Source organism: Silene latifolia, chromosome 2, assembly GCF_048544455.1.
Source record: "Silene latifolia isolate original U9 population chromosome 2, ASM4854445v1, whole genome shotgun sequence".
Classification (NCBI taxonomy): Eukaryota; Viridiplantae; Streptophyta; class Magnoliopsida; order Caryophyllales; family Caryophyllaceae; genus Silene; species Silene latifolia.
Window position 1 is genome coordinate 4,049,829 of NC_133527.1, and position 72,089 is coordinate 4,121,917.

The 72,089-nt window shown below is 35.5% G+C and overlaps 4 protein-coding genes and 1 pseudogene across 4 annotated transcripts; 1 reads left to right on the forward strand and 4 right to left on the reverse strand.

Moving 5' to 3' along the window:
- Positions 1-4,062: 4,062 nt before the first annotated feature.
- LOC141627602 (uncharacterized) lies at positions 4,063-5,658 on the reverse strand. The gene is made up of 7 exons (XM_074440837.1): positions 5,515-5,658; positions 5,324-5,401; positions 4,948-5,231; positions 4,694-4,864; positions 4,429-4,615; positions 4,236-4,340; positions 4,063-4,146 (listed from the first exon to the last, which is right to left on the reverse strand). The coding sequence occupies exons 1-7, from the start codon at positions 5,656-5,658 to the stop codon at positions 4,063-4,065; spliced, it is 1,053 nt and encodes a 350-aa protein (XP_074296938.1).
- Positions 5,659-13,085: 7,427 nt separating this feature from the next.
- LOC141627608 (alpha-L-arabinofuranosidase 1-like) lies at positions 13,086-34,749 on the forward strand. Its single transcript, XM_074440844.1, has 11 exons — positions 13,086-13,096; positions 13,183-13,375; positions 13,477-13,590; positions 13,702-13,773; positions 13,845-13,945; positions 14,074-14,130; positions 14,318-14,510; positions 14,730-14,786; positions 34,130-34,259; positions 34,353-34,513; positions 34,615-34,749. The coding sequence occupies exons 1-11, from the start codon at positions 13,086-13,088 to the stop codon at positions 34,747-34,749; spliced, it is 1,224 nt and encodes a 407-aa protein (XP_074296945.1).
- A 6,370-nt stretch (positions 34,750-41,119) lies between these two features.
- Positions 41,120-46,471, reverse strand: LOC141627615 (alpha-L-arabinofuranosidase 1-like). Its single transcript, XM_074440851.1, has 19 exons — positions 46,451-46,471; positions 46,284-46,338; positions 45,900-46,093; positions 45,690-45,805; positions 45,448-45,598; positions 45,294-45,363; positions 45,046-45,191; positions 44,893-44,938; positions 44,754-44,806; positions 44,516-44,660; positions 44,235-44,353; positions 44,067-44,138; positions 43,871-43,971; positions 43,684-43,740; positions 42,350-42,542; positions 42,063-42,206; positions 41,898-41,988; positions 41,743-41,807; positions 41,120-41,447 (listed from the first exon to the last, which is right to left on the reverse strand). The coding sequence occupies exons 1-19, from the start codon at positions 46,469-46,471 to the stop codon at positions 41,412-41,414; spliced, it is 1,875 nt and encodes a 624-aa protein (XP_074296952.1). The 3' UTR covers positions 41,120-41,411.
- A 7,477-nt stretch (positions 46,472-53,948) lies between these two features.
- Positions 53,949-58,370, reverse strand: LOC141642051 (alpha-L-arabinofuranosidase 1-like; annotated as a pseudogene).
- A 7,204-nt stretch (positions 58,371-65,574) lies between these two features.
- On the reverse strand, positions 65,575-70,011 carry LOC141627936 (alpha-L-arabinofuranosidase 1-like). Its single transcript, XM_074441133.1, has 18 exons — positions 69,714-70,011; positions 69,547-69,601; positions 69,163-69,356; positions 68,953-69,068; positions 68,711-68,861; positions 68,558-68,627; positions 68,300-68,445; positions 68,150-68,195; positions 68,009-68,061; positions 67,771-67,915; positions 67,570-67,688; positions 67,378-67,449; positions 67,206-67,306; positions 67,033-67,089; positions 66,686-66,878; positions 66,377-66,520; positions 65,845-65,935; positions 65,575-65,651 (listed from the first exon to the last, which is right to left on the reverse strand). The coding sequence occupies exons 1-18, from the start codon at positions 69,846-69,848 to the stop codon at positions 65,575-65,577; spliced, it is 1,965 nt and encodes a 654-aa protein (XP_074297234.1). The 5' UTR covers positions 69,849-70,011.
- Positions 70,012-72,089: the final 2,078 nt, after the last annotated feature.

Here is a 72,089-nt window from a genome sequence, read left to right on the forward strand (position 1 = left end):
AAAAATTCTTAGGAACCTTAGAGCTAATGAGCATGGTCCTAGCCATATTTTCAAGAGTTCGATTCATTCGTTCCACAACCCCATTTTGTTGTGGGGTTCTTGCACCAAAAGTTATGACTAACACCGTACTCATTACAATAAGACTCAAATGACGAGTTCTCAAATTCGGTTCCATGGTCAGATCTTAATGAGACAAGTTTATATCCAAATTTGTTTTGAACCTTTTTTACCCAAATTAAGAACTCATCAAATGTTTGATCCTTAGAACTTAAGAAGAGAAGCCAAACAAATCTTGTGAAGTCATCTACAATGACACAAATAAAGCGACTTCCACCTCTACTCACAACTCGCATGGGACCACATAAATCAATATGAATGAGTTCAAGAGGTAAGGAAGTGCTAACAACCTTTTTGGATTTAAAAGAGCATTTAACTTGTTTTCCTTTAACACAATCATCGCAAAGTGATTTAAATTCAAATTTAATGTTAGGAATGCCGTCAACTAGATCAAGTTTCTTAAGAGTGTTAAGTGTCTTAGCATTTACATGACCAAGTCGTTTGTGCCAAAGCCAAGGGTCGTTCTTTTGAACACTCATGCATGATAGTGATTGACCCGACAATGCATACAAATTAGTCATGTAGACATCTTTGACACGTTTACCTTCAAGTATGAGTTCTCTAGTTTTTCCATTGATGATTCTACATTCACTAGCAAGAAATTCAACAATATTACCTCGATCACAAAGTTGTGAAATGCTCAAGAGATTGTGTTTCAAACCTTTGACAAGCAACACTTTGTCCACGCATAATGACTTTGACTTACCAACTTTTCCAATACCAATGATTTCACCTTTCTTGTTGTCGCCAAAAGTCACCATGCCACCATGGCACCATCGTAGGCTTCTAGCGAGAGGAATTGGTTTTCATCTCTCGTCATGTGACGAGAGCATCCACTGTCTAAGTACCAATTGCTGCTGCCCCTCACTAATGCCTATAAGAAATCAAACATTTAGTTTAGGAACCCAAACAAGTTTGGGCTCCTTCTTGACAACGACCTTTTTGACTTCCTCTTTCTTTATCCACACTTGTTTAGCATTCTTAGTGTTTCTTTCTAAGTCACGGACTCTTTTGTCACAACCATTAAACTCATGACCTGTTTTGCCACAATAGTTACAAATGATGTACTCAGGAAGACCAAAGATACTTTCTTCTTCTAAGTCGGTTTGACTCGGATCCTGGTTTCGAGTGCAACAAAGGTGTGTGCTCTTTGTTGCATTTGAAACCAAGTCCAAAGATTCTTTGCAAATTTTTCATATTCTTGTGATTGTTTTAAGAGAAACTCCAAAACATTCTGACTTCCTTCCCATTTTAAGTAGAACATCTTAGCCTCATCTAGCTCTTTAGTTAATGTTTCGATTTTAGCAAGATGATTAAGATTCAGTTTACCTAAATTGTCGAAAGCTTGTTTTGCAAGTCTTGCTTCATCACTAAGTAACATTCCAATTTGTTCCAATTGTTTATTATCCCTTTGACACAATTTGAGGTCAGCTAGAAGAGTTTCACGTTCCTTAGTTAAAGAAGATACTAATTTCGAGAGAGTATCTATTTCTTTTCTTGAATCAGATGCCACACTAGAGACCTCTGTGACATGAGTCTGCTCAGCCTTTTTTAACATCTCAATTTGAGCAAGAAGGTCATCATTTAATTTTTGAGCTCGTTCTAAGGCACTTTTGACATGACTAGACTCATCATTTAACATTTCAGCAATCTTAACAAGATCATCTTTTTCGTTGCTACAAGTAGCTAAGTCAATCAAAAGTTGGTCACGTTCTTGTGTTAGTGATGACACATTTCCTTTAGAACTGGATGCAACAGTACAGGGATCTGTTGCACTGTTTTCATCAACTTTGTTGGCTAAAAACAAATTTTGTTTTCGAAGCTTTTTGATTTCTTTTTCAAGACCCAACATGGAACTAGGTTGATCATTCTCATTTAGACTTTCTTTAAGGACTACATTTTCCTCAGCTATGTCCTCAATTTCGATTTGCATAGCTTCCAACTTATTAGTTTGGACACGATATTTATCTATGAATTGATCTAAGAGGAGACAAACTTTGTCTTTAGAGAAAGATCGAACCTTTTTCTTGAGCTTAATTACCTCATGGTCTGAATCAGAGTCTGAATCCACGGAGTGAGCCATAAGACACTTGATGTCTTCTTTCTTTGATGATTTGGAAGCACTTTTTGAGGAACTAGACGAGATGCTAAGTTTGGCGTCTAATTCATCCTCAAGGACATCGTCCTCTTCGAATCGACATGCCCCAAATAGCAGTCATTACCTTGTTTTTGTAATCACGTTTTGCAAAGTCACGTTTTTCTTTAGATTTGATATCGTTCCACTTTGGGCATTCTTTGATTTGGTGACCTTTGTCACCACATTTAAAGCAACCAACAGTGGAGTTAGATCTTCTCTTAGGAAAACGGCGTTTACTAGAGTTGTTGCTATACCTTTGAGAGTTTCGACCATTGATCATGCCAACAATGTTTTTAGTGAACATTGCAAACTCATCATCTTCATCCTCCTCATCACTTGAGAGAGCATTAAGAGCGAGTCCTTTCCCTTTAGAGCTTTCACCAGAACGCTTCATGAGAGTTAACTCATGAGCCATAAGTGAGCCCATAAGTTCATCAAGGGTGAGCAATGAAAGGTCCTTAGCTTCCTCAATAGCCGTAACCTTCGGTTGCCACTTTTCAGTTAGGCTACGAAGGATTTTACGGACTAAATCCTCGGATTGAAAACCCCTACCTAAACTCTTAAGGTCATTGACAATACTAGAGAAACGTGAAGACAAACTATTAATTGACTCATCTCGTTCCATATTGAACATCTCATATTGTTGCATGAGAAGATCAATACGATAGTTTTTGACTTGTGACGTTCCCTCATAGGCAAGGTTTAGGGTGTCCCAAATCTCTTTGGCCGAAGCACATCCAGATATACGATTAATCTCTTGGTCACCGATCCCATATTGAAGAATGGACATGGCCTTAGAGTTTTTCTCGATTTTCTTATAATCGGCCTCAACATACTTATCCTCACTTTTCAAGGAGCTAGTGCCATCAGCATTAGTCACTTCGATTTTGAGGGGACCCTTTTGAATGATTAACCAACATTCATAGTCCGCACTTTTGACATAATGCTCCATGCGATGTTTCCACCAGGCATAATTTTCTCCCTTGAAAATGGGATACTTAGTGTGTTTTGAATCGTCCATAACTATAGGATCAACTCTTTGGATTTAACCAATATCAAGAGCACAAGGCTCTGATACCAATTGAAGAGTTAAGAACGATAAACACCTAAGAGGGGGAGGGGGTGACACTAGTGGAATTATACCCTATAATGGCTGTTCTAATAGCGTATTAGTGGCGGTTTCAAAGCGACATGATTGCTGGGGTCATTTATTTTTTATGTCGGTTGTAAAACCGCCACCGTAGGGTACGCTATGGTGTCGGTTGTGAGTTTGAAACCGCCACCTTAGGTTAAGCTATGATGTCGGTTATACGTCGAAAACCGCCACCTTATGTTATGCTATGGTGTCAGTTTTAAGTCTGAAACCGCCATTATAGAGTAACCTATGATGCCTGTTTTAAATCTAAAACCGCCACGATATAGTTACTTAATGTGTCGGTTTTAAAGTAAAAACTGACATTGTATAAGCAAATTATTATGTCTGTCCCAATTTTAGAACCGTCACTATACATTTATCTTTTTTTTTAAAAATACAAATTAGCTAGCTAAATTTTGACAGCACCTCCCCATAAATTGATGCTAACCCAATATAAATATTGATACAAGAATACCTGCAAAAAATTGCAATCAACTCCCCAACAAAATGTTCCATACAATAGCTTCGTAACAACCATTCATCTCATATTCTTATCCAACAAAACAATAACACCAATGTTTTCCAATAACGCATCCATCCGACATAACATCAATGTTCTCAAAAAAAAAAAGCAACAATGTTCTCCAAAAAAGGAATAACAAACTAATCTATGCTACATGTTCTCTAAACATTTTGTAGCCCACACCTCTTTAACTTCATTTATATCTTCTACTGACATGGCTGAATCTGCAAGAATCTACATTTAAAAAAATCAATAATGAGATATTGTTTTAAAAATAAGAAAATAAATAAACTATAAAAATTTATACTTAAAAAAAGAAATACCTTCTCAAATTTTTCCTCATCGCCCTTTGAGTAATAGAATGTTATGTTATACATCCATTTCATGACATAATAACCACATTCGTAATCTTCTGGTTGTTGGGGACACTAAATATATAAAATAATATAATATTAATTAAACTATATTTGGAATATGATATTAACTAGTTGAAAAAAGTAGTTAATGCTGACTTACATCAATCACTTTGATCTGAAGTTGATTCTTTTTAGCAAAATTACGCCTTCCTCCATTAACACAATGTATAATCCAAGCTGCTTTTAGCCTCCCTTTTATGCTCAACTTCTTTGGTGTCTTTTTTTGTGAATCCAAAATATACACCGTGTTCAACCCCAAGCAAACAACAATCAACATCCAATGATTTCTATGCATTGAAATTTATACTTAAAGTTAATATTAGGAAGTAACAAATAACATAAATCATAAAAATTTGAATAATTACCCTTCATAAAATGCACCCATGATATATTTCTTGTCCTCTTGAATCTTCAGGACATGCATTATATAATCTTCACATTGACGCGTATTATGCATGTAATCCAAGAGTTTTACAGGACACATGAATCCAACGACTTTCGTTGCTTCGATTTCAGTCGCACATTGATATAAGAAACTACAATTTCAACACAATATGGGTGTAATAGGTAATAATATAGATCAATATCTAAAAAATGAGTAATATAGAATTTTACATACCTCCCCCAAACTTGAAGCACATGAATATTTAACCATTGACTTCTGAACATCTGCCTAATTTCAACAACGGTTAAGTAGATTACCATGTTACCTTCTCTATAATTATAAACTGACTCATCGATCACCATCTTAATGACTTCATCTTTAGGCAAGGAACATAACTTTTTTTCCAAGGCTTGGCAATCATGATCCAATTCATGTACTTCTATCACATTGAGAGGTCTCTTGTCGTACTCCTCACCTTGAGTTTTGTCTTTTCCTTTGGTATGTTCAAGAGACTTGTCCTTCAAATTAAACAATTGTAATATATTCATAAAATAATTGATGATCCAGTTCATATTAATCCGCATTAACATAAAAAACGGATAGAACTTACAAGCTTTCGAACTTTATTAGCGGACTCTGTCGTGTCTTTGACATTGTCTTTTCTCTTCTTTTCATTACTAGATTTGACCTTTAAACAAAAATTTGAATACAAATAGTAAATTGATTATGAAAATAGAAGGCTTGGTAATATGTTAATATCAAAAACTATAAAAATTATAATTTGGTTGTACTTGTATTTACCTCGTTTGCCATTAAAATAAAAAATTTAGGCCATAATGCAAAACTTCCTTCCGCATCACCGACATTTGTGAATCCGTTCCATGGCAATGGAAGTGGTGCATCTGGTCGAATAACACTGTCAATGGAAACATGAGCATTTTCCATGGTTAATGGTTTGTTGTGTACAGTTTTTCCTTCTACCCATGGTGAAACCATCCCTTCAAAGAACAATGATCAATTCCCCATTCATATGCACAAAGAAGTCGACAATGAATGACGACTTCCTGTAATCACATTATAAAATGACCAACAATATAATTAAAACAAATAAAGTCAGCCCAATAACAATATTTTCTAGCAAGATATATAATAATGGTATTACCTTTAATTCAATAAAAGGGTCAATATGATGTGTCGAATGAGAACTACTATGTTCTTGTCGTTGCGACAAAGAATACTTGGTGGAAGCTACCGCATTTTCGTTAGGAGAAGGTGTTTTACCCATAAAGTCTGCCCATTTCTTCTCCATCATGGCATTCATCTCCTCCGTAGCTTCTCTTTTCACCTTCTCCAATAGCAATTTCATGTCATCCTCAGTATAAATCTTTGCATTTGAACCTCGACTCGTTGGTTTTCCGAAATATGTTTGGAGACCAACATTTCCACCAACTCCTCTTGTTCTTCCATTATGTTCCGGCTTCCCTAATGCTTTCACCAACGCATCTTCGAATCTACTAGGAACGAACTCTCCTCTTTGCTGCTTTTCCTTCCAAACCCACTATTGAAAAAAATATATTAGTTGATTTTGTCATGAGGATTCTACTAATTTCTATTGATTTAGAGAATATCAATCAGGTTACATGCTTACTTTATACATAAAATATATTTTTTATACCTATTTATTAATAAAAGGAGGGTGACATTGGTAATTGATAGAGATTCATACGGATTTCATACTCGGTGTTTGATTAATGAAAATAAATAACAAATTATGAAGATCGGTATGAGGTTACATGCTGACTTACGAATTTTTCAGTCACTTCTTGTATCCGTGGTGGAGGCGCACGGGTGGATGACGGGGTATGTGCTTTTATCCATAAATAACCGCGATCACTAAAGCGTTCATCAACCAAATCAATTGATTCTTGTGAAAGAGTAGGATCAGAATCATGATTATCCAATTCAGCATTTTCCAATTTGTCTTGTGTAAGGGCTTCAGCAAGTTCTTCTTTGTACCACTTTTCCTTTTTACCGGCATATCCCGCTCTTCCCAAATAATGAGGATGCAAGTTCATTTTTTGGGAGGCTCGAGCCTTTTCACTTATTTCCTACAATATTGTATATGCAATTTCATATTCATCATTACTAAATATTATCACAAGATCAATCAAATATTCAATAAATATTATCACAAGATCAATTAAATATTCAACAGTTGCTCAGATATGGGACATGAGGGTGATGGGGACTAAGATGTTCAAACTGGTCACTCATTTAAAGCTTTTGAAACCTCAGTTGAAGAAATCAAATGCTAGGAGATATTCTAGTCTTACTTCTAGGGTTGCTGAGGCTCAAAACAAGCTGCATCATTGTCAAACTCAACTACAGCTGCAACCAACAAATAGAGATTTGCAGGCTGCAAAAAGTGAGCTTATTGATCAATATTGTTGGCTAAAAAGAGCTGAACTTAGTATGTTAAGTCAAAGAGCAAAGGAGCATGACATACAAGCAAAGGAGCAGAGAAGCAAAAGCGGGGGGTTTGATATTATAGAACTGCTCAGTTGGAAAAAACGCTAATGATAAAGCAGTTCAGGAAACTAACTCTGGAGAGTACAACTGTATGGACTGAATGGATGCACTCTTACATCAAGACTGCTGACATTGGAGGAAGAAATGGGCTAGAGTTGCGCTGGCTGCAGTGGTGTATTGTTTGTGGTCTGAAAGGAATTCCAGGATTTTTTTCAGATTTGTCCCGCTTCTCTGATCAGCTAATTTATATGATTAAGATTGTTGTACGGGCTAGATTAGTAGCTAATTCCAGGAATTCCAGGATTTTTTTCAGATTTGTCCCACTCTTTCTTTAATGAAAGCTCTTATTCCTTGCCAAAAAAAAATAGTACTCACCATAAAACGCTTATCCATCCGTTGCCTTTTAAACTCTTCCCAAATCTCGTCTGTGATAGCTTTATACTTACCCACTGGACTATCGCCAATTATTTCTCCTTCCTTGGGTTTTAGGGTCTTGGTAATATAAGTGCGTGTTAATCTCGACCTGAATTCCTTTAATGCTCCTGATAATATCTTCAAAACAATCTTTTGTTTATCATCAGTGAGCTTCCATGTATTCTTGAAAAGGAAACAAAGTAGCGTGTTAGTAAATAATAAATCATGTTCTTACGAAAACAATTTCATACAAGTGTAGAAATTTAACTTTAAACTTGAATGTGTACCATCTTACCGTTGCATTGTCATATCAAGCAATATAAATGAAAAAAACAGCTACTGACTACTTCAATTCCAACTCACTAGCAAATTTTACATTTGTATGTACTAATTTTACATTTTAAGGTCTAATTAGAAGTATAACAATCTCTCAAATTAAGCAAATTTAAAGTATGTCTACCGACTTTTTACATTTGTATGTACTCATTAGCGACATTCATTGGTCTGGTCTAGGCCTTGATCAATTTAGGAGATACGAAAACTGAATTAAGTAAACAACGGATCAAGATCAAACTACAATTACTTGGTCCTGTCTGTACTGCATCTATATAAATTGTATAGTTCGGAAATATTCTATATAGTTTCTAAGTAAGAAGCGTTTTGAAGTTTCTTCATTTTCAGTGAATGAGATCAGAGAAGTGAACTCAAGTCAGCACATTTCCCTCTCCCCTTACGCGAGCAAGTGAACTAGGCAAGCTCTTATAGAGGATAGCTTAAACTAAGTGAACCAAGTCAGCAAAACAGCATACTCGACCATAAATAATAAGCATAGAGATATAAATAAATTATCTCGAGTCAACTTATCAAGAAAATAAAATATCAACAGCCAGAAGGAAAAGAGTCGAAGACTGATTACTGAAGTAACCACAAACAAAAATGCAGGCAAGACAGAAACATTTTGTCAACAAAAAATCAGATTAGTTACCTTTGCATCTTTCCAAAGTGTTTCTTTTTCTCCCCATGGTACCTTTTTCCAACTTCGGTACGTGATCTTGATATTTCGTGCTAAAACACCCATGTCAGTTGCAAACTTACTCTGGTAGAACCCAGTTGGTTGTCCAAATTCATCAAATTGAATATGCACTTTCTCTAAATCTTCACTTTTCAAGTTCTGCCCAGTTGTCACACCTCTCATTTTTTGTTTTTGACTAGAATTGTCACCCTCATTTGCAGTCATTTTAAACACCTGAAAAAAATTGAAAGTAAGTATCATATAACAATGATTGAACATGCTACTTGGAGTTGTATCAGTGGTTAGATCTTCCTAGGCAGCTTCAAGGCATTACTTCTCCTGTCCAGATGCTCAGGCAGAGAGGATGTTCTAGTTTTGTTCGCCTGATACTTATTTCTCTGATTGTGGCTATGCACTATATGGTTGCTGGGAGCACAAAACAATCATTCTTAGACTAAGGGAGCTGGTTTTATTACCATCAGTTCAGCTAAAAAAGAAAGCAAAAAGAAAGCAGAGAAAGAACGTAAGTCAAAACAAATGAAGGTTACGAAAAATGCCACATAGTCTAGCGTAAGTCAAAACAAATGAAGGTTACCAAGCATCTCTAGCGAGGCCTCTGTAAAACCACCAAACAAGACCTATTATGATATAAAGTTACTATATGACATTACAAATATAATATAATGTTACGAATCACTATTTAGGGTTATCAAGCCATATTCCCTCGTTATGATCTACACGCAAATAAACTTCGTCTCGTATTACTTGCACATCTTGACAATGTGAAGAAATAGGAGAAGGTTCATCAACTTGATCGTACTCTTCTTCATCAACTACACCATCTACTCCGAGAATGCGCCTTTTACCATAACGGACAACTGAGCGCCTTTTATCCAAAGGATCTTTGATGTAGAACACTTGTTTAGCATGAGATGCAAGTATAAAAGGGTCATTCACATTTCCGGCAACGTTGAAATCGACCAAAATAAATCCCATATCATCGATGTTGACACCTTTCTCACAGTCAGCCCATTTACATCGAAACAAGGGTATGGAAAATTCAACATAGTCTAGCTCCCATATGTCCTCGACTATCCCATAATACGGTCTTGTTATATCCACTGGTTTCTTCCCCTTTCCAACGTATTCCATAGAGGATGCGACAACCGTAACTCCGCTATTCTGCATTGTACTCTTCTCATCCTGACGACTTGTGTAAAAGCAGAATCCATTGATATCATACCCTTCATAAGATAAGACGTTAGGCTTCGGGCCATATGCTAACCATCGTAGATTATCACTCACATTATGTGTTTTGTTTGACAACTCATTCATCACCTTTTCTTTGAACCAATGGGCAAAACTTCTATTATGTTCGCTCATCAACCAAGCTTCACGTTTATGTGGATTTTGTCTCTTTATTAATGCAAAGTGAGCATTTAAATATGGGTGAACTTCTGTCATGTGTTGCAAAACATACAAATGTGCCATGTTAAAAGATTCATGATCGCCACTAATAACTTTCTTTCCCAAAGTACCCTTACCTTCAAGTCTTCCCTCATGTCGAGATGTAGGAAGTCCAATAGGTTGGAGACTCGTCAAATAATCTTGGCAGAAACCAAGTGTCTCACAAGCAACTGTTGCTTCAACGATACTACCTTCGGGACGGTACCGATTCTTCATTCGTCTCTTGTAGGTCCCCATCTCCCGTTCCATCGCCCACATATTTCTCAGGAACACCGGACCACAAAGCTTTATTTCCCTCACTAAATGAACAATCAAGTGAACCATAATATCAAAAAAACTGATAGGAAAATACATTTCAAGTTCACAAAGTGTGACCACAACATCTGCTTGTAGTTCATCCAAAGTCTCTGGATCAATGTCTTTTGAATTAATTGCATTGAAGAATTTGCATAGCTTTGTGATCACTTGTCTAACATGCTTAGGTAAAACAGATCGGATAGCCACGGGTAATAGTTGGGTTAACAAAACATGGCAATCATGGGATTTCAAGCCCACTAGTTTCAAATCTTTCATTGAAACAAGACGACTTATGTTAGAGGAATACCCATACGGAACCTTCAAACCCTTTAATGACTCGCACACCGCCATCTTCTCATCTCTTGACAAAGTTGTGCAAGTTGGAGGTAAGTAGGTACGTTTCCCCTTTTCAATTGGATTTACCTCAAAACGCCCCCTAGCAACCATATCATATCTCGCTTTGACGCCATCCTTAGTCTTATTAGGAATGTTCAACAAAGTGCCTATGATACTATCAAATACGTTCTTCTCAACATGCATGACATCAATACAATGCCTAACAGACAAATGTTCCCAATAAGGTAGGTCCCAAAAGATGGACTTCTTTGTGTGGTAAACCCCTTCCGGTGGTGGTATGTACGGTTTTCCAAACTCTGTATTGATATTCTTAACTTTTTCATGATACTCTTTTCCACTCAGAAACAAGGGGGCTGATCGGCGCTCGGTTTTACCATAGAATGCCTTCTTCTTCTTACGATAATCATGGCCCAATTCTAGAAATCGTCGACCACCCCTGTATGAATATTTTCAACTGTTCTCCAGCCATTCAGACTCGGTGTCATCGCCACATACCGGACACCCTTTATCAGTTTTCAACCTATACCCCGACAGGTTTCCATAAGCAGGAAAATCATTAATTGTGCAATACAACATAGCATGCATTTGGAATCTTGAACCGCTAGCTGCATCAAACACCTCTACTCCAACATCCCATAGTAATTTCAAATCTTCTATTAACGGTGCTAGATACACATCAATGTCATTACCAGGTTGTTTAGGACCCGATATTAGCATTGTCAATAAAATGTATTTACTCTTTGTGGTAAGCCAAGGAGGGAGATTATAAATCACTAACATTATTGGCCAAGTACTATGTTGGGTACTTAACGTCCCAAAGGGATTAATTCCATCAGTGCAAAGTCCTAGTCTTAAATTCCTAGGTTCTCTGCCAAAATCTGGAAAATCTCTGTCAATATTTCTCCACTGAGAAGCATCAGCCACATGTCGCAATCTTCCGTCTTTATTCCTCCCATTCTGATGCCACACCATATACTCTGCATCCTTCGGATTTGCAAATATACGCTTGAATTTTGGTATAATTGGCAAATACCATAAGGTCTTTACCGGACCACCTTTCTTACGACTGTGAGAATTTTCTTTGAGCTTGTACCTTGGCGATTTACATCGTGGACACTCGTCTAGGTCACTGTAATTTTTTCGGTACAATATGCAATCCTGTGGGCATGCATGTATTTTTTGGTAATTCGTGGCAAGTGGACACAATATTTTCTTACATCGATAAGTGTTGGTGGGAAGCTCATTACCTTCTGGCAACATGTCTGACAATAGTTTTACTAAAGCAGTAAAACTTTTGTCACTCCACCCATTTCCAGCTTTAAGAGTATACAACTTTAAGACAGCTGACAAACGAGTATATTTAGAGCAACCGGGATATAACGGCTTCTTATTATCACTCACTAACCCCTGAAAAATTTCAGGACACTCTAGAAAATCGTTTTCTAGATCATCCATCATTCTATCAATATTCTCATCTTCTACATTTTTATCCATAACATGAGCATCCTTATGAACCTCCTTGTTACTATAAGACACATCATCAATCTCAAAATCATCCACATTATCAACATTGATCCCTAGATTTATGGCCCTCGTACTAGCATGACAGTCATTATCTTTCTCTCCATGCCATATCCACACACTATAATCTGGTTTAAAACCCTTCATTATCAAGTGTCTTCGCATTTCACTTACAGAACTTATCTTGATCCGATTCTTACACACACTACACGGGCATAAAAGTTGTTCGCCATCTCCACATAGTCTTTGGTGTTCAACAGCATGACTAATAAATTCATCAAGCCTTGACATAAACTCAAAGTCCCGCTTTCCATACATCCAACTTCGATCCATACTCTAATTAACACAATCATACATTAAGTTATTAGCAACTTCTTCCATATATAATCATTTCAAAAATTGAATTATGTGATGTACTTAATTTCATATAAGATGGTTTATTAATGTAATTTGATTGTGTCAATTTTTATGTTTGAGTCCCTTTTAGAAGGCTAGTTATCCGACAATATTTTTTGTGTTCCTAGACACCAGTACTACAAAAAAAAAAAAAAAAAAAAAAGAAAGACACCATTAATAAGAAACCAGTTAGAATTTAAAACCGGTTGTAGGAATTGTTTGTTTCTTTATGTGAAGATAAGGGTTGCATTTGCAGAACAAGAAATAAATTGTGTTCTACATCAATGTGAAGGCTAGTTATCTTTCCTTGCTTGTTATTTTCATTAATGATCAGCTAAGATGCCCTTGGATGAATCCTAAACTTGAATTTGATCTTTTAATGGTCAGTGAGTTAAGAACAAGAAATAAATTGTGTTCTACATCAATGTTATAAGAGTTCTTATATCTTTAATTCGTAAAACTTGTCAATTATATAGGTGGAATCCAGATGCAATACTCATCAGTTCATCTACTGTTTATGGCACTCCTAGTTACTGGATGCAACATTTCTTTATCCGGTCAAGTGGAGCATCGCTCATCTCTTCCACTTTACAGAGCAACGATACACTTGTTGTTGCATCTGTAATCAGTTGGAAGGGGGCCGATAACCAGAACTACATAACTGTCAAGGTTTGTAGCTAGTATTCTGTTTTTACATGACATGGATCCTTTAATAATAAAACGGAAACTATAGTACATTGTTTAAACTAAGTAAAAAGAAACCTGTATAGTATATTATGGTTTATAAAGCCCTGAAACAGTCTTATCCAGATATACAAGCTATATCTAACTGCGATGGCAGCAGAGTTGCATTGCATCATCCAGCGGACATATTTGACTATCATGTCAGTTTTTTCATTATCCAAATTGGTTTTGTATCTCTCTATTCAGAGTGCTTAAAACAGTTTTCGCATTCGATATAAAATGACATTTGTCTTGTGGCTTGTGCCCATCAGATATATACGAATGCGTCCGACATGTTCGCTCATCAACATCATTTCGATTCCACGCCACGTGGTGGGGCAAAGGTATGTTTAATTATATCCCATATGTTTACATCAACCATTCTTTGTTGATATTTTGTTGATACTTTCCACAGGTTTTTGTTAGCGAGTATGCCGTGACTACTGATGCAGGGCTGGGAAATCTACGCAGCGCACTAGCAGAAGCCGCTTTCCTTATGGGAATAGAGAAAAATAGGTAATGTCTATAATTCACATACCAAAATAAACGACCTTGACATTCGTTGACTTTCTGTGGATTTATGCAGTACTAGTACTAGGGCTGGCTCCTCACAAATTGGAGTTTTTATTTTTCTTTGTTTGCAGTGATGTTGTTGCAATGGCTTGCTTCGCTCCGCTCTTAGTTAATACTAATGATAGGAAGTATGCGTCTATCCATCTTTCCTTGCTTGTTATTTTCATTAATGATCAGCTAAGATGAATCCTAAACTTGAATTTGATCTTTTAATGGTCAGTGAGTTAAGAACAAGAAATAAATTTGTGTTCTACATCTCAATGTTATAAGAGTTCTTGTATCTTTAATTCGTAAAACTTGTCAATTATATTTTAGGTGGAATCCAGATGCAATAGTCATCAGTTCATCTACTGTTTATGGCACTCCTAGTTACTGGATGCAACATTTCTTTATCCGGTCAAGTGGAGCATCGCTCATCTCTTCCACTTTACAGAGCAACGATACACTTGTTGTTGCATCTTTAATCAGTTGGAAGGGGGCCGATAACCAGAACTACATAACTGTCAAGGTTTGTAGCTAGTATTCTGTTTTTACATGACATGGATCCTTAATAAAACGGAAACTATAGTACATTGTTAAACTAAGTAAAAAGAAGAGCATTGACAACTTGAAACCTGTATATTATGGTTATTGATTATTCTGAATTGCTATGGTGCAGGTAGTGAATTTCGGCAACTCCACAGCCAATTTCACGATCAAGTTTGACGATCACCAATGATCCAATCAGACCATCCTTACGTCGTCAAACGCGTTCGATGAAAATACCTTTCAAGATCCCACTAAGGTATGTAATCTATTCACTTAGTTTACTTACATAATTACATCAAGTACTCAACTATATCAGCCTTACCAGAACCAGCCATAAATTTTCCGACGATGGTAATAAAACCAGCTCGTAACATACCAGAAACAAGCAGCTTCACTTTCCACACTTATAATTGTAATTGTGACATAAGCACAGATTTCTTAAAATCACTAGCATATTAGAAATAAACAGATACCTCAAAATATCAACGTTTATACTCGTGATATTGTTAAAACTTAAAACCCGATAATTAAAACGGGATCCTAAGCATGTCATTATCCAACAGAAACGGGACAGGGGAATACAATCAGGGAAATAAACAGATACCTCAACGTTTATACTCGTGATATTGACACTGCTAAACTCAAAATCAGACAGTAACGCTAACTCGCAAAAGGGTAAAATCGAAAGATAATTTTAATCCATGAGGAACAATAATACAAGTAGTAAGGCGCACCTGGATGTTATAGCTAATCGATTCGTAGAGAGCAGAGAAACAGACGGCAGAGGCGTCGTGAGCAAAGAGCAGGGAACAAAGGCAGGGGAAACCCTGTGGTTGATTGTGTAACAAAGGCGGCAAAAACGGTGGTTGAATAGACGGAATCGGGAGTTCAGGGGATCGTGGGGGATTTGGGGGATTAGGGTATGTGAGGAAGATGAGGAGGCGCGCGCAAATGAACAGCAGTTTACTTGATAGCAAAGTCTTTTTTTTTTAATGTCTATTGTAGTTAAAACCGTCATAAAATTTTTATGTGGCGGTTTTTAATACAGAAACGTTATTATTTATCACTACGTTTAGTGTCATTATTAATGTCGGTTATATGAATAACCGCCACAAATTAGCTATGGTGGCGGTTCGGACTTGGAATCGACACAAAAAATTGATTTTATTGTGACGGTTCTTTATTAAAACCGCCACAATGGACTTAATATAGCATAAAAATTTCGTTCCCGCCCTTTTTTTTTTGCTTTTATGTCATTTTTATTAGAACCGCCACGATAGCTGCGACACGATAGGGGGTTTTTCTACTAGTGTGAATTAGGTGTACCTTTTTAAAAATTTTATTCTTAACTTAGTTAATTAACTATTTTAAGCTAAGAATAAAGAAGTACAAGACTTGAGAAACTTAATTGAAGGTAAGTTCACAAGAAGATACAGCAGTTCTATGTCACGGTATAGGTGACTGTGACACAGAACTTGATTAGGTACATGCGAGAAATAGCAAAGTGGAAGAACGTAAAAGTAAATGAACAAACAAACGACATTTTAAAAATTGGTTCAGCCTCTACTCCGAGGCCTACGTCCAACCGTTATTTTATTGTTTGTTTAGAAATTTACTCAAACTTACTAAACCCCTTACAATGAAAATAACTCGCCAACCTACTCCGGTTGCACTCAAACTTAAAGCTACTCCGCTTCAAGAGTTTATGGTTCTATCTCAAGGTGTTACAGAATCTTGAATCTCAAAAGTTCACTTAAATGAACATGGAGATTACAATGAAGATCTAACACGAGAATCATGGAACAAACTCATCATGTCACAGTACAGCGAACTGATACTTGGAGGTTTTACAGCTTTTTTCCGAAAAACAATTTTGAAGACTTAAAATCAGAAAAACGTTTTGCAAATACTTGAAGAACAAAGCTTTCAATGCACAAATGATTTGCAAGGTTTTTACAATAAATGCTTTGGAAGTCTTAAGAAATAAATGTGACTAAGACACTCTATTTATAGTGGATTTAGTCTTAGGTAAGTACACTTTGAAGAATTAAATCCAATATAAAAATGATAGCTTTGAGTGATGGTAAGTGTTAGACTTGTAGGCTTGGGGCTTAAGAAATCAGAAAACTTAAGCTTCTACACTCAACATGTGACAATTTACCGAAATGGCAAAAAGCCTTTCTTACTTTAGAAGTTTGACAAGTCTTCTTTGTAACACCCCCATACTCCAAGTGCCTTACCAGGACCACTCAGGTATGAAGACATCACCATCTCGGTCGCCCGAGGTATGATAATCAAATAGACAAAACAGAAACAACATTTATTATAAGTAGTTTAATGAATAAATACAATCCTCAAAACCAAACCAAAGTACGATACATTATTCTCAAATGACTGTTCTAGCTGAAATGTAAAATAAACTAAAGCTACAGCGGAAGACTCCTATCGTCATGTCGTGGCATCCCAGCTATCCCAGTACTCATCTCAATACCTGCTCAATATCTGCTCACCATCCCCGAATGGATCACCGCAGGTTTACAAAACAACACCGGGTCGATTAATCACACAATCAATATAGATAACAACAATAAGACAAACAGACAAAATTGAATCATCACATACACACACACACCACCAACTCCCATCATCTCAATCCTGACTGTCCACTGGACCAGCCCTGCCAGTGGGGGACCGCAGCCGTTCCCACCTAAGCCCCGCTCATCATACCGAGCGATAACCCTGTCCATTAATGTGCACATCCCCTTCCGTGGCGGGTTCCACGAAGGGCGAAACTAGGGCGTGAAGTCACTCCCGCAAGTGACCCCACTCAGCCGAGAACGCATCTCGAGAACCAATCAAGAACCACCACAATCACAATCACAATCACAATCATCATAACAAACAACTAACTACAGCACATCACCAATATCCCATTATGGGACTAATATTGAGTAGGAAATCCTACCTGGAAAGCACAACACGCAGAGGTATCTACAAAATTGTATCAAAACGGCTCCTCTACGAATTCTCCTCCTACCATACAACACATAGATGCTACCATTCAAATACTACTCATAAAAACCCCCAATTCCTAAATTAGGGTTTCATCAATCTTAACAAAACATTATAGAAATTATATTAAAAGCTTACCCTCGACGCAAGGAATCCAACGACACAAACTACGATACGAACTGACCGTCTGAACTCCGGGAATTGTCAAGAACGCGATTAGGAAGAAGACTAGTTGCTTTCTCTCTTAAACAGGTTTTAGGTTTTGTAAAAAGTGATTTAGAACAAAGACGAATATGTTTAAATACCTTAACCGTGTAATTAACAAAACCCGAGAAAACTCCCCCGTAAAACCGGACACTCGATCGAGTACCCAAGGTACTCGATCGAGTACCCCCCTACTCGATCGAGTGCCCCAGCTACTCGATCGAGTGCCCAACAGGTCAGAAACTATTTAACTTCGCAACTTGCCCTTACTCGACAGAGTAAGGGCTACTCGATAGAGTACCCCAAGACATATAAATACGGAGTATTACAGTCTTCCCTCCTTAAAAGGAACTTCGTCCCCGAAGTTCAAACCACCACTAAACAAAGGTACTCCCCTAACTTTCCCGACTCAGCAACCGAACATAAAACATGATACAAACCCAAGACAAACATCCCGACACAACATATAAAAGGTGTATAAAACTCTTAAAAACTCTCGCGATCATCTCCTACCCCCCTAAAAGAAACAAGGTTACGTCCCCGTAACCATACATACCTGATCAAAAAGGAAAGGGTAACGCACTTTCATGATATCCTCTGCCTCCAATGTAGCTTCCTCAGTCTCGTGGTTAGACCAAAGGATCTTAAGCAAAACTGTCTCACCACTCCTAGTCTTTCTAACCTTTCGGTCTAGGATTTGCTTAGGTACCTCAAGATATGATAAAGACTCATCTAGCTCCAAGCTCTCTGCCTCCAACACATGTGACGGGTCACTCACATACTTCCGCAGCTGCGATACATGAAACACATTATGCACTCTCTCCAACGCAGCTGGTAAAGCCAAACGATAAGCAACTTCCCCAACTCGCTCTAAGATCTCATAAGGCCCTATAAACTTCTGACTTAGCTTGCCTTTCTTCCCAAATCTCATAACCCCGCGCATCGGAGATACTTTCAGAAGAACCTTGTCCCCAACTTGAAACTCTATGTCCCGACGATGTAAATCTGCATAACTCTTTTGTCTGTCCTGAGCTGCTCTCATCCTTTCCCTGATCATCTTAATCTGTTCCACCATCTCATGTACCATCTCTGGTCCTAAAACCACTGCCTCAGCACTATCGTCCCAACAGATTGGACTCCTACATCTCCTCCCATACAAAGCCTCAAACGGTGCCATACCAATACTGGTGTGATAGCTGTTGTTGTAAGAAAATTCTATCAAGTCCAACCTCTGCTCCCAGCTACCACCAAAATCCATCACACAAGCTCTCAACATATCCTCCAGAGTCTTGATTGTTCTCTCAGTCTGCCCATCGGTCGCAGGATGAAATGCTGTACTCATCTTCAAAGTTGTTCCCAACGATTCCTGCAACTCCTTCCAAAACCTCGATATAAACCTCGCATCTCTGTCAGACACTATGTCCTTAGGGACTCCATGTAACTTAAGCACGTTCTTTCGATAGGCCATAGCCAATTGTGCCTTAGTCCATGTATCTTTCATTGGAACAAAGTGAGCTGACTTGGTCAAGCGATCCACTATCACCCAAATCATGTTGTTACCTTGTTGACTCTTAGGCAAACCCACAATGAAATCCATGGAAATGGATTCCCACTTCCACTCAGGCACCTCTAAAGACTGAATCTTACCTTGAGGTCTTCTCTGTTCCCCTTTAACTCTCTGGCATGTCAAACAACGGGACACAAACTCAGCTGTCTCTTTCTTCATCCCAGGCCACCAAAACGTTTTCTTCAAATCCTTGTATAGCTTATCTCCACCTGGATGAACTGAATATGGTGTGCAATGCGCCTCTGTCATGATTGTCTTTTTCAGCCCCTCATCATTAGGAACACACCACCTACCATCAAACCTCAAACTACCATCTGTATGAATAGAAAAGCGGGACACTGTCCCTTTCTCTACCCCAGCTCTCCACTCAACTATCTTAGGATCCAAAGCCTGTTTACCTCGAATATCATCATAAAACTCAAGTCTTCTCTTGTCATATCACCCATGGCATCTCCTTTCCGCATCATATGTATCCCAAAGCTCGCTACCTCATCCCTCACCTCATCAAAGATAGAGTGTACACGAGAAATGTACACTCTTCCTACTCAAAGCATCAGCTACAACGTTGGCCTTCCCTTCATGATAGATAATTTCCATGTCGTAATCGCCAATCAACTCCATCCACCTCCTCTGTCTCATGTTCAACTCCTTCTGCGTGAAGATGTACTTGAGACTCTTGTGATCAGAAAATACCTTAAAGATTGCTCCATAAAGGTAATGTCTCCAAATCTTGAGAGCAAACACCACTGCACCCAACTCCAGATCATGAGTAGGGTAATTCTCCTCATAAGGCTTCAACTGCCTAGAAGCATAGGCAATCACTTTACCATTCTGCATCAACACACATCCCAACCCATTCTTCGAGGCATCTGTATAAACCTCGAAATTCTCGCTCCCTTCAGGCAATGCTAGGACAGGGGCTGTGGTCAAACGCTCCTTTAATGTCTGGAACGCCGTCTCACAACCCTCATCCCAACGAAACCTGTTCTCTTTCCTCATCAACGCTGTCATCGGTCTAGCTATCTTGGAGAAATCTTTCACAAACCGTCTGTAGTATCCAAACTAAACCCAAGAAACTCCTAACCTCAAAGAACATTCTTTGGTGCTTCCCACTTTGTCACCGCCTCAATCTTCGCCGATCCACACTACCCCATCTTTAGAGATCACATGCCCCAGAAAAGCAACTTTCTCTAACCAGAACTCACACTTGGACAGCTTAGCATACAACTCATGATCCCTCAAAGTCTGCAACACGATCCTCAAATGCTCCTCATGCTCCTCCTTAGTCTTAGAGTAGACTAAGATATCATCGATAAACACTACCACAAACTGGTCCAAGAACTGTCTAAAGATCCTATTCATCAAATCCATAAACACTGCCGGTGCATTAGACAACCCAAACGGCATCACCACATACTCATAATGGCCATACCTCGACGTGAAAGCTGTCTTTGGTATGTCCACCTCTCTAATCTTCACCTGATGGTACCCCGACCTCAAATCAATCTTAGAAAAGACTGTTGCGCCACTCAACTGATCAAACAGATCATCTATCCTTGGCAAAGGATACTTGTTCTTTATCGTCACACGGTTCAACTCTCTGTAATCTATGCATAACCTCAAAGTTCCATCTTTCTTCTTCACAAAAAGAACTGGTGCTCCCCACGGCGATACACTTGGTCTAATGTATCCCTTCTCTATCAAATCATCCAACTGCTTCCTAAGCTCCTCCATCTCCTTAGGACCCATACGGTACGGTGCCTTAGAGATTGGCCCCGTCCCTGGCTTCAACTCTACCGTGAAATCTATCTCCCTCCTCGGTGGTAACCCCGGAATCTCATCGAAAACGTCGAAAGAACTCTCCCACCACCGGTATCTCATCAACTGTCGGACTCTCTATCCGGTCATCTCTCACATGGCATAAGATCAAAGGACATCCCTTCCTCGGGTAAGACTTCAAGGTGACAAAAATGCAATCAACTTAACTTTGGGTTTGACTAGAAACCCCCGGTAAGACACACTAACACCCTTAGGACCTCTTAAGGACACTTTCTTTTGATGACAGTCTATCTTAGCTTTATACTTTCCTAACCAATCCATCCCAACTATCATCTCAAAACCGTTAAAAGGAAACTCTAGCAAGTCTACAGGGAAATCAACTTGCCCAACTACCAAAGATACATCTCTAAACAACCTCCCACACGGTACAGACTCACCCGAAGGTATGAAAACTTGCTCCCTAACAGACTCATATACTCTCAAACCCAACTGTTTTACATGACTCGAAGACACAAACGACTGAGAAGCCCCCGAATCAAACAAAACAAACGTAGGAATACCATTAACAAGGAATGTACCGGTGATAACGTGCGCATCTTCCTCGGCTGCCTTCTTGTCCATCATGAACAACTTGCCATCGGTCTTCCGCCCACCTCCCTGGACGGACAAGACTAGGATGCGGTCGGCTTAGCACCCGACCCTTGATTGTTGTTGTTGTTCATCGGTGTCTTCCGATAAGAATTACCGCCGTTGCGGTTGCCTCCACTCTGGTAACTCGACTTCCCGGTTTGGCCATGATCCAGCCCGGTCATTTGCTCGCGAAGCTCTGTGCAGGTCTCTGAAAAGATCCCGGTGCACTCGTGCACTCATGTCTCTTGTGGCCTACGCCACCACAACCAAAGCAGGTCACTCCCTAGCTATTGCTCACACTCCCACGGCCACGCCCAAAGGAAGTTCCAGCACTAAACCCAGACCCAGAAGAAAATCCCTTAGACTGATTGTGGTTGCCTTTCTTGTAATTAGATTGGCCACCACCCTCGCTCTCAGACTTCCTCTTCTCTCCACCTGACCTCTCCCGAGCCATCTCCACTAGTCTCTCGGCTCTCCCGGCCCTCTCATCGCTTCCTTTACATCGCAAGGACTCCCACGGGTAACTTATCCATAATTTTCGTGGTTAGCCCTCTCTCAAACCTCAAAGCCGATTCTCCTCACTCAAACCCATATCTTCAAAGATATCTAGATTTCTCATTGAACTGCCTGTAGTACTCAGCCACAGACATCTCAGCAGTCATCTTAAACTTGTCGAACTCCTCTCTCAACTTACTCCTCACATGTTCAGGTACGAACTCCTTCCTCACAGCCCTACGAAACTCCTCCCAAGGTATAGCAGGTAACCCTTGGTTGGTATAAATCTCCTTGGCACTCACTTTCACTGAATCCCACCACTTGCCAGCTGCCTCCCTCAGATAGAATGCAGCCTGATCCACTCTCATCTCATCGGACAAGAACTAAATCTAGTATGTTCTCCATCTCCCTCAGCCAACTATCAAGGAGGTTAGGCTCCTCAACTCCCTTGTACTCCTTCGGGTTAAACCTCGCAATATAGAGGCTGACTTTAGCATGGTCAACCTCCTTCTCCTTACCCTTATCCTTGTCCTCATTCACTTTCTTTAGGGTCTCAGTGAGAGCATCCTGGTGCTCTAACATCTTGACGATGTCGTCCGTAGTCATAAGCTCAGCTCTCGCATACAAAGCATTTCTCTTGGGCGGCATCTTGAAGCTATATAAGAAAGGGTAAACATAAACACACGTACTAAACCTCAAAACACGAAAACGCGCTGCCCAGAACCTACTCGATCGAGTATCCAAACCCACTCGATCGAGTGACGGGCTACTCGATCGAGTGCCCCCATGTACTCGATCGAGTACCCAAACTCCAGAACTAAACAGACCTTCTGATCTCCTACCTACTCGATCGAGTATCTAGGCTACTCGATCGAGTGACCCCCTACTCGATCGAGTACCCCTAGTTACTCGATCGAGTGCCCCAAAACACGATTCTGGACTCAAAATCGCCAAAAACCCACCCGATCGAGTTAGTCTCACTCGATCAAGTACCACCACTACGTAAGAGCTACCCGCATGTTACATCATATACTAACATGCTAAACTTTCATAAAATCACATGATATCATAATAAATATGCTACGCATCTACTCTACTATCAACAAGATCAATTCACCATGCCATTAAAGCCACATTGTAAACATCCAACATGTTATTCCAACATCAAGTCTACACATATATTACTTTTCTTTCACATTCTCAACTTCTCTTCAACATTCAACAATCACACACTTCATCACATTGTTAACAAGTTAACCAAGCACACATATACTCGACAAACACTTTCCCCCGTGACCGGTTCAAAGTTGTAGGGCGACCCCCGCGACTTTAGGACGTCTCCCAAGCCTTTGCACTAGCTCCTACAACTTTTACCCCGGGTTCATTTTTAATTGACTCCCTATGTTCATTAAGTTCATTGGTTACAGGTTTCAGGATCGTCGCTCTGATACCATTTGTAACACCCCCATACTCCAAGTGCCTTACCAGGACCACTCAGGTATGAAGACATCACCATCTCGGTCGCCCGAGGTATGATAATCAAATAGACAAAACAGAAACAACATTTATTATAAGTAGTTTAATGAATAAATACAATCCTCAAAACCAAACCAAAGTACGATACATTATTCTCAAATGACTGTTCTAGCTGAAATGTAAAATAAACTAAAGCTACAGCGGAAGACTCCTATCGTCATATCGTGGCATCCCAGCTATCCCAGTACTCATCTCAATACCTGCTCAATATCTGCTCACCATCCCCGAATGGATCACCGCAGGTTTACAAAACAACACCGGGTCGATACTAATCACACAATCAATATAGATAACAACAATAAGACAAACAGCAGACAATTTGAATCACATACACACACACACCACCAACTCCCATCATCTCAATCCTGACTGTCCACTGGACCAGCCCTGCCGGTGGGGGACCGCAGCCGTTCCCACCTAAGCCCCGCTCATCATACCGAGCGATAACCTTGTCCATTAATGTGCACATCCCCTTCCGTGGCGGGTTCCACGAAGGGCAAAACTAGGGCGTGAAGTCACTCCCGCAAGTGACCCCACTCAGCCGAGAACGCATCTCGAGAACCAATCAAGAACCACCACAATCACAATCACAATCACAATCACAATCATCATAACAAACAACTAACTACAGCACATCACCAATATCCCATTATGGGACTAATACTGAGTAGGAAATCCTACCTGGAAAGCACAACACGCAGACGGTATCTACAGCTGTATCAAAACGGCTCCTCTACGAATTCTCCTCCTACCATACAACACATAGATGCTACCATTCAAATACTACTCATAAAAACCCCCAATTCCTAAATTAGGGTTTCATCAATCTTAACAAAACATTATAGAAATTATATTAAAAGCTTACCCTCGACGCAAGGAATCCAACGACACAAACTACGATACGAACTGACCGTCTGAACTCCGGGAATTGTCAAGAACGCGATTAGGAAGAAGACTAGTTGCTTTCTCTCTTAAACAGGTTTTAGGTTTTGTAAAAAGTGATTTAGAACAAAGACGAATATGTTTAAATACCTTAACCGTGTAATTAACAAAACCCGAGAAAACTCCCCCGTAAAACCGGACACTCGATCGAGTACCCAAGGTACTCGATCGAGTACCCCCCTACTCGATCGAGTGCCCCAGCTACTCGATCGAGTGCCCAACAGGTCAGAAACTATTTAACTTCGCAACTTGCCCTTACTCGACAGAGTAAGGGCTACTCGATAGAGTACCCCAAGACATATAAATACGGAGTATTACATTCTTTGCCATTTTGGTAAAAGGTGTTTGCACAAATCTAGAGGCTTAGTCAAGTGGGCTTGTGACTCCAAAATTTCAGATTATTTTCAAGTTTCTGAAAATTCAAATGTTTAAGGTTTAAAGTTTGCAAAGTTTTGACACTTAAAAACATTTGGACGAAAACTCCTCCGTATGATAGTACCAGAAACCACGGTACAGCGTACCGTTGCATGGTTTTGCTATTACTTAACTTAAATGAGAATGTTACACTTACTCTTACATATATCGACTATGGCTTTGGAAAGTATCATTGTCTTGACTTCCTTGATTGGCTTGATCATCTTGAATCATTGTTGAAAGTCCATTTGATTGCTTCATTCACTAATTGTTTCAACTAAAAGCAAACAATCAAATAACAAGGGGACTTGGCATCATCAATCTAATGTGTTCTAACATTCTTCTTTACTATGGCCTTGGTTTTGCTCCATGGTATGTAGCTTTTTTTCCTCAAATATATAATTTAATTAAGGTTTTTTTTTTCAAACACAACTTTTTAAAAACATTTTTTTTTTCCAAATACCACCTTTTAAAAAAAAAAAACTTTTCAAACACAACTTTTAATAATTGAGATAAGGTGGCTTTCAGTTTATATTTGAGATAGCAAACAAAGTCGGTTTGAGGTATTTTTGGACTCGTTGGAAAGGTGGGAGTACATGCTTTCCAGGGATTGTCAACATGGTGGTCAAAGGTGGCCTTATGTGGAGTCGATTGGTGCATAAAGTAAGGCTGGTCAGAGAAAGGGGTATAAGTCTGGGATTACAGCGGGTGATTATAGGGTTTTTCATGGGTCTTTTAATGGGGTTATGATGATTTGTTTGGTCTAAAATTTGGCATGTAGGTTAAAAGGAGTGCAAGGTATGTCGTAGTTGTGTTGTTTGTGGTGGTCGTTTGTTGCAAGTGGTTGTTTGAGGAGAGCAAATTGACCCACGAAAAAATTCTACTTTAACTTACATCAACCATATATAATCAGCCTTACTTTATACATAAATATACCCCACATAAGGCCATCTATGACCACCATGTTATATATATCTTGCATACTATGGCATGATGTATCAAATTTTTTCTTTTATTATTCTCGCATTAATTGGGATATAAAATGGCATGATCGCTATGTCAAGCGTACTCCAATTAGTTTGTTGTCTTTGCTAACTAACACCCAATTAAAACTAACGACTGGGTGTATTACAACTAAAAAATATGGCCACATAATAGATTTTATGACCAATTTTTGTAGCATTTGTAACCAAGTTTGTTTGTTGTTAATTCTCTTTTATTTCTTCTAGTATATAATTAACTATATGTTTTGTTGATGAAAACATGAGCAGGGAGCGTAGCAGATGATTGTATGAGACCTATCACCCCATATTATCTTGCAGAATGTAACAAGTTAACGTGTGTGGAATATTGTGTTCAACATTCCCCGGGAGGATGGACAAACGGTGCTTGCCTTGATCAACATGCTTGTTGTTGCCAAGCCAGACCACCTAACAATTGAGGCCATGCATTATTAATTGATAGTAAAAGAACTATATTTTTTTCATGTGAATTGTGAGTTTAATGAATTCAATAATAAAGCATTTGATATATTTACAGACTTTTCTTACCTATAATGGACAGACCCAAGATATCTAAAGCTTTTTTTTTTATCCAAATTTCATCTCTAGAAGCCAAAAATTACTAAGTATATTTTAGAGTCAATTAACAATTACTCCATTTTACATATCAGTTTTTTAAAATAACTTTTTTTTAAAATTTTCTTTTTAATTTACTTCCTTAAAATGCAATTTTAGCAAAAATTGCTTCAAACTCTAACTTAAGTCACTTATTTCATCTGTTTTATGAACTTATTACGTTTTATGAAATTGTATTTTGAGAGAGTAGTTTTTAAAAAAAATATAAAAAATAAACTGGTATGTAAAAAAGAGTAATTGTTAATTGACTTTATATTTTATTTCGTGCAATGTATAAAAAAATTAAAAAAGGGAACACTATTTTTCGTGTCCTCAAGTGCAATTATTTGGTGGGCATTAACAATTTACAGCATGCATGGCGTTAACAAGTAAATTCAAAAGTTTTTAAGAATTGAGGTCCAATAGTTTTGGACCAAAAATAACTAATAACGAAACTCGAGATAAAACTCAACACTGTCAAATTTTGTTTCTTACTCGTATTATTTAGCGCCCAAAAATGATATTTTCAACCTGCCTCTTAAAATTTATTTTTTATGAAATTGAGATAAAAAAACACACAGAATAGACTATTATAGTAAGTAGTTTGTGAAGTTGAAGATTAAATTTTTTTAAAAAAATTTGTGATAGCAAACTACATTTTGTATGGCCGATGAGCGGAAAAGCACGCGGAAATATTAGTAAAAAAAGGGTTTTTTTGTCAAACACAACCTTTTAATTTTTTTTTTTTTTTCCAAACACCACCTTTAAAAAAAAGGTTGTAAAACACAACCTTTAATAATTTTTTTTTTGTTAAACACGACATTTTGGCTAGAGTTTGAACACTTGCAATCGGGTGACTTTCAGTCGATGTTTGAGATAGCAAACGAGATCGGTTTGAGGTGTTTTTAGAAGTACAAGCTTTCCAGACGTTATCAATACGGCGGTGATAGGTGGCCTTATGTGGGGTCTATTGGTGTGTAAAGTAAGAGTGGTTAAGGAGTGAATTGGTGTTTTCCTAATTTGTTTTTACCTCTAATTTACTCTTTGACCAACCTTACTTTACACACCAATATGCCCTACATAAGACCACCTATCACCACTGTATTGGTAATCCCTGAAAATTTTGTACTCCCACCTTTCCAAAGAATCTAAGAACACCTCAAATCGACCTCGTTTGCTACCTCAAATATCGACTTAAAGTCATCCTATTGCAAGTGGTTAAACTCCGGCCAAAATGTCATGTTTTACAAAAAAAAAATTATTAAAGGTTGTGTTTTACAAACTTTTTTTTTAAAGGTAGTACGTGTTTGGAAAAAAAAGTTTTTTAAAGGTTGTGTTTGATAAAAAAAACCCTAAAAAAAGGGCGGGTATTTCTGTAAAATGAATTATACGAGTAGTAAAAAGAGTCAACCCTACACGATTGACGATATCACATTAATTATGTCACACTTGTGAAAATGTACTAGTAAGAACATTATAAAAATTAATGGTTATACCCTTATAAAATTAAATCTTCTAAATTCTCAATCTTATTAAAGTAAATTATTTTTCATCTTTATAAAACACTTTTCTAATTATAATTTGCTTCCTTAGTCAGTTCGGGCGAGAGAAAATGTATATTCCCTCAAATTTTAAACTCTCTCTCTAAAACCCATTATTTTAGACGAAAACCTCGCCCTTATTTATTTACTCTATCTTTCCTCTCTTCCTTTCTTTCTTCTATACCGGGGCCGATTTGGGGGTGGAAAGGGAAGGCAAGTGCCACCCTCAAATTTTAGAAATTGTTGTGAAATAAAGAGGAGAGAATTGTAGAGAGAAGGTAGAGAGAATATGGACAGAGGAAAAAAGAGAGACAGAACCGTATTCTTATTCCATTATGAGGAGTATATATATACACTATACAATAGGGTAGACTTTCCTTAATATAATAACTCTAGAATATCCTAACATATGGACATCCATATAATATTACATAATAATATTTCATAACACTCCCCCTTGGATGTCCATTACTGAAGAACATGCCTCCTTAAAAACCTTACTAGAAAAACCCTGTGGGAAAAAACATTAGAAAGGAAAAGAGTACAATATCTTCTAAACACGCATAACAAGCTGCCTCGTTAAAACCTTTCCATGGAAAAACCCAGTGGGACAAAACCACGGATAAGGAAAAAGAGTACAGCACGTGTCTACTCCCCCTGATGATTACATAACTTGATAAATCTTGAAATGAACCATGCTTTGACGTAACTTCTCGAACGTTGAATAAAATCCATTGTAGTTGATAAACTTGATATCTCTAAATCCTTGATAATTTCAATCTTCATATTTCTTTAATTCTCACAATCTGGCTGTAGTCATTTGTGATGACTCTTGAATCTTCATTTCAAATAATATTTTCCACAATAGTGATAGGGAACTTCTTGATAGATGACATAACATTATATGTTAAGAATAACGCATCTGAATAATAATAATAATAATAATAATAATAATAATAATAATAATAATAATAGCATATCAATGCGCTTATTGTGCTACCTCGTTAAAAACCTTGCTAGGAAAAACCCATTGGGACAAAAAAACCTAGTCGAAGGGAAAAAGAGTGTAGCCATCATTCCTTAATTCCTTGTATTAAGGAGAATCAACCCGATAATTATTGAATAAATCATCCAATACTTTTGAGCGCTTTTCTTTGCTAAACCACATATGTATGGATTGGTATTCTTATTAGAGACTTTGACTACATTATTTTCCAATCGTTATGGTACTTCTGGACCATAAACTAATTTCACATGTTTAGCATGAAGCTCATTTAAATCATTATTCTCATATGCTCAAACTTCGGGTTGAGACAATAATAATTTCCTTTCAGTAAACTCTACAGGAGTTTGAATATGCCATTTTGGAAATAATCACGATAACCTTTGAATCGTGTCACTGAGGTTCATAAATAATCCTGAATTCTCAAAACTCAATTAATCAAACATCATCATTTGATGATCATTTATAAGAGGCTGTAAAATATATTTCTTCTTTTAAACATTTATCAAAGTATAACAATATAATTAATTATGTGCATGCATATGATATGTAACTAATTCTAAACAACATTCTAAAACAATGCAATAATGTATATATATTAAACTAAAATGCAAATGATGAACATAATCTCTAAATGCACATGACGATGACTCGAAAATGCAAATTGTACAGTTTCTTTTTCAATATTCAAAATTTTGATTGACTTCGTGTCAATGGATGGACTTCAGGTCCACGAGCTCATTCATAATCATTGATTATGTGTCGACAATAAAACTGGACTTATTTATAAGATCCCCATTATCTAGTCCATTAAATTCCGCGCGCAAATGCATATCGGTTCCTTAATCATATCGATATAATTTCAACATCTCGTGATATTGTCAGTACTGAATCACTGATATCTGAATATATTTGGTACCATTCATTTTTTATATAGGCCATCTATTATCATTTAGATATTTATGTCACTTTCGGGACATCCAAATTTATTTACTCCATAGGAGTACCAACTGCCCAAACTTGCCATTTTCTTATTACTAGAAATATGTAAACCGATATGACTCTCCCACTATATTTCACGTGTGCTTTATTGTTCAATTTGGCAAGAATCTAATTTTTCATTACATATATTTTCTATGACTAATGTATAGCTCGCTATACCACATATAGGGCTAAACTGTCTATAATTAAATCATAGATTTTAATGTAACATATCACATTTTGATAAGGTGATAAAAGTGGTATCATAATACATCTTCATAACCAAATGAATACCATCATTTCTAATTCCATGAACCTCTTGATGTATTTTATATTGAAAACAAACCACTGAACTTATTCAGGTTCAGTTGGGGATAATTTACTTGTTTGTTTTTACCAGCTTTTCCTTATCATTCTCCCCCTAAGGTGGTAAAAACCATAACCACCATAGACCTTAATTTTTCATATCACCGATAAGAATTTATATGGGCATTTTTGTATATTAACAAAATCTTTTGGGGAGTAACATATAATGCAGTTGGATTTTAAATGCGCTGAATCACAATGCCCAATTCGGAGACTAACGATTTCATATAATAATCAAACTGTGATCTCCAATATTAAATATACTCAGTCTTCGTGTAATGTCTTGCCTTTAATAAATTTACACACTACAAGAAAACACGACAAAGGCGACAGACATACTACAGTCGCCAAATTGGCGACAGAAAAAAAAAAACGGGCGACCACTATCCGTCGCCAATTTGGCGACTATACCTTTTTATCCCAAAATCCGTATGAAATCCACGGGCGACGCAATATTATCCAAATTGGCGACAAATCGATCGCCAAATTTGGCGACCATTACCTGTCGCCAATTTGGCGACCAAAACGGTCGCCAATCGCCAATCGTCATATATTTTTTTTTGCCAGATTCTCACCCCGTCCCCTTCATTCACTTCAATCAACTTAAAGAAAAAAAAAAAACGCCCAAAAATCCGACGACCCGACGCCACCACCAACTACAACGACCACCGGACGCCACCACTCGCCGCCGCCATCCGCACACTACATCCCTACCGACCCTTTGCTTATAATAAAGGTTTGTTTTCGACTCAAATCGATTTAATTACTTCAATCCTTCATATTTTGTTTAAGTTGTGATGCTTATTTAGTATCTAGTTGTAATTTATACATTAGTGATGCTTATTATTGTATGTAGTTGTAATTTAATTAGCATTTTTGTTAATTAATTTGAGTTAGGGTTAGAAATTGGGGTTTTTGTTAAATTAGTAATGTGATTTGATTAGGGGATTGTATAAGGTAGTATAGTTTTATGAAGGTAGAAATTGGGGTTTTTGTTAAATTAGTAATGTGATTTGATTAGTGATGCTTAGTTTTAGTAATATTGAAGTAGTATTGTTGAAGGTAGTATAGTTTTATGAAGGTAGTATAATGTTAGGATTGTATAAATTTGCCTTATAATTAACCAAATTAAGTTAGAATGATTTAATTAGCATTTTTGTTAATTAATTTGAGTTAGGGTTAGAAATTAGCATTTTTGACAACTTGTATAATTAACCAAATTAATTAAGTTAGAATGATTTAATTAGCATTTTTGTTAATTAATTAGCATTTTTCTTGAATGGAATGAGCATGATGTATAAATTTGTTAAATTAGTAATGTCATTTGATTAGGGGATTGTATAAATTTGCCTTATAATTTTGACAACTTGTTTAATATATAATGACCTAGTACCCGTTCAAGAATTACTCATTAGGAGCAATTCTTGAATAGTCCCCATTTTGGGACTGTCTTTGTACGTTTCAAGTCACTTAGGTAGTAAACACATAGTTGTGATTTTATTAATGAGAAAAGAATTTGGTTGCAAATTTCTCCAATGTTCTCTGAATACATATGTGGAATATGTATCTTTTCCACATTGTGTATTTGGAGAACTAAGGGGAATTGTTTGCGAATTTTTTCTCATTAATAATTCACAAATGTGTGTTTGCTAGTGACTTGAAACGTACATTGATGGGTTTAGGTTGGAGTGATAAGGACCCAATTGAAATCTTGAAATTAGCATAAAATGGAGGATGAGATAACCATTGCTTTTTTTGTTGAAATTAAATATTATTATTTAAAATGGTTAGTTTGCTATATATTGCTTATAGATTAAAATGAAGAGATCGAACGTAGTGGATGTACGAAGAAAGAGTAGATAAGAAGAAACGTCCTATCGCTAGATTTGTAAAGGGAGTTCGTGGATTTATTGAATTTGCTAGATGTCAAGATTCATATGATTTGGAACAACATAAACTTAGGTGTCCTTGTACTAAATGTAAAAACTTAAAATATTTATTTGACATTGAAGTAGAAGAGCATCTTGTTACAAATGGTTTTTTTCCAAACTACTACAATTGGATCTCCCATGGAGAAAAATATTATCCCGAAGAACCTCAAATCCAACAAAATGAGAACCCATATAGAGAAATGGTACTTGATGCCTTTCAGTCTAATGATTTCATTAATGACGACCGTGTACCAATGATTGATGAAGAACAACCAAACCCAAGAGCAAAAGCCTTTTTTGACATGCTAAGTGCTTCCGAAAAAAAACCTTATATGAGGGGAGTAGAATGACATTGTTACAAGTTGCATCCAGGATAGTTTCTTTAAAATGTGAGTATAATATGCCATTTAAAGCCGTTGATAGTATTGCTACGTTGGTTGAGGATGTTATACCCGATAATAATGTTATGACCCTAAATTTCTATAATACCAAGAAAGTGGTCAAAGGTCTTCAACTTCCACATGAAAAGATTGATGCATGTCCTAAAGGATGTATGCTTTTTTGGAAAGATGATGCTTTGCTTGACAAATGTAAGAAATGTCAAAGGGATAAATATGAGACAAGTGAAGGAAATATTGTTTTGAAGGGGAAGAAGGGTAATAAAAGGAGTGGAAAGAGAAAGAAACCAATAGCGAAAAACACATTAATTTATTTTCCATTAGCTCCTAGACTTCAAAGAATGTATGCCACGAAAAATCTTGCCAACCAAATGAGATGGCACAAAGAAAATCCTCGTACACCAGGAAAGATGTGTCATCCGAGTGACGGGGAGGAGTGGAAGCGTTTTGATAGGTTATATCCTGATTTTGCCGAGGAACCTCGCAATGTGAGACTTGGCTTGTGTACGGATGGGTTTGACCCTTTTGGTCGATTTGGTAGAAACTACTCGTGTTGGCCCGTAATGACCACGCCGTACAACTTACCTCCTTGGCTTTGTCTGAAAAGACAATTTATTTTCCTCTCTTTACTTATTCCCGGTCCTGATAACCCAAAAAACCATCTGGATGTTTATTTACAACCGTTGGTGGAGGAACTGAAGTATTTGTGGGAAGTTGGTGTAGAAACATTTGATGTGTCGAAGAAGCAAAATTTCCAACTAAGAGCTTCATTGTTATGGACTATAAATGATTTTCCCGCATATGGTATGCTATCAGGATGGGCAACCGCTGGGCGAAAGGCATGTCCTTATTGCATGGATAGGAGTAAAGCATTTTATCTTCCTAATTCCAAAAAAATTAGTTGGTTTGATTGTCATAGATGTTTCTTACCGGATGGACATATTCATAGAGAGAACAAGAAATCTTTCTTAAAAGGTAAGGAGGTGCGTGACAATGCTCCGGTTCGACTCCAAGGGGATGAGATATGGGAGGCTGTACGTGATTTGCCAACAACTGTCGATGGGACTGAAGAAGAGTTTAAAGAGTTGAAAAAGAAAAAAAATGGTTGGTTTAAAAGAAGTATTTATTTATTCTTTTTACCTTATTATTAATTTGTTTCTCATCTATGTGTTTACTTTTTGTAGCGTGTGTTCTATTGGCCAACCAACCTTGAGCGCCTAGTTTGGCAAAGGTATAATGACATTGGCAAGAAGAGGCTAAGGGACAACATGTATAAGGTGTCTAAGAGGAAGAAGGCGCCATCTTTCATGAAAGGTATTTAGTTTCTTTTAATACCCGTAATTAGTTAAAATTCATTACATATTTTGAAAATATATTAATTAATAATTGTTATTTTATTGATTACAGGTTCGTCATATGAGGAATATACCAAGTACCGGAACAGTCCTGAGTTCAAGGAAGCATCGGCCCGGAACAAGATCAACAGGAAAGGAGGAGATAAGGATGCGGAAGTTGAGCCTACTCATTATGGAGGGTCTCAATCTTTTCATGATCGTGTGGTGTTAGATGTAAGTTATTTGTCTTGGCTTTTAATTTAATAGTCTTCTAATTTAATTAGTCTCATTAATTATCATGTTTGAGTAACAATTTCCTTGTTTTTTTCCGGAAGACCAAGAAGAATAAGGGTAAGGTACCCACGATTGTTGATCTCTTTGTTGACACTCACGCAAAGAAGACAAGCAAGGGCAAGTTGATCTTCGCGAAGGAAAAAGATCAACAATTATATGTAAGTGTCAAAAAATAAAAATTTCTTAGCTTTTTAAAGTATATGTTTTATCAATTTTTAGATAAGTAACCTCTAACCATTAATGTTTTATCAATTTTTTAGGAACAATTCCTTGTCCGTAGGAAGAACAACCCGGAAATTGATGACAATGAGCTATGGTTTGATCTTGTTGAGGGGTTCCAAAGAGGAGATGTGTATGGAGCCGGGTCGGCAAAGGAGATTTTCTACCCTCCTACAAGAAGAAGAGGGTCAATTTCCTCCCAACAACAACCTTATACCCCAAGTGTCGTGAGTGTGCTCCAAGCTCAATTAGCCGCCGGGAGAGGCGGGATGCCGAGAGGGAGAGGCGGGATACCGAGAGAGATCTTTGAAATTCGGAGGATGAAGGAGGAAATGGACCGGATGAACACCTTCTTCGCCAATTGCAACACTGGGTGGCGCCCGCAACCAAAGGATCCTAGAGATCCTAATCATGGAGGTGGTAGTGGAGCGGGAGCAAGTTTCCCTGTTATGTAGTTTTTTAGAAAACATGTTATTCCCGGATAATGTTAGATGACCAAAACTCGTAGAACTCGTAGTTGTGTGTATGGAACATGATTTTCTTTATCAAGTTTGGTTGTGTTGGCTTCCCATGTGTTCTCTGCTGGAAATGTTGGTTTATTTGCAGGTTTTTACGTATTTGGCTAGGTCAAAAACGATTTTTAGGCTAAAAAACATGTAAATTTGGCGACGGACACTGGGCATTTGGCGACGGGAAACCGTCGCTAAGTCTCTGATCATGAATTAATTTTATGGGCATTGGCGACGGAAAACAGTAGTTTTGGCGACCACAATCTGTCGCCAAAATGGCGACCAACATCTGTCGCCAAAATGGCGACCAAAATCCGTCGCCTTTTTAAAAAATATTGAGATGACGTGGATTTTAGGAAAGCGACTAATAGCAGTCGCCTTTTTAGCGACTCATGACAGTCGCCAATTTGGCGACGAATTTTGGTCGCCCGATTTAAAATATTTCAGTCGCCAAAATTGGCGATTTAACGCTGTCGCCAAAAGCGACCAAACCCAGCTACGAAGTGCGGGCGACGGGTCTTAGTCGCTTTATTCTTAATGGCGACTGTTCTCAGTCGCCTTATATGGTCGCCAATTACCTTATTTGTTGTAGTGACACGAGAGAGTTTCAGCACTTATATTTTTCTTAAGATAAACTTCAGGTTTATCAAAACGGGTATAATAAGAACCCGGATGGCCTTACTATGTCACATCTGAATTATTTCATGTCAAATTTCTAAGAATCCGGCCAGATAAATGATGTGACATCTGACATATGACACAATAAGTGTCTCATATAAGTAAGCAAGACTCGTCAATATTCCAATAGGGAATATATTACTCTTTGAGTATTTTCATATGACCAACAATTATAATCGTCAACATATATAATGATGACATATGAATGCTTATCACAACGCATGTTTCAATGTGCTATATATCATTTTTTCTTTTCTCATATCAAACTCTTGCATATACGAGTCTCATATTCTCACATGACTTTTCATGAGATATTCATTTTTATGAGATATTTTCATTTCTTTCAATGAACGAATTTGGCTCAATAAGGCCACAGCATTAAGCTCAATTAGGACTTCTTTACTTGGCTCATCAAATGCCACATTATTAGGCTCAATTAAGGCCGCAATGCTAGGCTTATCATAACGCCATATTCTCGATCTCTGCTACAGACAGAATCTTTATGAGATGTCACATTCACTTCAAAGAATGAATCAAATTTCATATCTCATTATACTGTTCAATTTCAGGTGAACAAGAATCAATTCGCAAATAAATTTGTCTTTTATAAAGACCGCTTTAAACTGAACAGCGGTTCATATTCTCATAGACGTGGACTTCTGGCCACTAACATTTACACAATATGAATATATTGTACTGATGAGACGGTGTTAAATTATTACACACCTTTAAAACTTTGAACTTCGGACCAAAGTTATAATATGAACATATCTCTCATCTTTATAAAATAGATCTTTTCGGAACTCCAGATCCAAAAATAATATGATATATCCTTTTTCAAAACTTGTTGACCGCATATATAAAGCTTTTAGGTCCAATTATCAAAGAATATTTACATCATTATAAAAGTGACGTAATACGCCAACATAATAACTTAGCATAAGATATATTAAAATTCCATTGAAGTAATTTAGAACCAAAGGGACCAGAGTATTAAATCAAATCTGAGTAATAAAACATGAACTTCAAACCGAACTACTAAGATACCAATAATATACCCCAGATTAGCAATGTGAATTGATCGGCGTAAACTTAGTCCAACAAACAAACCTTTTGTTATTATTACTATAAGAGCAAGCTGTACAGATGATCAAGTAATAAAAACAAATAAACTAAGTATGGTACAAATGAACACAGAATCATTATTACTTGTATCTAATATTCCATTTAACCGTATTCGATATTTAGATATGATAAAGTGTTAAGATGGCATGGTGTACATCAGTGTATGACATGCTAAAGGGTTCACAATTTTAATAGCTTAAAGAAGGAAATTCTAGACGGCTAAACGAAAGTGGGAAAAAAAAAATACCTGAATCACCGAAGTAATAGAATAAGATCTGATATGAACCTCCATATTATCAGATCTGAATAATAACTAATAGTCGTTAATTTTATTTGCCCAGTCGGTTAGGATTCGTGCTGAAAACGTGTTGTGAAATAAAGAGGAGAGAATTGTAGAGAGAAGGTAGAGAGAATATGGACAGAGGAAAAAAGAGAGACAGAACCGTATTCTTATTCCATTATGAGGAGTATATATATACACTATACAATAGGGTAGACTTTCCTTAATATAATAACTCTAGAATATCCTAACATATGGACATCCATATAATATTACATAATAATATTTCATAACAGAAATAATTTAATTTTGGTACTTATTAGTAGCATAAATATTCAATTGGTTGAATGGTTAGAGTTACTTTATAAACAAGACCGACCATCAGGTTCAAATTTCACCAAGAGCATTATTTTCTTAGAAAAAAATGCAAAAAAAATGCAAACTAAACATTCTTTTTTTAAAAAAAAATTCCGAAACCCTTCCTTTAAGTAAAATCCTGCGCCCGTCCCTACTTTTACACTGTATTTCTTTATTCTTTTGAGAACTCTCGTACATAGCTTGTGTACGAGAACTCTCGTACATAGCTTCTGGTTTAGTGGTTATAGATCGAGGTCATGTAGGAGAACTCTCATACGTATAATCACATCTTTTTTCATAAAGTTTTTGTCCACATTAAGGCATTAAATTGACCGAATGACTTGTAATGGCAATAATTGCAAAAGAGGGATCAAGTAATGAGTAATGAGTAATGACACGAGAAGCATTTATGAAGTTTAGGCCAAAGTTTTTCAGAAAGACAGAGAGTATGGAGCAATTATTTGCTAGGCACTAAGCAGCAATAAAATTGGAGGGCAGGGAGCAGTAAAATACTTTTTATTATCATACTTTTAAAGAGTTAGCACTCATGTAAGACGGTTTTTACACGAATATAGTTATAGAACCGATCAAAAGATAATCTTATTAATTTTTGGTGTAGACTGGAGGGTCTACCGTCGGCACCAGACAACAGTGTATAATCCTCTAATCGCGTGTGCTCTCATGAAAAGGTATTCGGCTAGTTAAAGAGTTTGCTCCATTCTCATGAATAGGGTTCGAACAATCGGCCCCTGACCTCATTGTTAAGGAAGAAGGTGACTGGTGAGCAATCACTATATCAAACCCATTCAGCTAATCCATTTAGTAGGCTAAGGCTATAAGCAGGAATTTTTGTTAAGTTGTTTAAATAGGGCTTAATTTGCCTTGTTATAATGGACATTGTTGGCTTTTCTCTTTTGTAAAATCTTCTCATTTATCCCCCTATATGGATGAATAAAATGAGTATATATTTTTTGAAAAAAAAAAAAAGATTTTTAAAATTTCTCACTTTATGATAAATTTGTGTAAAATCATGTTATAGAAGTATTTGTGAGCTTAAATGAGAAGTATTGAGTATTTGAATTTATATTAGATAGGAACAATATCGTTTTGGAGATGTTAGTACACATTTGACCAAAGGAAGGAAATCATATGCAATATTTTAACTTTATGAGATGAGATATCATATTACATTTACCATTTATAGCTCCATCATAATTTATAAAAATACTTGTTCCACAACCATATGTAATTTAGGTTTAATATTTTTCAAAAAATTATCCTCGCATTGTGAAGATAAACTTTATAAAAAATTACAAGCATGAATAAGATTTCTTTGGTCTTCTTCTTTATTATGTCCTTGATTTTGCTCCACGGTATGTAGCTTTCTTTTCCTCATAGACACTTTTTCTTATTCATTTGGTTCTTAGTTTGCCTCCTCTCTCAACTCTCAATTGTTATCATTTGCTTTTTGTACGTGCGTCAGATGTTCATTTTATTTCAGTAATATTTTTATTTATAATTTTTATTTTTATAAAAAAATTGAATATTTATGATGTACACTTATCAAGACAAATCAAACAAGATATACTTACTACATGACTATATTTTATGTTAAATAGTTGAAATTATTTTAAACTCTTTTTATTTATAAATAATGACTAAAAAGCAAATGATAATAATTGACTAGTACAAAGAGTATTATTTTGTGAAGAGTTTTAGATCAAATGTAATAAATCAAACTAAACGGAAAAAATATTTTCCCTCCATATTAATTGTTTATATTACATGATATCGATGGCAAATTCTTATTTCAGAAAAAACTTTTTTCGCCTAAAATAAGACAAATAAAATTATGTTCATTTTACGATAAAATGTAAAAATTTTCTGATAAAAAGTTGCTATTAATGTTATGTTAAAAAGGTGATAACTTTAGCGATAACAGTTTGTTAATAAATGGTGAAACTATTTATTAAAAAATGGTGATATTTTTTCGACTTATGTTAAGACTCGTCGCAAGGAAGATCTACTCATCGATATCGACATATCGAGTGGACTTAATTTTTTGTTTTTGTTTTTTATAGCTATGTTTTTGAACTCTAATGTGTTTTTTTTAATTAAAACACGAGCAGGAATTGTAGCATATGAGTATGGTTGCATTAGACCAGATACTCCGATTCATCTTCCAGAATGTAACAAGATAACGTGCGTGCAATATTGTGCTGCAAATTCCCCTGGAGGATGGGAAAACGGTACTTGCCTTGATGATCATGCTTGTTGTTGTCAAACTGGGCCCATTCCTCCTGCTAATGAGCCCACTCATTAATATTAATTATTAATATTAATCAATTAATGTATTAAATAATACTCTCTTTATTTATCTGTTTTCTTTCCATTTTATTAAACACAAAAACTCCTTATATTTATTATAAAAATGAGAAGAAAACAGAAAAATAGAGGGAGTATGTTTTACTTTTTTGAAATATTTACAACAATATTATGATTTATTTACTTTTCCTTTTTTCGAATGTTATCCATTTGGTCATGAACTTGAGTCTTCTTTTCTTACCCAAGTTTTTAATAGGGAGATCGAAAATAAAATTTCCGTGAACCAAAGGTTGGACCTAAAATTTCAGATTTTGGACTGGACCGAACTTGAAATATTCGGCCTGGTCGATTTTAGAACTCGAAATACATTTAAATTCTACTATATCAATTGCATTCAATAAATATACGATTGTTTTTTTTTTTATGAAAATAATTATTAATATACGTTTATAATGTCTTTTAAAGATAAAATAATCATTAGTTTTATGATATTTTAACGATTAGTCTTTAAAAGCATAAAATTCGGTCCGACCCTAAATTAACCTGTCTTGAACCGGAGCCCGAAACCTTAAAAAATGTGGACTGAGGATCAAATCTAAAAGAACTCAGCCTGATTTAGATCCAGACCAAATGATCCGATCCGGTCTATTTTTCCTATCCGGATCTAAAATTGATCACCCACACCCATAATCGTTACATCTAGTACTACCGGTAGATATTTGACGGAAGCCTTCAAAAAACTAGTAGATTATTAAAGAAGTTTTACTATTTGGTTCCATTGTACTACTGTTTACCGTTTTACAAACTTTTGATGATTATTGGAAGAACACAAATTATGAGCTAAACATTTAGGATATTTCAGTTTTTGGTGTGGAATTAGATACCGGATTAAATTATGCAAGAAACTATTTTCACATTCGATATCCAGATTACGCACATTCCCTTCGAGAATATACGACAAACAAAACCTATCGTTCTTCACTTGAGGATCGTTAGTTGCAAATAGAGTTTTTGGCACATGGCACGTAACGGATACAAGTATACCGCATACCTGCGGGATTTTTATAAACTCCCCAGATTCTTAGACATGGATCATTTACACAAATTATATACGGAGTAATTTGCATACGATTACTCCGATATTCTGCTAATGTACTAAACTAACATTACTTAATCTTTCTGGCAACTTCTTGCTTGTTCAATGATATAACTAATTGTCTAGTCTTAACTAGGGACTTTTCCGACAAATCATACTGCGAAACATCCTAAATCAAATAAAACTATACCAATTACTCCGATTTCCAATCGTTCCAATGAATGAGTTAGAAGAATGGTCCATGAAGAATCACCAAAACATCAAATATAGTTCTTCAAATCTAACCTGCAAAACAACAAAACCAGATCAACACCCAATTTAAATCAATTCTACGCGAACAATTTGTCGAATCATCAGACAATTAGTTAATCAAATTTATGATCTCACACACTCTTTGACTTAAAGAATGCATAATAATAATAATAATAATAATAATAATAATAATAATAATAATAATAATAATAATAATAATCAAATTAATCCCTGACATGTCGGGAGTCGGGACAGAGGTGGTGAATGAGCAAAGAAAACAAGACACAGACAAATGATCGGAACAGACAGAATAGTGAATAAAACTCACCAGCTTTATCGATATGATCAACATCAGAGTGAGACACACTCTATCAATGTGTCCTTTGCCAACGCCTGTAATTTACATTGTATAAGTTAATGCTAGTTTGTTAATGGTCTGATACAATGAAGAATTTGTATGGAAATAAAAGAAATACTAATAACCTGATAAATCAAAAGCCTGTAAGGAATAAGGCGGAAGCGAAACCTTGAACGAATTTCCATGTCCCTTAAAGGGAGTTGTGACTGGATGTACCTGCATTGAAAAATGTATGGCGGTTAAGGTTGATATACTTAAAAAGTTAAAAATGGGAAGACAGACATACATACCTTTGTGGGATCTTGAAATGTGTTTTCATCAGTCACGTTTGGCGACGTAAGGATGGTCTTTGACACGCCACTAAGTGGCTTGGACCCTCGGTGATCGTCAAACGTGATTGTGAAATCCACAGTTTTGTTGCCGATATTCAATACCTGCACCAAATCAATCAATTCACAGTAATATATATAACAACTGGTCAATAGTGTATATTTGCAAAAAGAAACTCTACTGGTGTAATAAAAGATAGGGGTACAAGTGAGAAAACAAGAGAATATTAGAAAGTAGTAATACAAACCTTGACAGTTAGGTAAGTCTTGTTATCGACTCCTATCCAACTAACCACAGATGCAACGAGTTCTGTATCATCGCTTTGTAAATTAGATGACACGATTGATGCACCACTTGAATTGACGAAGAAACGCTGCATCCAGTAGCTAGGAGTGCCATACACACTGGATGAGCTTACCACTAATGCATCTGGATTCCAACTGAAATGATCGTTAATAAATTAGACCTTATATTTTTTGTGGGGTTAGTTTTAATTAAAGGTAAACAAATAATTAGGACGGAAATTATAGTTAATATTATATTATGAGATCAACATATCACAAATATTTTTATTATGTATGAAAATCGCTTAAGAATATGCTTAAAGAGAGTTATAATTGGAGATTATTATGTATTAGTATTATATTACTGTATTAGTATATGATCAAAGGAAAGAAATCATAGGTAATTATTATGAGATCATCATATAGCACATTTCCATTTCTGTTAATTATTTTCTATGATAATAAAATATTATGATTTTTCAAAGTATTATGTATTATTACTGTATTAGTATAATTAGTATATGATCAAAGGAAAGAAATCATAGGTAATTATTATGAGATCATCATATGGCACATTTCCATTTCTGTTAATTATTTTCTAGGCCTATAAAAGCTTATGATTTTTAAAAGTACATACAGTTTCAAGAAAAATAAATAAAATAAAAAAACATGAACAAGATTTCTCTAGTAATTTTGTTTCTTGTGTCCTTGATTTTACTCCATGGTATGTAGCGTTAATCCAATCGACCGTCTCGGTCATGAACAACTCTAGTAGACACTTTGGTTTTTTTTTTTTTTAGGTCTAACAAACTTGTTTATTTGTTGATTGAACATGAGCAGGGAGTGTAGCAGAGTGGCATTGCGTGAGACCTACCGTCCCAGTTAAACTTCCAGGATGTACGAAGAGAATGTGTGTGGACTGGTGCATTGATCACTATTTCGAAGGGTGGGAGGATGGTGGTTGCCTTCTTGATGATTCTTGTTGTTGTCAAATTGGGCAGAGATAATAAGTGATTCTATTTTGTAGCCAATTTTCATGATTAACTAGTTTTAAAATCCGTGAAAATAAACATGTTCTTTTCTATTTCTCTTTTGTTTGATCTCCATACGTATTGAGTTCATAAACACAAAAAAGTTTATTCGAAGGAATATACTAATGAAAAGTCATTTCAATATAAGGTGGAAGACGTTGAGGAAGTATAAATATACACTTGATTAGGCTATAAATTACGGAAAAAAAAAGTTTGTGTAAATGTAAAGAAAAAGGGCCAACCACTTTGAAGATGGAGATACATACTTTCTGTCATTGGTGTTAACAAGTAGTGGAGCGTAGCAGACCATTGACACGATATCACTGCAAACAGAGGAAACACGCAAAAACTGCAATTTGTCAAGGACCTTAGGTATTGGGAGAACAGGAATTGAGAAATGTTGTTTACTTGATCTTTTAGTTGAGTGCATAGTTTTTTGAAATCAATGCAAACCTGTTTTTTTCCACACCCATCAGAAAGGCAGCTTCGGCCAAGGCATCCAACAAGTTTCCAAGCCCTGCATCTTTGTTCACAGCATACTCACTCACAAACACCTGCCAAATTGTACCAAGAGTTGTAATATACTCCGTACTATATAAGTTGAAATTGAAACAAGAATAGTGAATAATGAATATATGAATTACTGTACCTTCGGCCCACCACGTGGCGTGGAGTCGAAAGCATGCTGAAGTGAGAACATGCTACTTGGCGAAGTATATATCTGATAGGGGCAGGAAACATATCAGTTTATAATGTATATACGATATGTATTCACATACCTCTTCGACTAAGCGAAAATAAATGGTGAGAAATTTACATGATAGTCAAAAAGATCTGCAGGATGATCCAATAGCCTGGTTCTTCCATCACAGTTCGATATCGCTTGGATATCTGGATACGCCTGTTTCAGGGCCTTGTAGAACTTTAAGTAATTTCCTGCTTGGCAAAATTGAAGTGTGAGCATACAATAACCATAACCAGTTTGGTGAATTATTTTGCTTGATGAAACTAAGAACACACTGGTTCTTGGTTTTACAAGAAATGGAAACTATACAACAGCCATATGCAAAAGTGAAAGTCACAATTATTTTTTTATACCTCGGTAAAACGGAAAGTCACAATCTTCATTTCCAATTGCCACGTATCGCAATTGGAAAGGCTGTGGGTGACCCATTCTAGCTCGTACAGAACCCCAGGCAGAAGACGCATCACCCCTGGCAAACTCGATGCCATCCAACATGTCCTGAAACCCGGCCAATTAGCAGTTGAGCCATGAATAAAGGAAGGTAGGAAAAAGTTGAGATCTGTTTCAAATCAATTTTCAAAATTAACGTACCCGGACATATTGTTGAATATCTGAATTATTAGCATGCTCTTGACGGCTGATGCCTGCATATGACCCAGACTAGTAAACTACTTTAATTTGAGCATGAGAATACCAATGTTGTCCAAAGTTTATAAAAAAAATTAGTTACCACAGTTAACAACCCAAACTGGTTCACTGTGAAGGTCTTCAGCCAGCTTCAAGAGAAAAATAGCAGCATGCATTATCATGAAATTGTGCATCATTGTTTAGAATAATATGAAAGGAAAAATAAAGGGGGATTGACATTGACTGATTGACCTACCAAAAGTTGCTCAAAGAAGCCTAGACCGTCGTCTGTCCAATAATTCCAGACATCTCCAAAATGTCCTGGTCTTTCCTCCCACGGCCCAACCGTTTTCTTCCACTGGAAAGAATTACTCAGCTTTACCCCTTCAACAAAAGTACCACCTGAAATGAAATGAAATGAAATGAAAGAATTGCTCAAAGTTTTTCGTGGAACGAAACAAAAGTAAAACATTCATCCAATGCCTCTATCTTCAAACTAGATACCTGGAAACCGCATGAAAGCTGGCCGTAGATCAGCTATCATCTGAAACACGTCAATTCGGAATCCATGACCCTGCAACAAAATCGAGTCGACTATTAGTAAAACACACTATATATTTAATTCAAATAATAAATTATCTTAGATATATTGTATTACCTTATAAGTATCTGCTGGCATTGCAGATATTTGGTCGAACCACAAGAATCCTTTTTGATTGGTGGTGAATTGCAATCTGGAATTCGAATTTGAGCTTTTGGGTGTAAGTACGACCTCCATCCTCGTCCAATTTAAAAAACGAGATGGAGACCTGCAAATCAATACAAAAGCATTCACATACAAATTAACACATAATCACCAAATATAAAAACTAATATAAACACTGGAACAATTTAACTTACACATGGGTTGAAGCTAGAAGTGTGCCATTTGAAGTCGTAAACGACACTGAAACATCTACCCTCTCCAACGAACGAAGGTAGAAGATGACCTTGTATTGTCTTCCTTTCTCGATATTCTGCAAAATGAAACAACAAAATATATTATACCACAAAATACGTACAGTATATTCTAAGAAAACTGATAAGGATAAAGATCGAGGTTAACCATACCATTCCCCAAAAGCCAGGGTTGTAGACGCCGACTCCAACTTGGGAGTCTCTCAGAACCTCCACCCTTAGAGCAACCCGATTTTGCTCAAAGGGTGAAGAAAGGTCAGTGGAAACGAGTATTTCAGACTCGTTTCCAATGACACCCCAAGGAAGAATGTCAGACGAGGAAGAATGGATCCCACCGGCCTCAAACCCTGCCAATTAAACTAAATTTTAGTTCAATAATATCAAACCATTCACCATTGCTATATTTTGGAAATCAAAGACCGGCTCTCATCATATCATATACAAAAACAACATAATCCATTTCGGAATATGTGCAAACTAAAAGAATGCACCAACAAGCAAGCTCACTAGCACTTAAGGGAAAACCAATGGATATACCTCGATTGCTTACAAGCTCAGCCCATAATCCCCCCGAACCGGCATGATTTATTTCCTGCAAAATTAGTACCCTAAATTAATATTATCATAACAAAATTTTAATATTATTGTAGAATGTAGTATTAAACCTAAAAATTATGAACAATATAAAAAACAAAATTACTTACCTCAAAGAAAACCCCGAACATGGTTTTTGGTATTTTCATTCTTAGGCGACTACGGTTGATCCTAAGACATGAGGTCGTCTCAACCGGAGTAGCGGCTAAAAATGCCGCTACTAGAAAGAACACTACGAGTAACATTAAAAAAAATGAAAATGAAGAATGTTATAAGAGATTGTTCAAAGTAATTGTGTTATATATTCCAAAGTTGTGTTCTTTACATTGAGGGGATAGGCGGATAGCTATTTATACCTACAATCTAATATGGTATTTACAGTAAAGAATATGTATGATAAATGATAATAATAATACATCAAATAAGGCAAGGAGATTAATATGGCTTGATATGGTGCATTGAGTTGTTGGAGGACGTAGCCGTTGTGGCTGGAGTGCTGTGTAAATGTGTAATACCCCCTCAAGTTGGCGCGTGGATATTTGAGACGCCCAACTTGAATAACAATGTATCAAACGGTACCCGTCCGAGTGCTTTGGTGAAAATGTCAGGTAGCTGGACCTTTGTATGGACATAACTAGGACGAATAGTACCTTTGAGCATTTCATCGCGAATAAAGTGACAATCCACCTCGATATGTTTTGTCCGTTCATGAAAGACCGGATTGCGGGCAATATGTAGGGCTGATTGACTGTCGCAATTAGAGGTCAATGGGTTTGTCGTGTGAGACAGTGAGGAATGCTAAGAGACCTTTTAACCACTTTAGCTCACATACCGAGTAAGTAATGGCGCGATATTCTGCCTCGGCTGGTTTGCTTCTTTGTTTTCCATGAGATTGGAGATTCACCGAGGAAGACTATATATGCGGATAAAGAACGGCGAGTCAGTGGGCAACTGACGTATTTTTAATATTAGGTAAAGTAAAATCCTTTTACGTACTCTACTATTTTTTTTATTGGATATATTTTTTCACATACGAATTTTACTTTTTCACATACGCATTTTACAATTTTACCCTTGTCATTTTTTTTTTATTTCCTCACCAATTGATTTTTTTTCTCCCTTCTCTCATCCCCCTTCACCATCACCACCACCACCACCAATATCACCTCTGTTCAACACCCCTTGTTCCGTCAGTCCAGTTGTCGGCCAACCTCGCTCTGGTCGACCCCGACCCCTTGCTTCGTCGGTGTTAGCAATACATGTAACCTTGTATAAATGGAAATTAATCGAGGAGATATAACGATCGAAGGTGAAATTAGGGGTTTGATTTAGCAACAAATTACAGAAAAACACAAGTCAAACTGCCTATTACACTTATTGCCTACAACGTGAAAGCATCACATGATAAATGATTGATAATAGCCCCAAAGGATATACTGAAAGATCGTGGTCCGAATTAATAAACTCCAAATTAGTATCCTGTGAACAATGACAAAGCACAAGAATTATAGAGAAGTAAATATTATTCCGTAATTGACAAGCAAGTGAACATTAATTTTACTTTTATTAACTAAAGTATTACAATCCATTGTTCAAGTTTATAGAGTAATTAGATTCGATTTTAGGGGAAAAGGTATATGCAAGAGTTAATTTGATTAGATTTAGGTAGAAGAGTATGATATGAAAAATTTATGAAAAAGTGTATGTGAAATAGTAAAATTCGTATGTGAAAAAAGTAATTCCGTTTTTTTTTTGTCCATATCCTTTACTCTACTATAGATGCCATCACTACCACAAGTAAAAATGTAGATCAGATATGGTAATTAATTTTGCGTACCAAAAAAGATATGGTAATTAATTTTGCCATATACTAGCTAGCTTGGTCCACTTTAATTTTAGGTTTAACATCATTTTCATAATGGACTTGTTTATATATAGAGACATGAAGGCTTGAAGACGATGAAGGGGACGGAAAAATATCGTAGCTTTCCAACTGTACCAAATTATATGGACTAATATACTGCAATTCTATGTTACAAATTTTATTCTGTGCTTTGTTTAATCAAAGCCAATTTTTGTAGGGCAGACTCGTATATTTTTGTACGGGTTTTAATTAATAGTCTTCATATTTTGCCTTAATAGAAACTAGTATGGATCCCGCGCATACATGCGCGTTATTCATAGATCTTTTACTTTATAATGTATTATTTAAGATTTAAAATTAACGTATTATTAATTTTTCAAATTTTAATATAAGAATAAAAATTGAATGGAAAATTATATAAAAGAATTAAGTAAATTCATGAAATGTACATTTTAATGAAATTTTTCATCACAAAACTAATGATTACAATTTATAAATTTTCTCAAATAATTTTAAAAAAAAAAATTTGTCAAGAAATTAATAATATAAATTAATAATTTTTTTATACGAATTAAATACCCGTACTTGGTAAAACAAAATTATGCGAAACTAATAATATCAAATTTTTTGGTTTTTCATATACGAATTTTAGATTTATACCAGTTTTGTTTTATTTTTAAATTAAAAGATTATAATTTAATTAAAAAAATTATAATAATTAAAGATTATATCTTAACTAAAAGATAATAATTTAATAAAAATAGAGTTTTGTTTCCTTATTTAGCCAACTTCCTTTGGAGGAAAAACTATTGAAATTTTTATTCTCTAAATATAAAGAGCAATGCAAGTTGAAAAAAAAAATATTATCCCCTTTTAAAGTGTCATAGAATTATTTATTATATGAAATAAATCAAGATGGCCTAGTTAAAGATAGAATATAATGAAGCCCAAGCCCAATATAGAGCAACTCATTTAGGCGGGAAAACTTGAGAATCTCTTATTCTTTTAGTTTAAGGGGGATTAATAGAAAGAGTTCTAATTAGGCAACTAGTCAAGAATATCACTCTCTCTTTTAAGTCGTAGTTAATAGTTTTTGTTTGTCTTATGTAAATTATTCATGGGACAGAAAGAGTATATACAATTAAGCGTATAGTAGGTCTTATGAGATACCGTCTCTCATAAATATAATGTAAAATAGTTTCACTATACCATTGTAAAACTTTTTGATGCCCCAATCATGAAAAAAAGTGGTTTGATGAAAATTATTTCGGTAGATATTACGAAGTATTTAATTTTACTATAATACTTGTATAAAACGATTTTACAATAGAATTATCATATAATTATAGGGCGAGTTACTGAGTTAGCAATATGCACCGTATGGGAGCCATGGCCAATTCTACGTGTAAACCTTTCTTTGCATGAGCCTCTACAATGACCATGATACACACCAGGGCCCATTGATTCCCACTTTCACTAATAAATTAAATGCTTCAACAAATGTTGTTGAAGATGGGTTATATTTCATTATAAGGTGAAAATGGAGTAAAATGTGACCAATGTAAGACGAAAATATAACCATTTTTAAATTAAAAGTTACTAGAACGATTTTCGAAGCTATTACAGTTAGTCATAAAAATGGTCACATTTATCGTTAAAATGACGACATTTGACCCATCTTTAGTTTGTGCCGAAACGTGTCCGTCTTCAATAAGAATATGTGAAAGTAACCGTATCGTTGTAGGTAATAATATGATACTTCGTATCATTATCGCACATTTCCATTTGTGTCCTAATAAACACGATCAGAAAATTAATTATTTTCTTAATTTGTCAATAACAGTCCTATAAAAGCTACGTTAATGGTTTTTCAAGGTACTATTCACATTGAATAAATGCATAAACCCCATAAATTGTTCTCTAGGACCTATCTTACAATAAGACGAGCCCAATTAAAATTAAGTCCAAATAATTTTCACCTCTCAACTTCTATTAGTTTACTACTTTACTTTCCCTCCTATTTCGTACTACACTACAATTTGCGGACCTAAAATTAGGTCGACCACTACCCCCAAGCCATTGTTGTAATGGTAACTCCTATAAACGGACAACGTTCTCTCTGGCCGAATACCGTGTGCGACTGTGCTCCTCGATACAAATATTTCTCTCAAGCCCCTGAATTTTTAACTTAAAACATTAAGCTTTCAAACTAAAATTGGACTTGAACAAAAATAAAACAATACTCTATAACCTTTAATGAAAATAAACAAATTAAAAAATTAAGTTTTCTTCATAATTATATAAGTTTTCAAGGTAAGACTTTTAAATGTTATAAACATATTAATTTTCAACTTAAAACCAAAAGTTCTCATAATAAAAACATGAATATTTAAGTCAAAGGTAAAATTGAGCACTTTAATTTTAAAACATGGAATTTAACTTGAAAACATCATGGTTTAAGCTTAAAACTTTGTAACTGAAATTCAAAGTTTTCAATGTAAAAAAAATGAATATTTAAGTTATAACTAAATTAAGAAGTATTAAATTTGAATTTTAAAAAAATATGCAGCTTTGAAGATTTCCAAACCTAATAGATGGTGATTGGCGTATTATTGGCAATCTTTGATTTTCCGTTTCTATTGATTGATGGAGGAAGTAATGGGCCAAATGAAGCTGGTGAGTATGACAATCGTGAAAGTGGCGAGGAGGCGGTAGTGGTTTTTAACCGTTGTTATAGCCTGTATCTGTAGTAGTGGAAATTGAGGAGTATATTTTTAACATAATGTAGTGTGCCAAAAATATTTGACATTTCCATAGAAAAACAAAAAGTTGGACGGACTTTAGCCATGTATCACCACCGTTTATGGTGAATAATGGATCGTCAATCGTCATTAGTACATTTTACTCAGATCATCTACTCTTAATTGTCATCCTCATAAAAAAATTTACTCAGATCATCTACTCTTAATTGTCATCCTCATAAAAAAAACTCAATATACAAAACATTCTAAAAAGATAATGTATGGTTGATACTTGATAGTGTTGATTCTCTAAAAAAAGAAAGAAATATTTGTGATTGATAATGTTGCCATTTTTTATGGTTTCGAATCCCAAATATATCATTGACATGAAGCAAATTTAAAAAGTGGACTTTTGAGAGGATGTTTTGAATTAGGTGAGTACTTTGTAATGGGGAAAATATAATCAATCAATCAGTAGTGTATTAAAAACGTTGTAGTTTATAAGGCAAGTTTATACACCCAATAAAAATTCAAAAATTTTATGATCATGACATGTGGCAGAAGCCATCTGCATATGATATGTGGCAAATGGTTTCTACTTTAATATAATATATGATATGATATGATGGTATAACTAGTTTAGACCTCGTGCATATAATGCACGGTATTTAAAGTTTAATATTTTTATATATAAAATTATTTATATAATATTGATACCTTATAATTGTTTACATTTGTCATCATTATATTTTGCTTGGATAAATAAAAGTTAGAATTGAAAATTAGCTAAGAGAATTGAGTCATGAGTTGAAATATATTCTGATGAAAATATTTTTATAGCATAAACTAATGAGTCTCAATTTATATTTTTGTTTTTCAATTTTCTTTGTCACGAAAGTAATAACAACGGTCGTTTTAAAGATTAATAAAAGATTTAGCAATTTTTATAGTTTTATATCAAATTTTTTATTTTAATTAAAATAATATAGTTTAGAGTTTAATGAAAATAATATAATTTGATGAAAAGATTAATTTTAATGAAAAGATTAATTTTAATGAAAATATAATAAATGAATTAAATTGTAATTGTTAGTTTCCTTATTTAGTGAATGGACATAAGTATAGCAGTTCATAGACTATACATCTGAGGTAGTACCTCTTATTGTTTATTTTCTGAGTTTTATTTTAAAGTTTTTGAGTTCTGCTTTAGTATAAAGTTTTTGAGCACATTACCTAAAACATTACACTAAAAAAATATAATATTGCTCAAAAACTATATTTATAAATGGTAATATGCTCAGAAAAAATGTGTATATGCTCAAAAACTACAAGGTCTGAGGTACTACCTCAGATGCGTAATCCTTTTTCTCTAAGTATAGTTAGTTTCCTTTTTTGAGAATATGATTTTTTGGCGGAAAATGATAGAATTCGCCTATTCATTTAGTAAATAGATGATTCTTTCCTTAAATGGCTCATTTACCAACTTAATAACCGGTTTGTTCAATTCGGTTCAGGACCAATTCAAATATCGAAATAACCTAATTTACTAGACCGTGGACTGACAAAATAAATTGTAGTTTGGCCTAATCATGAGGTCTACCTTGTATATCCAAATCGTTTTGGAGATTACTATGCATGTTTAGTATACTTTACAAAGGAAGGAAATCATAAGCAATATTATGAGGTAAGATTCATATCATATTTTACCATTTATAACTCCATCGTTATTATTATAAAAGTATACTTAGTCCACAACCATATGAAAAGTAGGTTAAATTATTTTTCTAAAAACCTATTCTCACATTGTGAAAAATAAAAAATTCATAGAAAATTACAATCATGAACAAGGTTTCTCTCATCTTCTTCATTATTATGTCCTTTGTTTTGCTCCACGGTATGTAGCTTTTTTATCTAAAAGATATTTCCTATATCAAATGTATTTTAAAATTTCTCGTTGTTATATATAGCTATGTTTTTCAACTCTAATTTGTTTTTTTTTTATTAAAACACGAGCAGGAAGTGTAGCATATGAGTATGGTTGCATTAGACCAGACACTCCGGTTCAACTTCCAGAATGTAACAAGATAACGTGCGTGCAATATTGTGCTGCAAATTCCCCTGGAGGATGGGAAAACGGTACTTGCCTTGATGATCATGCTTGTTGTTGTCAAACTGGGCCCATTCCTCCCTCATTAATGAGCCCACTCATTAATATTATTATTTATCAATAAATATCTAAATATATTTTACTTTGTGCAATGTTTATTTCTGAATAATTTTCCTTTCTTGGAATGTTATCAATTTTGATCTTTGTGGGTTATGGGCTTGAATCTTCTTATATTTAATTCGAGCAATGGTGACACAATAATATCGACATTTGGTATTAATCTTGACATTTGGTATTACGGGTAGATAATTGATCGAAACGACCTTCACATAAAACAATTGTTCAGGACATAATTTACATTGTAATCACACACCTATTATAACTTTAAAAAACCGATATTCTATTACCATAACTCCCCTTAACTCGTAATGTATTGAGTAGAAGTAAAAGGAGTAACAAATGCGAGAGTAATGTAATATCGCCTATATCATCTTTGTTTCTTTTTTTTCCGGAAGCAATCTAAAGCATAATTCTTCAAATCTAACCTGCAACGTTACAAAACCAAACGAAAATTCATAGTAGTTAATTATTAATCAGTTTCTCCATCAATTATTACTAACAACAACGAAAACCATGAACTATAGATTAATTAATTTGAAATAAACTCACCATTTTTATCGGCGAAGATCCAAAACTATAGTTTTATTTTATTTTATTTTGGTCTAAACCATCCGGTAATCCGAACCACATTGGGCCGACTAATCCGGATTTCGGGGCGTGTCCAAGGATTACGATATTTAAACCCTTCCCAATCGCAGTTGTGGGGGATCGATCCGCAGACCTCCCTACCAAGCGCAGCCCCATGCTACCACTGCGCCAACCAACGATTGGTAAAACTATAGTTTTATGACAAGGGCTAGGATCAACACCGCAAGAGTGAGACACATTCTATCAATGTGTCCTTTGCCAACGCCTGTAATGTACTCCGTATAAGTTAATGCTAGTATTGACGAAGTGGATCAACCCATAGCCGACAACGGTGGCGACAAGGAGGGATTAAATTTGAATCCTCCATTGTTGGTAATTGGTTACGTCGAATTTCTAAGTACAAGTATACTGATACATGATTATAGGAGAGTGTGTATATTGGGAAAAGAAATCCTAACCTGAAAAATCAAAAGCCTGTAACGAATAGGGCGGAAGCGAAACATTGAAGGAATATCCACTTCCCTTAAAGGGGGTTGTGACGGGATATACCTGCATCGGAAAATTTATGGCTGGTTCTGGTAAGGCTGATATAGTTGAGTACATGATGTAAGTAAACTAAGGGTGTGTTTGGATTGAAGAATTTGGAGGGAAAAGAAAGAGAGGGAGAGTAGGAGATTTAAAATCCCTTGTTTGGATAGCAAAAGTGGAGGGAAAGGGAAGGGAGGGGAATGGAGGGGAGGGAAAGGGAGAGAAGGGAAAGGGAGGGAGAATGGAGAGGTGGAGTTTTCCCTCCAAATCTTGCCTATGTTGGAGGGGAAACATTTTGGCTTGGAGAAAGGAAATGGAGGGATCCATTATCCCTTCCCTCCAAATCCCTCCACCCCTATTTTGCTATCCAAACAATGGATATTGCCTCCTTCCAAATCCCTCCCTTCCCTTTCCTTCTAAATCCCTCTATCCAAACAAGGCCTAAGTGAATAGATTACATACCTTAGTGGGATCTTGAAAGGTATTTTCATCGAACGCGTTTGACGACGTAAGGATGGTCTTTGTCAAGCCACTAAGTGGCTTGGATCCTTGGTGATCGTCAAACGTTATGGTGAAATTGGCTGTGGAGTTGCCGAAATTCACTACCTGCACCATAGCAATTCAGAATAATCAATAGGAACCATAATATACTATAGAGGTTTCAAGTTGTCAATGCTCTTCTTTTTACTTAGTTTAACAATTAATGTACTATAGCTTCCGTTTTATTATTAAGGATCCATGTCATGTAAAAACAGAATACTAGCTACAAACCTTGACAGTTATGTAGTTCTGGTTATCGGCCCCCTTCCAACTGATTACAGATGCAACAACAAGTGTATCGTTGCTCTGTAAAGTGGAAGAGATGAGCGATGCTCCACTTGACCGGATAAAGAAATGTTGCATCCAAAGAACTAGGAGTGCCATAAACAAGAGATGAACTGATGACTATTGCATCTGGATTCCACCTAAAATATAATTGACAAGTTTTACGAATTAAAGATACAAGAAATCTTATAACATTAAAAGATCAAATTCAAGTTTAGGATTCATCCAAGGGAAGGGCATCTTAGCTGATCATTAATGAAAATAACAAGCAAGGAAAGATAGATAGATGCATACTTCCTATCATTAGTATTAACTAAGAGCGGAGCGTAGCAAGCCATTGCAACAACATCACTGCAAACAAAGAAAAATAAAAACTCCAATTTGTGAGGAGCCAGCCCTAGTACTAGTACTAGTACTGCATAAATCCACAGAAAGTCAACGAATGTCAAGGTCGTTTATTTTGGTACCTATTTTTCTCTATTCCCATAAGGAAAGCCGCTCCTGCTAGTGCGCTGCGTAGATTTCCCAGCCCTGCATCAGTAGTCACGGCATACTCGCTAACAAAAACCTGTGGAAAAGGGCAAAAAGAGTTGGAAAGTATCAACAAAATATCAACAAAGAATATATAATTAAACATACCTTTGCCCCACCACGTGGCGTGGAATCGAAATGATGTTGATGAGCGAACATGTCGGACGCATTCGTATATATCTGATGGGCACAAGCCATAAGACAAAATGTCAGTTTAATTATATCGAATGCGAAAACTGTTTTAATTAAGCACTCTGAATAGAGAGATACAAAAACCAATTTGGATAATGAAAAACTTACATGATAGTCAAATATGTCCGCTGGATGATGCAATGCAACTCTGCTGCCATCGCAGTTAGATATAGCTTGTATATCTGGATAAGACTGTTTCAGGGCTTTATAAAGCTTCAAGTAATTTCCTGTTTAACAAATTACAGTGTGAGATTCATAAAGTAAGCTATGATTATATAACTAAACTGTGCATCTTGAATGTATATATACCATTGTAAAACGGAAAGTCACAATCTTCATTTCCAATTGCCACGTATCGCAATTGGAAAGGCTGTGGGTGACCCATTCTAGCTCGTACAGAACCCCAGGCAGAAGACGCATCACCCCTGGCAAACTCGATGCCATCCAACATGTCCTGAAACCCGGCCAATTAGCAGTTGAGCCATGAATAAAGAAAGGTAGGAAAAAGTTGAGATCTGTTTCAAATAAATTTTCAAAATTAACGTACCCGGACATATTGTTGAATATCTGAATTATTAGCATGCTCTTGACGGCTGATGCCTGCATATGACCCAGACTAGTAAACTACTTTAATTTGAGCATGAGAATACCAATGTTGTCCAAAGTTTATAAAAAAAATTAGTTACCACAGTTAACAACCCAAACTGGTTCAGTGTCAAGGTCTTCAGCCAGCTTCAAGAGAAAAATAGCAGCATGCATTATCATGAAATTGTGCATCATTGTTTAGAATAATATGAAAGGAAAAATAAAGGGGGATTGACATTGACTGATTGACCTACCAAAAGTTGCTCAAAGAAGCCTAGACCGTCGTCTGTCCAATAATTCCAGACATCTCCAAAATGTCCTGGTCTTTCCTCCCACGGCCCAACCGTTTTCTTCCACTGGAAAGAATTACTCAGCTTTACCCCTTCAACAAAAGTACCACCTGAAATGAAATGAAATGAAATGAAAGAATTGCTCAAAGTTTTTCATGGAACGAAACAAAAGTAAAACATTCATCCAATGCCTCTATCTTCAAACTAGATACCTGGAAACCGCATGAAAGCTGGCCGTAGATCAGCTATCATCTGAAACACGTCAATTCGGAATCCATGACCCTGCAACATAATCGAGTCGACTATTAGTAAAACACACTATATATTTAATTCAAATAATAAATTATCTTAGATATATTGTATTACCTTATAAGTATCTGCTGGCATTGCAGATATTTGGTCGAACCACAACAATCCTTTTTGATTGGTGGTGAATTGCAATCTGGAATTCGAATTTGAGCTTTTGGGTGTAAGTACGACCTCCATCCTCGTCCAATTTAAAAAACGAGATGGAGACCTGCAAATCAATACAAAAGCATTCACATACAAATTAACACATAATCACCAAATATAAAAACTAATATAAACACTGGAACAATTTAACTTACACATGGGTTGAAGCTAGAAGTGTGCCATTTGAAGTCGTAAACGACACTGAAACATCTACCCTCTCCAACGAACGAAGGTAGAAGATGACCTTGTATTGTCTTCCTTTCTCGATATTCTGCAAAATGAAACAACAAAATATATTATACCACAAAATACGTACAGTATATTCTAAGAAAACTGATAAGGATAAAGATCGAGGTTAACCATACCATTCCCCAAAAGCCAGGGTTGTAGACGCCGACTCCAACTTGGGAGTCTCTCAGAACCTCCACCCTTAGAGCAACCCGATTTTGCTCAAAGGGTGAAGAAAGGTCAGTGGAAACGAGTATTTCAGACTCGTTTCCAATGACACCCCAAGGAAGAATGTCAGACGAGGAAGAATGGATCCCACCGGCCTCAAACCCTGCCAATTAAACTAAATTTTAGTTCAATAATATCAAACCATTCACCATTGCTATATTTTGGAAATCAAAGACCGGCTCTCATCATATCATATACAAAAACAACATAATCCATTTCGGAATATGTGCAAACTAAAAGAATGCACCAACAAGCAAGCTCACTAGCACTTAAGGGAAAACCAATGGATATACCTCGATTGCTTACAAGCTCAGCCCATAATCCCCCCGAACCGGCATGATTTATTTCCTGCAAAATTAGTACCCTAAATTAATATTATCATAACAAAATTTTAATATTATTGTAGAATGTAGTATTAAACCTAAAAATTATGAACAATATAAAAAACAAAATTACTTACCTCAAAGAAAACCCCGAACATGGTTTTTGGTATTTTCATTCTTAGCTGACTACGGTTGATCCTAAGACATGAGGTCGTCTCAACCGGAGTAGCGGCTAAAAATGCCGCTACTAGAAAGAACACTACGAGTAACATTAAAAAAAATGAAAATGAAGAATGTTATAAGAGATTGTTCAAAGTAATTGTGTTATATATTCCAAAGTTGTGTTCTTTACATTGAGGGGATAGGCGGATAGCTATTTATACCTACAATCTAATATGGTATTTACAGTAAAGAATATGTATGATAAATGATAATAATAATACATCAAATAAGGCAAGGAGATTAATATGGCTTGATATGGTGCATTGAGTTGTTGGAGGACGTAGCCGTTGTGGCTGGAGTGCTGTGTAAATGTGTAATACCCCCTCAAGTTGGCGCGTGGATATTTGAGACGCCCAACTTGAATAACAATGTATCAAACGGTACCCGTCCGAGTGCTTTGGTGAAAATGTCAGGTAGCTGGACCTTTGTATGGACATAACTAGGACGAATAGTACCTTTGAGCATTTCATCGCGAATAAAGTGACAATCCACCTCGATATGTTTTGTCCGTTCATGAAAGACCGGATTGCGGGCAATATGTAGGGCTGATTGACTGTCGCAATTAGAGGTCAATGGGTTTGTCGTGTGAGACAGTGAGGAATGCTAAGAGACCTTTTAACCACTTTAGCTCACATACCGAGTAAGTAATGGCGCGATATTCTGCCTCGGCTGGTTTGCTTCTTTGTTTTCCATGAGATTGGAGATTCACCGAGGAAGACTATATATGCGGATAAAGAACGGCGAGTCAGTGGGCAACTGACGTATTTTTAATATTAGGTAAAGTAAAATCCTTTTACGTACTCTACTATTTTTTTTATTGGATATATTTTTTCACATACGAATTTTACTTTTTCACATACGCATTTTACAATTTTACCCTTGTCATTTTTTTTTTATTTCCTCACCAATTGATTTTTTTTCTCCCTTCTCTCATCCCCCTTCACCATCACCACCACCACCACCAATATCACCTCTGTTCAACACCCCTTGTTCCGTCAGTCCAGTTGTCGGCCAACCTCGCTCTGGTCGACCCCGACCCCTTGCTTCGTCGGTGTTAGCAATACATGTAACCTTGTATAAATGGAAATTAATCGAGGAGATATAACGATCGAAGGTGAAATTAGGGGTTTGATTTAGCAACAAATTACAGAAAAACACAAGTCAAACTGCCTATTACACTTATTGCCTACAACGTGAAAGCATCACATGATAAATGATTGATAATAGCCCCAAAGGATATACTGAAAGATCGTGGTCCGAATTAATAAACTCCAAATTAGTATCCTGTGAACAATGACAAAGCACAAGAATTATAGAGAAGTAAATATTATTCCGTAATTGACAAGCAAGTGAACATTAATTTTACTTTTATTAACTAAAGTATTACAATCCATTGTTCAAGTTTATAGAGTAATTAGATTCGATTTTAGGGGAAAAGGTATATGCAAGAGTTAATTTGATTAGATTTAGGTAGAAGAGTATGATATGAAAAATTTATGAAAAAGTGTATGTGAAATAGTAAAATTCGTATGTGAAAAAAGTAATTCCGTTTTTTTTTTTGTCCATATCCTTTACTCTACTATAGATGCCATCACTACCACAAGTAAAAATGTAGATCAGATATGGTAATTAATTTTGCGTACCAAAAAAGATATGGTAATTAATTTTGCCATATACTAGCTAGCTTGGTCCACTTTAATTTTAGGTTTAACATCATTTTCATAATGGACTTGTTTATATATAGAGACATGAAGGCTTGAAGACGATGAAGGGGACGGAAAAATATCGTAGCTTTCCAACTGTACCAAATTATATGGACTAATATACTGCAATTCTATGTTACAAATTTTATTCTGTGCTTTGTTTAATCAAAGCCAATTTTTGTAGGGCAGACTCGTATATTTTTGTACGGGTTTTAATTAATAGTCTTCATATTTTGCCTTAATAGAAACTAGTATGGATCCCGCGCATACATGCGCGTTATTCATAGATCTTTTACTTTATAATGTATTATTTAAGATTTAAAATTAACGTATTATTAATTTTTCAAATTTTAATATAAGAATAAAAATTGAATGGAAAATTATATAAAAGAATTAAGTAAATTCATGAAATGTACATTTTAATGAAATTTTTCATCACAAAACTAATGATTACAATTTATAAATTTTCTCAAATAATTTTAAAAAAAAAAATTTGTCAAGAAATTAATAATATAAATTCATAATTTTTTTATACGAATTAAATACCCGTACTTGGTAAAACAAAATTATGCGAAACTAATAATATCAAATTTTTTGGTTTTTCATATACGAATTTTAGATTTATACCAGTTTTGTTTTATTTTTAAATTAAAAGATTATAATTTAATTAAAAAAATTATAATAATTAAAGATTATATCTTAACTAAAAGATAATAATTTAATAAAAATAGAGTTTTGTTTCCTTATTTAGCCAACTTCCTTTGGAGGAAAAACTATTGAAATTTTTATTCTCTAAATATAAAGAGCAATGCAAGTTGAAAAAAAAAATATTATCCCCTTTTAAAGTGTCATAGAATTATTTATTATATGAAATAAATCAGTATGGCCTAGTTAAAGATAGAATATAATGAAGCCCAAGCCCAATATAGAGCAACTCATTTAGGCGGGAAAACTTGAGAATCTCTTATTCTTTTAGTTTAAGGGGGATTAATAGAAAGAGTTCTAATTAGGCAACTAGTCAAGAATATCACTCTCTCTTTTAAATCGTAGTTAATAGTTTTTGTTTGTCTTATGTAAATTATTCATGGGACAGAAAGAGTATATACAATTAAGCGTATAGTAGGTCTTATGAGATACCGTCTCTCATAAATATAATGTAAAATAGTTTCACTATACCATTGTAAAACTTTTTGATGCCCCAATCATGAAAAAAAGTGGTTTGATGAAAATTATTTCGGTAGATATTACGAAGTATTTAATTTTACTATAATACTTGTATAAAACGATTTTACAATAGAATTATCATATAATTATAGGGCGAGTTACTGAGTTAGCAATATGCACCGTATGGGAGCCATGGCCAATTCTACGTGTAAACCTTTCTTTGCATGAGCCTCTACAATGACCATGATACACACCAGGGCCCATTGATTCCCACTTTCACTAATAAATTAAATGCTTCAACAAATGTTGTTGAAGATGGGTTATATTTCATTATAAGGTGAAAATGGAGTAAAATGTGACCAATGTAAGACGAAAATATAACCATTTTTAAATTAAAAGTTACTAGAACGATTTTCGAAGCTATTACAGTTAGTCATAAAAATGGTCACATTTATCGTTAAAATGACGACATTTGACCCATCTTTAGTTTGTGCCGAAACGTGTCCGTCTTCAATAAGAATATGTGAAAGTAACCGTATCGTTGTAGGTAATAATATGATACTTCGTATCATTATCGCACATTTCCATTTGTGTCCTAATAAACACGATCAGAAAATTAATTATTTTCTTAATTTGTCAATAACAGTCCTATAAAAGCTACGTTAATGGTTTTTCAAGGTACTATTCACATTGAATAAATGCATAAACCCCATAAATTGTTCTCTAGGACCTATCTTACAATAAGACGAGCCCAATTAAAATTAAGTCCAAATAATTTTCACCTCTCAACTTCTATTAGTTTACTACTTTACTTTCCCTCCTATTTCGTACTACACTACAATTTGCGGACCTAAAATTAGGTCGACCACTACCCCCAAGCCATTGTTGTAATGGTAACTCCTATAAACGGACAACGTTCTCTCTGGCCGAATACCGTGTGCGACTGTGCTCCTCGATACAAATATTTCTCTCAAGCCCCTGAATTTTTAACTTAAAACATTAAGCTTTCAAACTAAAATTGGACTTGAACAAAAATAAAACAATACTCTATAACCTTTAATGAAAATAAACAAATTAAAAAATTAAGTTTTCTTCATAATTATATAAGTTTTCAAGGTAAGACTTTTAAATGTTATAAACATATTAATTTTCAACTTAAAACCAAAAGTTCTCATAATAAAAACATGAATATTTAAGTCAAAGGTAAAATTGAGCACTTTAATTTTAAAACATGGAATTTAACTTGAAAACATCATGGTTTAAGCTTAAAACTTTGTAACTGAAATTCAAAGTTTTCAATGTAAAAAAAATGAATATTTAAGTTATAACTAAATTAAGAAGTATTAAATTTGAATTTTAAAAAATATGCGACTTTGAAGATTTCCAAACCTAATAGATGGTGATTGGCGTATTATTGGCAATCTTTGATTTTCCGTTTCTATTGATTGATGGAGGAAGTAATGGGCCAAATGAAGCTGGTGAGTATGACAATCGTGAAAGTGGCGAGGAGGCGGTAGTGGTTTTTAACCGTTGTTATAGCCTGTATCTGTAGTAGTGGAAATTGAGGAGTATATTTTTAACATAATGTAGTGTGCCAAAAATATTTGACATTTCCATAGAAAAACAAAAAGTTGGACGGACTTTAGCCATGTATCACCACCGTTTATGGTGAATAATGGATCGTCAATCGTCATTAGTACATTTTACTCAGATCATCTACTCTTAATTGTCATCCTCATAAAAAAATTTACTCAGATCATCTACTCTTAATTGTCATCCTCATAAAAAAAACTCAATATACAAAACATTCTAAAAAGATAATGTATGGTTGATACTTGATAGTGTTGATTCTCTAAAAAAAGAAAGAAATATTTGTGATTGATAATGTTGCCATTTTTTATGGTTTCGAATCCCAAATATATCATTGACATGAAGCAAATTTAAAAAGTGGACTTTTGAGAGGATGTTTTGAATTAGGTGAGTACTTTGTAATGGGGAAAATATAATCAATCAATCAGTAGTGTATTAAAAACGTTGTAGTTTATAAGGCAAGTTTATACACCCAATAAAAATTCAAAAATTTTATGATCATGACATGTGGCAGAAGCCATCTGCATATGATATGTGGCAAATGGTTTCTACTTTAATATAATATATGATATGATATGATGGTATAACTAGTTTAGACCTCGTGCATATAATGCACGGTATTTAAAGTTTAATATTTTTATATATAAAATTATTTATATAATATTGATACCTTATAATTGTTTACATTTGTCATCATTATATTTTGCTTGGATAAATAAAAGTTAGAATTGAAAATTAGCTAAGAGAATTGAGTCATGAGTTGAAATATATTCTGATGAAAATATTTTTATAGCATAAACTAATGAGTCTCAATTTATATTTTTGTTTTTCAATTTTCTTTGTCACGAAAGTAATAACAACGGTCGTTTTAAAGATTAATAAAAGATTTAGCAATTTTTATAGTTTTATATCAAATTTTTTATTTTAATTAAAATAATATAGTTTAGAGTTTAATGAAAATAATATAATTTGATGAAAAGATTAATTTTAATGAAAAGATTAATTTTAATGAAAATATAATAAATGAATTAAATTGTAATTGTTAGTTTCCTTATTTAGTGAATGGACATAAGTATAGCAGTTCATAGACTATACATCTGAGGTAGTACCTCTTATTGTTTATTTTCTGAGTTTTATTTTAAAGTTTTTGAGTTCTGCTTTAGTATAAAGTTTTTGAGCACATTACCTAAAACATTACACTAAAAAAATATAATATTGCTCAAAAACTATATTTATAAATGGTAATATGCTCAGAAAAAATGTGTATATGCTCAAAAACTACAAGGTCTGAGGTACTACCTCAGATGCGTAATCCTTTTTCTCTAAGTATAGTTAGTTTCCTTTTTTGAGAATATGATTTTTTGGCGGAAAATGATAGAATTCGCCTATTCATTTAGTAAATAGATGATTCTTTCCTTAAATGGCTCATTTACCAACTTAATAACCGGTTTGTTCAATTCGGTTCAGGACCAATTCAAATATCGAAATAACCTAATTTACTAGACCGTGGACTGACAAAATAAATTGTAGTTTGGCCTAATCATGAGGTCTACCTTGTATATCCAAATCGTTTTGGAGATTACTATGCATGTTTAGTATACTTTACAAAGGAAGGAAATCATAAGCAATATTATGAGGTAAGATTCATATCATATTTTACCATTTATAACTCCATCGTTATTATTATAAAAGTATACTTAGTCCACAACCATATGAAAAGTAGGTTAAATTATTTTTCTAAAAACCTATTCTCACATTGTGAAAAATAAAAAATTCATAGAAAATTACAATCATGAACAAGGTTTCTCTCATCTTCTTCATTATTATGTCCTTTGTTTTGCTCCACGGTATGTAGCTTTTTTATCTAAAAGATATTTCCTATATCAAATGTATTTTAAAATTTCTCGTTGTTATATATAGCTATGTTTTTCAACTCTAATTTGTTTTTTTTTTATTAAAACACGAGCAGAAGTGTAGCATATGAGTATGGTTGCATTAGACCGGACACTCGGTTCAACTTCCGAAATGTAACAAGATAACGTGCGTGCAATATTGTGCTGCAAATTCCCCTGGAGGATGGGAAAACGGTACTTGCCTTGATGATCATGCTTGTTGTTGTCAAACTGGGCCCATTCCTCCTGTTAATGAGCCCACTCATTAATATTATTATTTATCAATAAATATCTAAATATATTTTACTTTGTGCAATGTTTATTTCTGAATAATTTTCCTTTCTTGGAATGTTATCAATTTTGATCTTTGTGGGTTATGGGCTTGAATCTTCTTATATTTAATTCGAGCAATGGTGACACAATAATATCGACATTTGGTATTAATCTTGACATTTGGTATTACGGGTAGATAATTGATCGAAACGACCTTCACATAAAACAATTGTTCAGGACATAATTTACATTGTAATCACACACCTATTATAACTTTAAAAAACCGATATTCTATTACCATAACTCCCCTTAACTCGTAATGTATTGAGTAGAAGTAAAAGGAGTAACAAATGCGAGAGTAATGTAATATCGCCTATATCATCTTTGTTTCTTTTTTTTCCGGAAGCAATCTAAAGCATAATTCTTCAAATCTAACCTGCAACGTTACAAAACCAAACGAAAATTCATAGTAGTTAATTATTAATCAGTTTCTCCATCAATTATTACTAACAACAACGAAAACCATGAACTATAGATTAATTAATTTGAAATAAACTCACCATTTTTATCGGCGAAGATCCAAAACTATAGTTTTATTTTATTTTATTTTGGTCTAAACCATCCGGTAATCCGAACCACATTGGGCCGACTAATCCGGATTTCGGGGCGTGTCCAAGGATTACGATATTTAAACCCTTCCCAATCGCAGTTGTGGGGGATCGATCCGCAGACCTCCCTACCAAGCGCAGCCCCATGCTACCACTGCGCCAACCAACGATTGGTAAAACTATAGTTTTATGACAAGGGCTAGGATCAACACCGCAAGAGTGAGACACATTCTATCAATGTGTCCTTTGCCAACGCCTGTAATGTACTCCGTATAAGTTAATGCTAGTATTGACGAAGTGGATCAACCCATAGCCGACAACGGTGGCGACAAGGAGGGATTAAATTTGAATCCTCCATTGTTGGTAATTGGTTACGTCGAATTTCTAAGTACAAGTATACTGATACATGATTATAGGAGAGTGTGTATATTGGGAAAAGAAATCCTAACCTGAAAAATCAAAAGCCTGTAACGAATAGGGCGGAAGCGAAACATTGAAGGAATATCCACTTCCCTTAAAGGGGGTTGTGACGGGATATACCTGCATCGGAAAATTTATGGCTGGTTCTGGTAAGGCTGATATAGTTGAGTACATGATGTAAGTAAACTAAGGGTGTGTTTGGATTGAAGAATTTGGAGGGAAAAGAAAGAGAGGGAGAGTAGGAGATTTAAAATCCCTTGTTTGGATAGCAAAAGTGGAGGGAAAGGGAAGGGAGGGGAATGGAGGGGAGGGAAAGGGAGAGAAGGGAAAGGGAGGGAGAATGGAGAGGTGGAGTTTTCCCTCCAAATCTTGCCTATGTTGGAGGGGAAACATTTTGGCTTGGAGAAAGGAAATGGAGGGATCCATTATCCCTTCCCTCCAAATCCCTCCACCCCTATTTTGCTATCCAAACAATGGATATTGCCTCCTTCCAAATCCCTCCCTTCCCTTTCCTTCTAAATCCCTCTATCCAAACAAGGCCTAAGTGAATAGATTACATACCTTAGTGGGATCTTGAAAGGTATTTTCATCGAACGCGTTTGACGACGTAAGGATGGTCTTTGTCAAGCCACTAAGTGGCTTGGATCCTTGGTGATCGTCAAACGTTATGGTGAAATTGGCTGTGGAGTTGCCGAAATTCACTACCTGCACCATAGCAATTCAGAATAATCAATAGGAACCATAATATACTATAGAGGTTTCAAGTTGTCAATGCTCTTCTTTTTACTTAGTTTAACAATTAATGTACTATAGCTTCCGTTTTATTATTAAGGATCCATGTCATGTAAAAACAGAATACTAGCTACAAACCTTGACAGTTATGTAGTTCTGGTTATCGGCCCCCTTCCAACTGATTACAGATGCAACAACAAGTGTATCGTTGCTCTGTAAAGTGGAAGAGATGAGCGATGCTCCACTTGACCGGATAAAGAAATGTTGCATCCAGTAACTAGGAGTGCCATAAACAGTAGATGAACTGATGACTATTGCATCTGGATTCCACCTAAAATATAATTGACAAGTTTTACGAATTAAAGATACAAGAAATCTTATAACATTAAAAGATCAAATTCAAGTTTAGGATTCATCCAAGGGAAGGGCATCTTAGCTGATCATTAATGAAAATAACAAGCAAGGAAAGATAGATAGATGCATACTTCCTATCATTAGTATTAACTAAGAGCGGAGCGTAGCAAGCCATTGCAACAACATCACTGCAAACAAAGAAAAATAAAAACTCCAATTTGTGAGGAGCCAGCCCTAGTACTAGTACTAGTACTGCATAAATCCACAGAAAGTCAACGAATGTCAAGGTCGTTTATTTTGGTACCTATTTTTCTCTATTCCCATAAGGAAAGCCGCTTCTGCTAGTGCGCTGCGTAGATTTCCCAGCCCTGCATCAGTAGTCACGGCATACTCGCTAACAAAAACCTGTGGAAAAGGGCAAAAAGAGTTGGAAAGTATCAACAAAATATCAACAAAGAATATATAATTAAACATACCTTTGCCCCACCACGTGGCGTGGAATCGAAATGATGTTGATGAGCGAACATGTCGGACGCATTCGTATATATCTGATGGGCACAAGCCATAAGACAAAATGTCAGTTTAATTATATCGAATGCGAAAACTGTTTTAATTAAGCACTCTGAATAGAGAGATACAAAAACCAATTTGGATAATGAAAAACTTACATGATAGTCAAATATGTCCGCTGGATGATGCAATGCAACTCTGCTGCCATCGCAGTTAGATATAGCTTGTATATCTGGATAAGACTGTTTCAGGGCTTTATAAAGCTTCAAGTAATTTCCTGTTTAACAAATTACAGTGTGAGATTCATAAAGTAAGCTATGATTATATAACTAAACTGTGCATCTTGAATGTATATATACCATTGTAAAACGGAAAGTCACAATCTTCATTTCCAATTGCCACGTATCGCAATTGGAAAGGCTGTGGGTGACCCATTCTAGCTCGTACAGAACCCCAGGCAGAAGACGCATCACCCCTGGCAAACTCGATGCCATCCAACATGTCCTGAAACCCGGCCAATTAGCAGTTGAGCCATGAATAAAGAAAGGTAGGAAAAAGTTCCGATCTGTTTCAAATAAATTTTCAAAACTAAAGTACCCGGACATATTGTTGAATATCTGAATTATTAGCATGCTCTTGACGGCTGATGCCTGCATATGACCAAGACTAGTAAACTACTTTAATTTGAGCATGAGAATACCAATGTTGTCGAAAGAGCGAATAAAAAAAATAACTTACCACAGTTAACAACCCAAACTGGTTCACTGTGAAGGTCTTGAGCCAGCTTCAAGAGAAAAATAGCAGCATTATCATGAAATTGTGCATCATTGTTTAGAATAATATCAAAGGAAAAATAAAGGGGGGATTGACATTGACTGATTGACCTACCAAAAGTTGCTCAAAGAAGCCTAGACCGTCGTCTGTCCAATAATTCCAGACATCTCCAAAATGTCCTGGTCTTTCCTCCCACGGCCCAACCGTTTTCTTCCACTGGAAAGAATTACTCAGCTTTACCCCTTCAACAAAAGTACCACCTGAAATGAAATGAAATGAAAGAATTGCTCAAAGTTTTTCATGGAACGAAACAAAAGTAAAACATTCATCCAATGCCTCTATCTTCAAACTAGTCTCCATTATGTCATTTACCTGGAAACCGCATGAAAGCTGGCCGTAGATCAGCTATCATCTGAAACACGTCAATTCGGAATCCATGACCCTGCAACAAAATCGAGTCTGACTATTAGTAAAACACTATATATTTAATTCAAATAATAAATTATCTTAGATATATTATATTACCTTATAAGTATCTGCTGGCATTGCAGATATTTGGTCGAACCACAACAATCCTTTTTGATTGGTGGTGAATTGCAATCTGGAATTCGAATTTGAGCTTTTGGGTGTAAGTACAACCTCCATCCTCGTCCAATTTAAAAAACGAGATGGAGACCTGCAAATCAATACAAAAGCATTCACATACAAATTAACACATAATCACCAAATATAAAAACTAATATAAACACTGGAACAATTTAACTTACACATGGGTTGAAGCTAGAAGTGTGCCATTTGAAGTCGTAAACGACACTGAAACATCTACCCTCTCCAACGAACGAAGGTAGAAGATGACCTTGTATTGTCTTCCTTTCTCGATATTCTGCAAAATGAAACAACAAAATATATTATACCACAAAATACGTACAGTATATTCTAAGAAAACTGATAAGGATAAAGATCGAGGTTAACCATACCATTCCCCAAAAGCCAGGGTTGTAGACGCCGACTCCAACTTGGGAGTCTCTCAGAACCTCCACCCTTAGAGCAACCCGATTTTGCTCAAAGGGTGAAGAAAGGTCAGTGGAAACGAGTATTTCAGACTCGTTTCCAATGACACCCCAAGGAAGAATGTCAGACGAGGAAGAATGGATCCCACCGGCCTCAAACCCTGCCAATTAAACTAAATTTTAGTTCAATAATATCAAACCATTCACCATTGCTATATTTTGGAAATCAAAGACCGGCTCTCATCATATCATATACAAAAACAACATAATCCATTTCGGAATATGTGCAAACTAAAAGAATGCACCAACAAGCAAGCTCACTAGCACTTAAGGGAAAACCAATGGATATACCTCGATTGCTTACAAGCTCAGCCCATAATCCCCCCGAACCGGCATGATTTATTTCCTGCAAAATTAGTACCCTAAATTAATATTATCATAACAAAATTTTAATATTATTGTAGAATGTAGTATTAAACCTAAAAATTATGAACAATATAAAAAACAAAATTACTTACCTCAAAGAAAACCCCGAACATGGTTTTTGGTATTTTCATTCTTAGCTGACTACGGTTGATCCTAAGACATGAGGTCGTCTCAACCGGAGTAGCGGCTAAAAATGCCGCTACTAGAAAGAACACTACGAGTAACATTAAAAAAAATGAAAATGAAGAATGTTATAAGAGATTGTTCAAAGTAATTGTGTTATATATTCCAAAGTTGTGTTCTTTACATTGAGGGGATAGGCGGATAGCTATTTATACCTACAATCTAATATGGTATTTACAGTAAAGAATATGTATGATAAATGATAATAATAATACATCAAATAAGGCAAGGAGATTAATATGGCTTGATATGGTGCATTGAGTTGTTGGAGGACGTAGCCGTTGTGGCTGGAGTGCTGTGTAAATGTGTAATACCCCCTCAAGTTGGCGCGTGGATATTTGAGACGCCCAACTTGAATAACAATGTATCAAACGGTACCCGTCCGAGTGCTTTGGTGAAAATGTCAGGTAGCTGGACCTTTGTATGGACATAACTAGGACGAATAGTACCTTTGAGCATTTCATCGCGAATAAAGTGACAATCCACCTCGATATGTTTTGTCCGTTCATGAAAGACCGGATTGCGGGCAATATGTAGGGCTGATTGACTGTCGCAATTAGAGGTCAATGGGTTTGTCGTGTGAGACAGTGAGGAATGCTAAGAGACCTTTTAACCACTTTAGCTCACATACCGAGTAAGTAATGGCGCGATATTCTCGCCTCGGCTGGTTTGCTTCTTTTTGTTTCCATGAGATTGGAGATTCACCGAGGAAGACTATATATGCGGATAAAGAACGGCGAGTCGGTGGGCAACGACGTATTTTTAATATTAGGTAAAGTAAAATCCTTTTACGTACTCTACTATTTTTTTTATTGGATATATTTTTTCACATACGAATTTTACTTTTTCACATACGCATTTTACAATTTTACCCTTGTCATTTTTTTTTTATTTCCTCACCAATTGATTTTTTTTCTCCCTTCTCTCATCCCCCTTCACCATCACCACCACCACCACCAATATCACCTCTGTTCAACACCCCTTGTTCCGTCGACCCGGTTGTCGGCCAACCTCGCTCTGGTCGACCCCGACCCCTTGCTTCGTCGGTGTTAGCAATACATGTAACCTTGTATAAATGGAAATTAATCGAGGAGATATAACGATCGAAGGTGAAATTAGGGGTTTGATTTAGCAACAAATTACGAAAAAACACAAGTCAAACTGCCTATTACACTTATTGCCTACAACGTGAAAGCATCACATGATAAATGATTGATAATAGCCCCAAAGGATATACTGAAAGATCGTGGTCCGAATTAATAAACTCCAAATTAGTATCCTGTGAACAATGACAAAGCACAAGAATTATAGAGAAGTAAATATTATTCCGTAATTGACAAGCAAGTGAACATTAATTTTACTTTTATTAACTAAAGTATTACAATCCATTGTTCAAGTTTATAGAGTAATTAGATTCGATTTTAGGGGAAAAGGTATATGCAAGAGTTAATTTGATTAGATTTAGGTAGAAGAGTATGATATGAAAAATTTATGAAAAAGTGTATGTGAAATAGTAAAATTCGTATGTGAAAAAAGTAATTCCGTTTTTTTTTTGTCCATATCCTTTACTCTACTATAGATGCCATCACTACCACAAGTAAAAATGTAGATCAGATATGGTAATTAATTTTGCGTACCAAAAAAGATATGGTAATTAATTTTGCCATATACTAGCTAGCTTGGTCCACTTTAATTTTAGGTTTAACATCATTTTCATAATGGACTTGTTTATATATAGAGACATGAAGGCTTGAAGACGATGAAGGGGACGGAAAAATATCGTAGCTTTCCAACTGTACCAAATTATATGGACTAATATACTGCAATTCTATGTTACAAATTTTATTCTGTGCTTTGTTTAATCAAAGCCAATTTTTGTAGGGCAGACTCGTATATTTTTGTACGGGTTTTAATTAATAGTCTTCATATTTTGCCTTAATAGAAACTAGTATGGATCCCGCGCATACATGCGCGTTATTCATAGATCTTTTACTTTATAATGTATTATTTAAGATTTAAAATTAACGTATTATTAATTTTTCAAATTTTAATATAAGAATAAAAATTGAATGGAAAATTATATAAAAGAATTAAGTAAATTCATGAAATGTACATTTTAATGAAATTTTTCATCACAAAACTAATGATTACAATTTATAAATTTTCTCAAATAATTTTAAAAAAAAAAATTTGTCAAGAAATTAATAATATAAATTCATAATTTTTTTATACGAATTAAATACCCGTACTTGGTAAAACAAAATTATGCGAAACTAATAATATCA

Coding starts and splice junctions, on each gene's coding strand:
- LOC141627602 (XM_074440837.1), bottom strand. CDS start 5,658: ATGGAAAATGCTCATGTTTCCATTGACAGTGTTATTCGACCAGATGCA. Junction 4,865..4,947: donor GTGCTTCAAGTTTGGGGGAG/GTATGTAAAATT, acceptor TTGAAATTGTAG/TTTCTTATATCAATGTGCGA. Junction 4,341..4,428: donor TTCAGATCAAAGTGATTGAT/GTAAGTCAGCAT, acceptor TTATATATTTAG/TGTCCCCAACAACCAGAAGA.
- LOC141627936 (XM_074441133.1), bottom strand. CDS start 69,848: ATGTTACTCGTAGTGTTCTTTCTAGTAGCGGCATTTTTAGCCGCTACT. Junction 69,357..69,546: donor TGAGCTTGTAAGCAATCGAG/GTATATCCATTG, acceptor TTTAATTGGCAG/GGTTTGAGGCCGGTGGGATC. Junction 65,936..66,376: donor CCTTTCAAGATCCCACTAAG/GTATGTAATCTA, acceptor TTTCCGATGCAG/GTATATCCCGTCACAACCCC.
- LOC141627615 (XM_074440851.1), bottom strand. CDS start 46,471: ATGTTCGGGGTTTTCTTTGAG. Junction 44,939..45,045: donor GCTTCTTTGAGCAACTTTTG/GTAGGTCAATCA, acceptor TTTCTCTTGAAG/CTGGCTGAAGACCTTCACAG. Junction 44,354..44,515: donor TGACTTTCCGTTTTACCGAG/GTATAAAAAAAT, acceptor TTTGCCAAGCAG/GAAATTACTTAAAGTTCTAC.
- LOC141627608 (XM_074440844.1), top strand. Junction 13,774..13,844: donor CGCCACGTGGTGGGGCAAAG/GTATGTTTAATT, acceptor TACTTTCCACAG/GTTTTTGTTAGCGAGTATGC. Junction 34,514..34,614: donor ATGATCGTGTGGTGTTAGAT/GTAAGTTATTTG, acceptor TTTTTCCGGAAG/ACCAAGAAGAATAAGGGTAA.